At 39.3% G+C, this 72,089-nt stretch overlaps 3 protein-coding genes across 6 annotated transcripts in view; 1 reads left to right on the forward strand and 2 right to left on the reverse strand.

Moving 5' to 3' along the window:
• Window positions 1–2,656: 2,656 nt before the first annotated feature.
• Window positions 2,657–27,974, forward strand: LOC112572263 (regulator of nonsense transcripts 2-like; the record flags this gene model as incomplete). The annotated part of the gene is given in 23 exon segments (XM_025251845.1): window positions 2,657–2,678; window positions 4,344–4,429; window positions 7,290–7,398; window positions 7,725–7,782; window positions 9,063–9,118; window positions 9,514–9,630; window positions 10,422–10,607; window positions 11,371–11,412; window positions 11,758–11,859; window positions 12,632–12,691; window positions 14,266–14,404; window positions 14,811–14,950; window positions 16,230–16,413; window positions 16,673–16,759; window positions 17,136–17,251; window positions 20,484–20,564; window positions 20,808–20,903; window positions 21,127–21,208; window positions 21,481–21,602; window positions 22,560–22,622; window positions 23,054–23,132; window positions 25,930–26,051; window positions 27,236–27,974. Coding segments are annotated over 22 exon segments (2,149 nt in total), but the record flags the coding sequence as incomplete, so codon positions are not given.
• An 18,699-nt stretch (window positions 27,975–46,673) lies between these two features.
• LOC112573001 (uncharacterized protein K02A2.6-like) lies at window positions 46,674–47,933 on the reverse strand. Its single transcript, XM_025253033.1, has one exon. The coding sequence runs from the start codon at window positions 47,931–47,933 to the stop codon at window positions 46,674–46,676; it is 1,260 nt and encodes a 419-aa protein (XP_025108818.1).
• A 21,413-nt stretch (window positions 47,934–69,346) lies between these two features.
• The window catches only part of LOC112572402, an 18,840-nt gene continuing 16,097 nt past the window's right edge, over window positions 69,347–72,089 (reverse strand). For all 4 annotated transcript variants that reach the window (XM_025252070.1, XM_025252069.1, XM_025252071.1 and 1 more), the window contains 5 exons: window positions 71,725–71,821; window positions 71,295–71,479; window positions 70,837–71,034; window positions 70,275–70,465; window positions 69,347–69,790 (listed from right to left, as the gene is read on the reverse strand). In XM_025252070.1, the coding sequence (XP_025107855.1) occupies window positions 69,515–69,790; window positions 70,275–70,465; window positions 70,837–71,034; window positions 71,295–71,479; window positions 71,725–71,821 (947 nt within the window). In that variant the 3' untranslated portion in view covers window positions 69,347–69,514. The remainder of the gene's footprint in view (window positions 69,791–70,274; window positions 70,466–70,836; window positions 71,035–71,294; window positions 71,480–71,724; window positions 71,822–72,089) is intronic.

The following is a 72,089-nucleotide window of genomic DNA, read 5'->3' on the forward strand; positions in this document are numbered from 1 at the left end:
AAATATTTTTTAAATATGCTATAGTGGTGGCAAATTCATTGTAATATTCTGTTTCATTTTTGAATTAAATTGGATCCTTTAGACAGGGTGGGCAATTATTTTCCCAAAGGGCCGCATGGAGAAACTTGGGATGGTTTTAGAGGGCGGACTAATATAGTTAACTCAGTTTTACCCAATATGTATAATAATAATTAAATACTATCCTTCGCCAGGGGGCCGGCAGAGACAGGAGGCGGCGGATGCCGGCCCGGGGCCGGCCTTGCCAGGTCTGCTTTAGAGTTGCATTACAATGTTTTTAAAATACAGGGAGAAAACTACAGCAAATTTCCAAAAAGAGGATAAGACCTAAGGTATCTAATAATGAGCGACTAGGCTACCCAGGAAAAAATTACATAGTGGCTATCACTTAGAGAATTGCAACAGATGAACAAAGAGAACAGATAGTTTAGGGGTTCAGAGTTAGTTTCATGTATAATCTATACCAAAAAAACACAAATAACCTACATTTTGCAAAAATTGACACAGGGAAAAGTGCCCAGTTCACCAACACATACATGTTGGCGTGCTAGTTTTCCATTTAATAGACATTTTCAAAAATGCTCAGTTGCATCCTATCACAAATATCAAGAGATTCAAAAGCCCAAATTTTCAGTCTTCATCCAACAAGATGGGGTAGGGTTTTTATACAGGGTGGGTCGTACAAAATAGGTTAATTTTTTGGTGTCTAAAGGCAAGTGTTGTTTTCTACATTCGTTTAATCGATGAAAACATAGCTTTGTTGCCAGTACCCACAGCTGTAATTTTTTAGGCTTATTAAATTTGTATTCATAATTTAAAAACTGTTCTATGTATTATACTCCCATGCACTTCAATTGTTTCCATTTGAAGAAAGATGTGGAACTTTTCTAACCTTTCCACGTGCAGAATATTCATAGTTTTGTGTTTTTTCAGTATTTAGTTGAAGGCATATTTTTTGCAGCTGTAGTAACATTTAGGCTGTAATGCTTTTCTGCATATCGGGGAAGGCAGTTTCAGCAAGTATAACAGTAATCATCAGCATAAAAGCAGGAATAAGTCAGATATGACCAGCATTGCAAAAATCATGTTCATTAGCCTTAGGGTGTGAGGTAATACCAGTCCATCAGCATACTGAGAAAGAATTCTTTTAAGTCATTTTAAAAACAGTGAGAAAGTACAGGCGACAGGTTTTCTCCCTGCCCGTACTCCAAACAAAAAAAACGAAAGAGGGTAGTCCATACTGTGTTTTAAAGAGGAGACTTTGGCCTTATGGTAATATTTTTATTATGTTTTAACACTTTCCCGCCTATGCCATGGCTAATCAGTTTTTTCCCACAGTATATGCCTTTGTACATTGTCAAAGGTCTTCCTGTAATCAATGAAAGTGCATAGCAGTCTTTTCTTGCACTTTAGATAAATATCAATTAGGCAATGCAACGCAAAAAATATGGTCGACAGTGGAGTTTTATTTTTTCTGAAAGCCGTTCCTGTTCTTGTCCTAGTTAGATTTGTTGACTTCCAAAAGGTGTATAACCTTGAGTTAATGATACTGGTAAATGCTTTCCAATGCAGCTCAATATAGTTATTCTTTATAATTGTCAACATTTAAAGTGTCACCTTTACCCTTATACAGGGGCAGATTATTCCACAGACCAAGCTTCTGGAACCTTACCAGACTGTAAAAACAAGGTTGAACAATGATGTTAATATGCTTACAATTTTGGAGAAGAGGCTTTAAGAAATTCATTTAAAATCATATCCATCACAAGCCTTGTTGTTTTTTAATCTACCAATACCTGATTGTACCTCGTCAATAGATATCTTCTTATTCCTATAAGTCATTAATAATTAAATCACTATTATATCTAAGGGGCATGTATCAGGTAGGCTATCCACATCAGGAATGTTTCCTAGTTTTTCAAATGGTACACAAATTCCTCATGGGATGGTATATTGTCTATATTCCTATTTGTACCAGACAAGTTAAGAAGCTTCCAAAATGATTTGGGGTTTTTGCATCGATAGTTCGTAGCTTCTTGTGTAAATGGCTTCTGTTATTTTCGTACTTCTTACTTAAAGTAAATTATAGTTTTTAAAAGCTTGTTTAATGTTATATAATTGGTGTTGCTTGGGCTTTTCGGAGCTCTTTACTTTTTTGTCTACATTCATTATCAAACCAGGGAAGATGCCCTTTATTATTAACTTTAATAGATTTCTTCTTATGCTGATGAGTTTTTTTTATCATGCAAGACTTTTCTGCTGCGGACAAAATTATATCCAGTTAATTTTTCAGACACTTCATTTACATTATCCTCTGTAACATCAAGATGCTGGGGAATGTTTTTGAGCAACACATTACTCCACTATTCAACAACTTTTAGGTGGGGGCATATAGCAGTGGAGGCAGTTACTGCAACAGTTGGAAGTGTTGAAGATATCAGAAATTTTATCAGCCCTCTTGTATCTAATGTTTGTTTGACCAACGCATTACTTTATTGTTTATCAAGGTTTGCCTGTATTATGCTATGCTAGAATAAAATGTTTTCATGATGTTATTTGGCTATAGAGGAGACTCAGAGATGGCAGCCTGATGAAGCAGCAGTTTGATGCCATTCCTCCTTTCTCTTCCTATTGTGTTCAATCGTGACCTAATTGACAAGGTAGGCTTATAGTGTTGTCACTTACCTGTCCTCAGTGTGCACTGCTGAGATTTACTGACATACTACTGACACAGTCATAGACTGAGAATGAATTCATTGATGATAGTATGCTGTACTCCTTCTTGTCATAGACCTGAGAATGAATTCATTGATGATAGTATGCTGTACTCCTCTTGTCATAAACCTGAGAATGAATTCAGTAATGATAGTATCCTGTACTGCTGACACTGTATAGACCTGAGAATAAATTCCAATATTAAGCGCTGTTGGTGATGGTAAAGGGAGATAGTTTGCAACATCACATGCATACTCTTTGGACAGAGATAAAACACCAGTACAGTTAGAACCTAGAAATAAATGTAATGTAAGCGATTCTTCAGAAAAAATAAAGTGAATGATATATGTTGAAATTGTATAGCACTTATATGTTCACTCTTGAAAAGGTTTCTAGCAGTTGTAGTTTCTCTCTTACCTCATGTCCTCGGTTCCCTGTCAGTTCCAAAGCTCTAGTGTGAAAACAAACAAAGACATAACAGTCTTTCTCCCAGTTTCTTGTCCTTGATGCTCCAGCAGCCTCCATTGCAATAATAAAAGAAGACAAAACATGGACAGAATTTGTCCTCATCTAAATATTCATTCAGATACCATTTATATTACTTGTCTATGAAGCAAACAATTGTTATACAAGCTCAACAAGTTCTAAAATAAATTGTACTAATAAGTCTGCTCAGGACTAGATTAATGAAATCTGTCCAGGACAATGCCACAACAACAAGAAATTTATCAGGTCTTCTGACTCGGTCAAGTGTAAGTGCACCGTAATGAATATCAGTCATTATCTGTGGGTGATGCTTTACCACCTTGTGTGTGTGTGAGAGAGAGATAGAGAGAGAGACAGAACATAGAAGCTAAGAGAAAGTAAGTAACGTCTTTGTCACATGGTAACCTTAAAAGATAAGTAACAGTTGCCCCAGTTAGGATTTAGGGTGAGTTTTTGACAAGCCTGAAAGCCCCTATGCCAAAAAGTGGGGTGTATGTTAAATAAATCTTTATTATTGTACCTTAAATCACACATCCTTGAGTTTTGTGTTTAGGCAACAGCAGGGGTGGGAGCTCTTGAGCCGCATAGTGAAAACTGAATGATCGACATATGATTATTGTTCCCCTGCACAATTACGTTGATGTGGGTAGCATGAGTTAAAACCTATCATCCATGGGCCTGGTTCCCCAGGACCAGTTTTCATGTTTTGGCGTAAAACTTGGGAATCTGCAACAATTTAAAAATAATGATGTAGTAGATTTATAATATGAGGGTTGACCATATTGCACAATTGCACACCATTAATATGATCAGGGGAAGTGCCTCTGTTGCAGTAGGGGTTTCAGTATATGTGATTTGATAGACACTATAAATATTGGAAAAGATTTATGACATCAGAACAACCCTCCAGAAAATCATATGAACAACCATAAACAAAAATTTCAGTTGGTCTCGGCATTTGCAGTCCTGCTAATTTTCCAAATTCAGAGCAGAAAAAGATGCACATTAGACTTCATTTAGACTGATGAAAACATCACTACTTCTAACTTATAGTATGTAAAAGAAAAATAATAATAAGTATTGGTATGGAGAGAATAAAATCTGTAGTATCTTGATTTGTGCAGGCAGCCGTGGAGTTTTGTATGAACTTCAACACAAAAATCAACAGAAAGAAGCTGGTGCGAGCTCTGTTCACAGTCCATCGAACAAGGTAAGATTTGCAGTAATCTATTACAGTAAACTCTGTAATGTGGGGATGCCTTTTATTCAGCTAAAAATTGTCCCTACATGAACGACAAGTATCCCCTTGTGTCCAGGTACTGTGGTGGTCTCAATTCCATTCCTACACTACTTCTTCTTCTTCTTCGTTCCTATTCGCCCCCAGTGGAGCATAGGGCCGCAACCACACGCCGCCATCGGACCTGGTCCAGGGCATCCCTTTCTAGTTGGGACCATGTCATGCTAGCTGTCTCTGCCTCTCTGTGGACTGATCGTCTCCACGTCTGTCTGGGTCTCCCAACCTTGCGTCTCCCCTGTGGGTTCCAGCCCAGAGCTTGTCGCGTTATATTGTCGGCTGGCGTTCGTAGGGTGTGCCCAATCCAGCCCCACTTTCGCTTCTTGATGTCTAGGCTGGCAGGGTTTTGGTTGGTTCTCTCCCACAGGGCGGTATTGGAGATCTTCTCAGGCCATCGGATGTTAAGAATGCGGTGCAGACATTTATTGATAAATGTCTGTATCTTGTGGGTGATGGCATTTGTCACCCGCCACGTCTCAAACCCATACAGAAGGACTGACTTTACATTGGTATTATAGATGCGATCTTGGTGTGTAGAGACAAAGCCTTGGAGTGCCAGATAGGTCTTAGGGTGTGGAATGCAAGCCTGGCTTTGTTTATTCGGCTTCTGACATCTTCATCTGTACCACCGTCTTTGCTGCTGACTATGCTGCCAAGGTAGGTGAAACGGTCAGACTCTGTAACACATTCTCCATGTAGTTGGAGTGGGGCTTCTTGCTTTGTGCTGACCCGCATTACCTCCGTCTTCTTGATGTTGATGGTCAGGCCAGTCATTGCTGCTTCTTCTGCGAGCCGAGTGAGCTTTGTCTGTGCGTGTTGTTGCTTGTGGGACAACAGGCTGATGTCATCTGCAAAGTCAAGATCCTCAAGCTGCCTGGCGAAGGTCCACTGAACGCCCGTGTTGCTGTTAGAGGTTGTTCTCCTCATGATCCAGTCTATGACGATCAGGAAGATTGTTGGTGAGAGCAGACAACCTTGCCTCACTCCAGTCCTCACTGCGAAGGGGTCAGTCAGCTTACCCTTGTGTATCACCCGGCATGTCGAGTTCTCATACAACTGCTGGATGATGGCAATGAACTTTGGTGGAAATCCGTAGTGCTGCATCAGTTTCCAGATGGTTTCTCTGTCTACGGAGTCAAAGGCCTTCTCAAAATCTACAAAGGTTATGTATAGGGGTGACTGCCATTCGATGGACTGTTCGATAATAACTACACTTAGTTCATATTTTTGTGTTCTTGTGCAGGTACTGTGTCACAAACACAACATCGCACACATGCAAACACTGCATCCAGACGTGTTGTTTCTCTCAACAGTTAACAAGTACCTGTCGATGGGCTTCTCGTTATGTATTATGCTTAGCCCAATTTTTCTTTATTCTAGCGGTAGTTTCTTTTTTGTTTTAGGTGGGCATACAGGAAACAAGATAATTCCAATCAGATACAACACACAATCACCAAAATGTCAGGGTCTGAACCTGAGTTGCTCTAATGAAACTGGTCGCGGATCATTTCAGTGTCAGTATGTTCAAATCAAATGCATCACTTACATTCAGCTGTAGTCTGCACCCTCGAATGAGAAGTCACAACACTGTTGTGTGAGTCTAGGGTTACTTCCCTTTGCACTAAGCCCATCACGCTAAAATAAACACAACAGAGCGTGAGAGTCTCACAATGATGATGGGAGTATTCCAAGAAAGGTTGGCAGAATTCCTGCCAGACTCTGCACTTGCTTTTGTACCTCACGAGTGGGTAGATATGTAGTTCCTTCTGCTCTCCTTTGGATCTGTGACATGAGTGCCATCTCTGAAGAAATGTCAAGCGCACGGTCTCTCTCTATGGATCTGCCACAAGCTTTTGGGGAAGATCCAATCATAAATCATCTCACTGTCAGTCAGCATGTTCAACCACCCCTTGTTTATTCACAAATTTATGGCACACAGAGTGCACATGATAAGACAGAAACCATCCAGAGTTGAATGATACACTTTTATAAAAAGCAGGGTCTTTTGTGGATTCCAAGGTTAGTTGTAGGTCTGCATTAGATGGAAAAAAAACAAAAACCACAAGAACACAGGGCGAGGAACTGTAATAGGTAGCACACTCAACAAAGCTTAGTGAAAAATTATCCTTGAGAAGTTCTATCATCTTCCCTGGAATTGCAAAGAGGAATGGACTGATTTGAGCTAGGGCTTTAGGACTCTTCAGTGGTCCAGCCACAGTGCTTAGTTAGCCATTTTATATCAGTCCAGCTATAGTATTATTATTATTCAAAGCCATTACAGTTCCAAAATTGTCCAGCTCCCATCGGGCCGCCGATTTTGTGTGCCTGCATGCAGGACAACAGACTGCGGCTGTCTTTTGTTGTTTCCACCATGCGACTTTTGAATGGGGCTGTGCGAATGACTGGGACATGAATGTAAAAGCCTGTTTTGTGCATACAGTTGTGTAGGAATTTTATTCGATCTGCAACTGAATTGCCCTCTGGGATAAATAAAGTATTATCTTATCTTATCTTAACATACGGTAGATGGAAGAGAGAGTGCATGCAATGATAAATCTCAGCTGTAGTGCTTAAGTGTACCTCCTGTTCACCTTTAATATTATTTAAATATTTTAATATTAATATTATTTGAAGCCAATGCCAATTGAAACATAAAACCAAAAACCAATTGTCAGGGGTTAGGAAGGAAGCTATGAGGAGTAGTGTTACTTAAAATCAAATCTTTCGTACCAAAGTTTTTATAGTAGGTATGATACTGTCATCATGTAATTTGCAGGTATGATCTGCTACCATTTTATGCTCGGCTGGTGGCAACTTTGTACCCTTGCATGCCTGATGTTGCAAATGAGTTGGTGCAGTATGTCAAGAGTGACCTTCGCTGGCACGTATGTATTAGCTCCCCTTTGCCCACTACCCACCTGCCTCTCTTAACCCGCTCTTTCTTTTTCTTGCTATTTATTTACTCATTCAGAGCCCTAAACTCTTTTTCTCCCATTGTATTTACTCCCACTGTATATTTACTCACTTATCCATTCAGGCCTGAAGTCTTTTACTCCCACTTTTTATTTATTTGCTTAGTCAGGCCTCTAAACTGTTTTACTCCCACTGTTTACTTACTCCGTGACTCAGAGCCCTAAACTGTTTTACTCCCACTTAACTTCCAATTTCTCATTTTCTGTTCTCATGATGGAAATATTCATGTTTTTGACAGATAAGGAAAAAAGATCAGATCAATATTGAGTCCAAATTGAAGACAGTTCGCTTTCTTGGTGAGTATATTTAGTAACATAATTTTGTGGATTTCATGTGCAGATTACACAGAACATGTAACATAAACTGTGCCTCCCAGACAAGCAAGAAATTAAAGACCTACCCAATTGGTTCGAGTTATAAATATATTCTGTTAGGGAAAGATCATACTAATATATTCTTACTATTGGTGGAAACAAAACAATCCACAAGCTTAACTGGACATTACATTATGGAAGGACACAAAGCCAGATAGATTACATCATCAACAGTGAATGCACACGCTCCTTGCAAGACGTGCAAGTCAAGTGAGGAGCAGTCACTGGCAGTGATCCCCACCTATTTGTCGCAAAACTAAAACTAAAAAAAGCAAAGATTGGACAGCAAGGAAACCAGCGTTAGTACATGGTCAAGCTCAGAGACCCAGCATCAAAAACGCCTTCGGCATTGTGTTCAAAGCAACTTCAGCATTCTCCAAAATGAAACAGCAATAATGATCGATACCTTTAATAAAGCCACAATAGAAGCAGCAAAAAAAAAACCAACAAACATTGGCTACAGGACAAGCCCCAAAACCAGATGGATATGTGCTCACTCATGGAGCATGATAGAAGAAAGGAAAGAGAGAATAAACTCCTTATTACAAAGTTCTCCAAACTGGAAGAGAGACAATTTCAGACTAAGGAAGTGGGTTGCATAATAGGAATTCACATATTTATTGAGGAACATGTGTCTTCCTAGAGGAGAAGTATTTTCCAGGGGAGGCTGTAATTTTGGTTAGGTTGGCTATTTTGCAAAAGATATACTCCAAATGAAGGCAGAAGCACAAAACGACCTCGTGGCTAAGATAATGTTGATAAGATAATTTGAATAACAACAACTGCTGTTCCATAAGAAGTTCATACCACCCCATAAGATCATGAACAAATCCATAATAGGCAAAATGTGTGTGACTTGATGTGTGGAGGTTTCTTATGTCCCAAGAATTTTTCACAGATCACAAGGTTCACACATTGCAAGTTTTGCTATATCCTTTTTTAATTAACTCTTCTTTCTCCTACCCATACCCCCGTTTTAAATTTTGTTAAGAGGTCTTAAAAATCCTAAAATCAGGATTTTTTAAAAATGGCCATGCTTAAGAAACTATCTATTTGAGTAAGACAGAAGCATGTAAAACGTGCCAAAGTATCGACACCTGTCAGAAATCTGTCATTCTTACCAATATTTGCTGCATTGTTCGATAAGTTTAGAATTCAGTTTTTTGGCATGCATTGGAATGGTCATATGCTGTCATTTGTAGGTGAGCTAGTCAAGTTCAAGATGTGTCCAAAGAGTGAAGCCCTGCACTGTTTAAAGGCAAGATTATTACATTTTCCTGAAATATTTGTAGGGTTTACTGTTAGGGATTTTTTTCAGGTACACTTATTTCCTCTACCCTCTTTATTGTATGTTTATGTTTCATGAGCATGCATGCTCATGAAGGTCCACTTAATGCTTCTAAGGCATGTTCTCGTGAGTCTGTGTGTATATAAAGCACCCAGGGAAAGGTGATTTTGAAATGTGCTGTATTATTATTAAATATTTATACCATTTGGAGCTGTACACATACAAATGCACACACACAGTGCATTTGAAATGTGCATTATTATTAAATATATTAAATATATCTTTAGTATGGAGCTGCACACACATTTTGGAAAGAATCTTACTTGAAAGTGTGTTGGAAAAAAATGTGTTCGTGTTATTTTCAGATGCTGATGTTTGATTTTTCACACCACAACATAGAGATGGCGTGTGCTCTTTTGGAAACTTGTGGCCGTTTTCTGTATCGTTCACCCGACTCTCACTACAGAACCAAAGTCTACCTGGTATGCACCTAAGCCTCTAAAGCTCAAGCACGTTGAGAAAGGCTACGCTACTGATGAACACTTCTGCCACTGTGATAAACACTAGACTGGTTTTTTTTTTTTGTTTTTTTGTTTTTGTTTTTGTTTTTTTTTTTTTTTTTGGGGGGGGGTGCTTTTTAAGTTTTTTTAGCAGGTCTTCCTAGTTGTAAAATTTATCATCATCAGTACCATTCTACTTTGAGCGCTGTTATGTGTGCTAAGGTGAGAGATGTTAGTACTACCATGTGCATATGTTGAGGAAGAGGATATTGGTGTGACTGTTGACTCTTTTGTATAGTGATACATTCACACTGGCCACATTTTGTGCTGGAAATAGAATACAGGGGTGTGCTTTTGTGTGTTAGGCAGTATGTTTTGCATGGTGGTAAATGGTGGGGGGGGGGGGTTTGGTGTTTTACGCCGTGGCAGCAACTCAGGCTATATTACGGCAAGCAGCCAGCCCTGTAAACAGATGCCACATGCAGAGAAAGAACAGCGTGCCCGAGACGAGAAATGAACTCTGGGCAGCCAACCTTCACTGTATTGGTGACAGGCGCTAACAGCGCTAACCGTTGCGCCACCGGACCGCTCTTGGTGGTAAATGGGCAAAGAATATTATATGATGCAGAATGTATTGCATTGAGCTATGTTAGCTGCTGCATCCAAACAGTCATACCTTCCTCCCTTACTCTGATGAACAGTTTGGGCTGACCTGCATAGGGAGTAAAATTATGATAAATAACTACTAAGACATTGTTGTCTCTGTTGGACAGGATGTTATGATGAGGAAAAAGGTAGCACTTCATCTAGATTCTCGTTATGAGACAATGGTGGAGAATGCTTACTTCTACAGTAATCCTCCAGATACTGCTCAGACAGGTCGACCAGAACGGCCCCCAATGCACAACTACATCCGACGCCTGTTGTACAAAGACCTCTCAAAGATTACCACAGAGAAGGTAGAGAAGTTTTATTTTTGCTGTGAATGTACATTCAGGCAGAAGCTGTATGAGGGTTCAGGTTAATAACGTGTATGTTCGAGAGAGAGAGAGATGCTGTAAATTGTAATGCATGAGATACTTTTAATTACAATGCTATGCTTGCTATAGGATGCCTTATGTTGGATTACAATGTTGTGCTTATTATCATTTTAAGGCTTGTAGGATGTCTTATGTACCTATGGTATTGTGTTTTGAATGCTGTCTGGTTTTATGTTTGATGAAATGTTTATTTTAGATTTGTTATTATGATTGACTAAGTATACATTTATGTTGCTGTGAAAAGAACTTCAAGATTTACTTGAAATGTGCTTGGTGGGCCACAGCAAATGATTTATTGTGCTTGGGTCAGGCATTCTCCAATGCTGGTGTAGATGAAATGTATTATTATTAGAATACTGTTTGATGTTTCTATTCACTTACATGAAAGAGTGTGAATTTAGTCAACCGAAAAACATGCTTTAGGTAAGAAGGGCATCATAAGGAAGGTAATCAGCTTGTGATCATCCCTGATCACATACAATTTTCATTAGGCTATTGGAGGCTAGATGAAGTGTGGAAGATTTTTAATCTGATCATTTGTACTGTGTACTGTAGCTGTATAGTTCATTTTGTTACATTGTAGACAGCACAGTAGTCTTATATTGAGGAAAGGCATCAGTTCTTAAGGTGTTTAAGAAAGTGTCTTGTCAAGTGTTTTAATAGCTGTCTGTTATGTTTTCAGGTTTTAAGGCAAATGAGAAAGCTAAATTGGGATGACCCAGAGGTATATTCATGTTTGTATTATTTTAGGGAGTTTGGGGTTTATAAACCAGAAACTTAAGCCTCTTGGAGTTACTGCAGGATATCTAACAGATAGGCTAGATACTGCACCTTTTATAAGTTGTGTGTGTGTTAAAATTTTCACTCTCATTGAAGTAAAGTTATTGAAAGGTTAGCAAGCCTGAGCTGAGCATGGAGGTAATTTGCTTTGAGCTGAATATGGTTATAATTTTGTGCAGATCTTCAATGCACTTCTTATGAATGAATGACTCAGAACTGTAAGGTGGGGGAGAGAAAAGATGGCTTCATGCAAAAGCAGTTTAACTCTTGAAATGTTTCTTTCTTTTAGATTGCTTTTTATGCAACAAAATGTTTGACAGCAGTTTGGAATATCCGTTTCAACTCCATACACTGTGCCGCAAATCTCTTAGCTGGCATTGCACCCTACCATGTAAGTTGTCACTATTTGGTAGCAAAAAGTCTTATTTCAAGAAAGCAGTGTTCTGTAATTCATGTGAAATAGAGTATTTGAGTAGTATATTGATTGTAATAATCTTCATCCAGGTTGTTGATTTATGGTATGTTGAAGACATGAAAAATAATGACTTTCCTTCATAAGGGAGAGTATATACATTTAAGTGTATTGCTTAGTGTATATTTCATTCAATTCTGTTCATTAATGTAATATATTTTTATAGTTGATTTTTGTTGGTCAATACAGTGCTTTAATGTAAAAAAAAAAAAGGGTTACGGTCGGGGACCAGTTTCCCCAACATGAGACCATACTGTCTTAGAATTCATTGTAATACACTGTGGAAGGTGACCAGACGTCATGCTTTAGGCGGGATAGTCCCGCTTTTGACCTCGTGTCCCACCTGCTCATCTGGCGGGATGCCCAATGTCCCGCTTTCTGGCTTTCACCAGATCTGCCGTTGAAAGCACCACTACTCGGCAAAGTCAGAGGAAAGGTTCCCCCCACCTCCTTTTTCGGTGCTCTTTGTTGGTGACGACACCATCATCAGCACGTGTCCTGCTTTCGCTCCCGAAACATCTGGTCACCTTAACACTGTGGGGAACATCACCATTTAAAAAATCTGTTTAAGGGGTAAAAGTCCTCGTGAAACAAAATATTTTAAGAGAGTTCTGCTAAGTTACACTGGTTACTTAGCAGATAATATTTCTACATGAAGAATGATTAAGAATGCTGATAATTTGTTGATTAGGAGCATGTGGCTATTCAAGTGGTGGATGGAGTCCTTGAAGACATCAGACTGGGTATGGAGGTCAGTAGATGTTTAAACAGATTTAATTTGTGCAGACTAATTATTATGCAAATACTGTCTAAATTTTGTGAAGTTTACTAAATCTGCTGAAGGTAGTGGTATGGAGCTGATGTCTTGTAACATCATGTTCTCTATCTCTTAGCATTTAATTGTGGAGACATCAGTGATGATGCAATAGCCATTTTTCAACATTTGTTAGGATCTGGTAAATGCCAGGTCTGTTCTTGAATGTTGTCCTTTTATCTCTTCTCCCTTCTTTTCTCTATTCTTGTTTGCTGTTAACTGTTTTGTGCAAGTTTTGATGATCCATAAATATGCCCATAACTCATGTCATGATAATTGGGGATAATGCCAGCAACACACACCTCCTGTCTGCTACAATGTTGCTGTTTTCTCATTAAACAAAAACACTGGCCCCAGGGAACTGGACATGTGGGTGACAGTTATGATATAGCTCTTACCACCCTGGTTAACAGTCTTGCATGGGGATATTACATAGAATAATCATGAGTCAGTCAGAAAGATTTTTGCAGCTTCCGCCTTCACAAGCTCCAGACACAACAATCTTTTCCCGGTTGCCATGCGTCTCAGAGTACAGCAAGATCCAGTACTCCAGTCGACACAGAACAAATACATAAAGGACAGAAAGTAACCCTGACAGAAAAAAAAACAGTTCTTAAAATCTAATAATCATTCAAGTTAAATGTACATCACCACTAATCAGATATCCCCCATTAATAAATTGCTGGCCAGGACTTCTCAACAAAGTACAAAAGGAAATTGTCAGTTTCCCCCCATCTCAAGGACACAAAATAGCCACAAAAACCTGCTCTTTTTTCCCTCAGCCCTAATCAGTTTATACTAGTGGAGCCTTTCAGTAACGCTGTTACATCAAAGAAAACAACCGCTTATACTCTTTAATCTTACAGTTACTATTTTAACCTTTACCCCATGTGAGATGTTGCATCAATCATGCCTTATATACAGTTCCAGTCCTTCCTGGTAGGAAGGTATATATTTATGCTGTTATTAAAAAAGCTCACATATTTACTGTAATCTGTGGCTGCCTTGGTGGGCTGGGTGAACTGCTGGGGTTCCCTACCCTTGGTTTAGACAAATAATTCCATTATCTCCATCTTCCTAGTTATCACTTACATTAGAAATGAGAAAAGACGCATCCTCTAAATAGAAACAGCGTCAGACACAAAATAGAAATATTTCCCCACTGAATAGTGAAAACAAACAGCCACTCTCAATCCATGTGTACGCACCATGATGGCAAAAGGGAGGGAAGCCACATGATCCTTTGTCTCATTTTTCTCTTCGTTTTTCTCAAATATTTAAAAATATTTTTGTACTGGTTAAAATTTTATCATTTTTAATTACTCCTAAAGCAATAAAATAAATTTTTGTAACTTTAGAACATAAACTGAGTTACATTTAATAGTGGGCAAGGATCGACATATTTTCAAAATCAAGAGAGCCGTAAAGCGAAAGTTAAATTAATAATAATAGTTAATTTATTTTTATGACATAGTTGTGTGACACTTTTAGTCTCAAAACTTTTTGTGCAGATCAATCATCCAAAGTTTAATCAACGAAGAGTCAGTTGCATCAAGTATTTGGGTGAACTGTATAATTACCGTATGGTGGAATCAGCTGTTATTTTCAAAGTCCTTTACTCTCTCATTACCTTCGGTGTTTCTCTTGACGGTAGGATATATATATCCTTCTCATAAAAATAAATATTTTATTAGTTGGTGTGTTTTTGGGCAGGATTTTTTTTTTAGACTATAGGAATAGCCTATGTTTATCAACCATGCCTTTAGTTTTATTCATGTCAAGTGTGATTTTAATTGGTGAGGGTTGGCACAGGGATAATCATGCAAGTTGTGATGTCGATACCATGTGTGTCCAAGTGTAAGAGAGAGAGAAAGAGAAGAGATCTTGTTTAATGCTGTGAACAATTTAGATGTAATACTTCAGATTTGAAATACATGTAGTAGGTGTAACATATGAACCTGAGTTGTCACTAACAGTCTCTGCTGTATTTTAGGTGTCGGGATTTATATGATCATTATCACTTGCGCAAACAAGCTTTTCTGTGCAATGTTTGCAGCCTCGGCTTCCCACCCACTGGACCCTCCAGAGCACCTACTGCGCCTGCGTCTAGTCTGTGTTCTGCTGGACACGTGTGGCCAGTACTTTGACAAGGGGTCAAGTAAGAAGAAGCTGGACTGTTTTCTAACCTTTTTTCAGGTAACAGTGTACTTTCTCATTATGTCTTCTTCTGTAACTACAAAGACTATATCTGTCAAGTAAACCCTGTATTGTGAAGATAGTCTTTGTTCAGCTAAATTCTCCCTACATGACATGTCTTTTTCTGTTACAAAGACTATGTGTCAAACGACCCTAATCCTCTTTTTGGATGTTCCAAACTTTGAAGCTGGTAGTGACCACAGCTCTCAAAATAGAACAGTTGTAAAATAGTGTAATAACAACTTTGTAATAACCAATAAAAAGTGCAAAAGATTATCGGCATGTCTTTACAAAAATATAACATACACTACAATTAAAAATGTGTTGTTCACTTTTATTTATTTGTTTATTATTTTATATCTGGCAACTCTTGACTGTGGTTTGAAAACATTTGGGAGGAAAATTAGGATTGCAAAACCATCAAAGTGATCCCACATTCTTGACAGTTCTCACTACATTATTTGAGATACATTGGAGCAGTTATTTTGGGGCTGAATCAGGACAAAGTTGGTAACATGTTCCAAAAAAAAAAGTTGTAAGAAACCAATGCAAACACAAGACAAGATTTGGTTTGCAGGGAGAGGGTAGGCAGACTGATCTTTGGATCCATATCACCCATAGAATGGCATTTGACTTAATGTGAAAAATGTAAGTCTGCAGCAATAATACATTGCATTATTATTTCATGTTCTAACTGCTTAATCACTTTAACATGCTTCTAAAATGGTAAAACTTTTCTAGTTTACAAAAGAAGACTCAAGACTTTGCTTTTTTCAAGACTGCCATCAAAACTTTGCTTTCTAAAGTAAAACAACAACTTTTTTACTCCATTTGACTAACAGAAGTCTCTACAGAAATTTGTGAAAAAATGCTAATGTGTAGGGGAACTTACATATTGTATCTCCAGGCTATAACAATCAACATAAACCAGTCATATTTATTTGGCTGTTTGAAAATAAGGTAGCATTTCTGCAAAACTAAAGCAAAAAGCTCACTCATGACAGGTAGACAAACAAATTTTGTTCCTAACATTGTCCACATCCATGTTGAGCAGGTGTCTAACAATGAAAGGTAGTTTTGTGTGCCTACTGGTAATGTCCCTACCGTATGTGCATTTGCATACACACAAACACAAACACAAACACAAACACATAAAAAAAGGGAGCGTGTTTGTGTGTATGGTTGCCCACACATATGCAGACACATTTTTAACATATAAATACTCACTGCTCTACTTGACCATCCATGATATTTGTTTTGCTGAAATATATATTTTTAGCGATACTACTGGTTCAAGAAATCACTGTCAGTCTGGAAAGAAGATCATCCCTTTCCAGTAGATTTGGAGAACATGCAGCATGATACATTTGAAGCTATAAGACCCAAAACACGTCTCTTCTCTAGTCTGGACGAGGCTCAGGAAGCTGTGCAGGTTATCCAAGATGAGTATAAAGCCAAAATAGGTGAGTGTGTGTGACAGACAGATACAGAGACAAAGAGTATAAAGCCAAAATAGGCTGTGTGTGTGTGAAAGAGAGAGACAGACAGAGAGACAAAGTAAGTGGGGTGGGGAGAGAAAGAGTGAGAAAATTTACTTCATTTTTAGTGATTTGTGTTTATTGCAGTAATATGATAAACTGCTTTTCTGAGCTGGCCTAGTGGTTTGTGTATTTATCGCAAAAATATGATGTGACCTGTTTGTAATAAATGTGCTCTGTTTAGCTGGCCTGCTGCCAATTGTAGAGGAGGACCTTGAGGCAGAAGATGAATGTGAAGAGGCATCAAGCATAGCTGAGAATGAGGAAGATGGTGAATACACTATTTGACTTTGTTCAAACAGATATTGTCAGAATATCTTTGTCACCTATGTACCTAGCTTTAAAGATCAGCTTTAGACAACTTTTGCGCTTCCTCTTACATAATTTCAGGAATTTTAGCACTGCTGTGTTCTTAAGCTTACAGATATGATGAATGAAAGCATCTTTTTGTTTGTGTTTTATAATATGTACTCCAATATGTTTTTGTGGATCAATTTACATTATATGATGTACCAATGCAAAATTAATGATCACTGTTTCATAAGTGAATGCTGGGGTAGTCACCAGGGGTAACATCAACTTTAGTATTTAATTTATGATAATAAGTGAGTTTTGATGGTTTTTTTTTTTTACTTTTCTTTTTGCAGAAGAACTGTCACAAAATTTGTCTCAGGTTCGACTTACAGATGGTTCAGGTACACAGGATAGTGACCCCAGCCAGGAAGAAGAGTCAGGGCTGAGTACTGGAAGTCAAGAGAGAGAGGTACCTTGGCCTAACGATGAGTTAACAGATGGTTTTTCTTCTTACATTTCTTTCTGTGTTGATTCAGTAATGCCTAGTAAAACTATCGTGATATTTCCTAATAACAAACTTTTGTGTTAATAACGTTATTTGAAAGGCGTGATAAGCAACAAAAAACACATTTTTTTTCTTTATTGGAGGTGCATTGGCAAAGAAATCAGCAAATAGGGATGTGAGGGAAGCAATGAGAATTGCAAAAAAGAGAGTCTAAAGACAAGATGGAGTTATGTTATTGTGTTGACAAGACAGTATATAGAGTTTTGTTATTGTTTTGGCACGAGCGTCTAAAGACAAGATAGAGTTACTATTTGTGCCAGTGGCCTTCATTATGCCTGGCACTGGAATAAATCACTGGCTTCCATTAATCTGAAAGTGGACTATATGAGAAAATTATCCAGACTTAATTGCACAAATGATCAGAAATTGCGTTTTTTTTATAATTTTTATTCACAGTTTGAGAAGAGTGATTTTTCTGGCAAGGTCAGGGAACTTAGTTGCTTGTTTCTGATAATGGCATAGTAGTCTCTCAAGAGTATATGATGGAATTGTTGAAGTAGGTTATGAATTTTAAGCATATTAAGTTTCAGAGGCCAGATAGGAACTGTAGGTGTCTTGCATTGTTGTGCTGTTCAGTTGAGTGGAGTGTTTCAACACATCTTTCAGCTCTCTTTTCATTCAAGTCATATTCCAGAACTCTGAAAACTTTCTAACATTGTGCCACTTCCAAGAATCCTGATTCCAATCAACATAATAATTTTTGGCCAGTAGCATTAACCTTCCTTGTAAGGAGCAAATTGTCAAAGATCATATCATAACATCTGGACCCGATGCAATTTGTTTATAGGACTTGAAGGGATAATGAAGATGCAAGTTGCTCATTTTCGGTACTTTGTATAAACATCTGTTTATATGCAAGACTGCCTTGCGCTGATTTTAGTTCTGCATTCAGTGCCGTATGGCCATACTTTCTAGCATCAAGACTGAGTTTATATAGTAAGATAAGTAAGATCATGGTAATTGATTATTATATTTTGTACATTGATGTAATGAGAATTTTCTGAAATTAAATGTAGATAAGGCAAAAGAGATAAGCAGAAACTTTAAAGAAATAAAAGATCATGCTGTGGTTTCCAGCATGATACAGAATAAACCTCTTGAGATTGGTGACAGCTTCAGGTACCTAAGCACTGTTTTTGATTGGTAGCTTAAATGGATTTAAGTATTGACAATATTTAAACAGTGGCAAACAAAGAGGAATAATAATCACATTAATATAGCACCCCTCTCCAGCTTCGGCTGAACTAAAGCACTTTACATACATAAAGGTGCACAAGCACACTTTTTTAGGGCACCCATCAAATGCACCTTCATGAGCACGTATGCACAAGATTCAAGATTCTTTATTCTGTCACCCTCTAAGGCAGGGGTGGGCAATTAATTTTCCCAAGGGGCCGCATGAGAAATTGGGATGGTTTTAGAGGGCCGGACTAATATAGTTAACTCAGTTTTACCCAGTACTGATTACTGTATATATAGTACATATACTGGCGGGCGGGCCGGTCAGAGACAGGAGGCGGGCCGGTCAGAGACAGGAGGCGGGCCGGCCTTTGCCCAGGTCTGCTCTAATGGGTACTGAGACATTAAAAATATATCCATACATGTTCACAAACATTCCTATCTTTATAAATAGTATTTGTTATTCACATTCACACATTCACTGGTTGGTTTATGACAGCTCATTAAAAAAGAAGCAGCTACAACAACAGAAAAAGGAAAAAAGGGAAACTAGTTTTTTCCATCATCCACTCATTCTTTTCTCCTTCCAGCTTCCTCGGGTATACCTACATATGCAGAAACATGCAGACACAATGCACAGCAAAATATAAATAGGTTGTGATGGCACTTTGCCCACTATCAAAGGTAGCCTCAAAGTGCCCCACAAACACACACACATAGTAGAAGGAGAATGTGCTTTATTGAGCTCAGGTAAATGCTGTGCTCTGCCTGTATGCAGAAGTAACAGGCATTTGAAATCACAGTATCCTCAGCAGTCTAGCTGCTAAACCAGAAATGGGTTTTCAAGGTTTTTTGAATGATGCACCAATTGTCTTATACTTATCTTGTAACTAGCAGTTGTTCTGTCTCTATTTTTGTTGCTTTTGCCACAGCACACTTCCTGAACATAATTGCCTACTGGGACTAATAAAGTAGGTTTGTATTGTCAGACATAAGTAGTCAAGTATTTGAGTTTATAGGCTTAGGCAAAACTAAACATTGACAGGAAAGACAGGTGAACTTGAACAAAGGACACCGTCATCATTATGATATAGATATTTGAGGGCAATACAATCACAGTAGGTTGTCTGAAAAGAAATATGGAGTGTGCTCTTGGAGTGGTTACAGGCTTAATACATTTGTAACTGAGTGGTGGTGGGGTTGTATGATGACGACAACACACGTCCAGCAGTCAAACCAAAAAGGCAGGAACAGTCAGCAGGTGTGTGACCCTTTATGCTGGTAAAATGGTCATGGCTGCATCGTATCGTCCGAGGCTCAAGAAGTCAGCGCTGTCTCTTCTTCCGTTTCTCCCTCTTACGTCTCAGCTCTGCCCTTATATACCTATCAGATGGGTACTTTTTGCAATCCTTCGCGATCGCATGCATCAGCACTTCCGCCAAAACCTAACAAGCACCGGACTACCAGCCCTCTACAAGATCGCAACTTTTCAGATCGCAGCTTTTCGTAACTTTTCTGGCATGCATCAGCATCAGCACTTTTTTTCACATGCATCAGCACTTCCGCCAAACCCTAACAAGCGCCGGACTACCGGCCCTCTACACATTAATAACATAGCCTTGGCATTCAAGAAATTACCTAAATCTCCAGAAACTCACCTGAGTTCAAGATATAAATAATTGCATTTTAGTACATAATACAATACCTACATTCCTTGACTGTTACTAGCATGAGGTACAAGCAGTTATGCTGGTCTATTAGTATGGGTTGTGTGATGAGTGGAGGATTTTGGAGTGGACAGTTGGATCCATGCAGTGGCTAACAAAGCTTGCCTTTTGGGCCTGTTTTAGCAGTGGTGACCAGGTCTTACATGGAACAACTAGTCCATTCCTTTCCTCTGATCAGTAATAATATTTAATATTATTATTGTCAGCACTTACTGGTGATAATCTCACAGATTGAAGATGGTCAAGAGTCAGAAGACTTTGATGAGAATGACACCTTGGACTCTGCAGGTGAAGATGGCCATGAGGACAAGGTTTGTCATTTATGACCATTGGTTTGTGCTCACTCACACCGTCTGACCTGTTGATAATCTTTACAAGTAAATACTATCAGGTTGAGAACACCAATTGATTTCACACACATTGCCTAAACTCTCTAGAGAAGAGAATTTGTTTTTATGCGTCTTGCTCAAATTGAAAGTAAATATTTATACAGGAATGTCTGTAGTCCACAAAAGGTGCCAATAATGTTGCAATACAGTGTATTGTCTGCTCAGGTAACAGTTTTATCTGGTCGGCCAAAACTAGTTCCATGTCCTGAAGATGAGGATTTCTTGGCAGCGTTTGACAAGATGATGGCAGAAAACATCCAGGTATTTGTGCATTTATGTGTATGTTTATGTGTTCTTACATCTCTAGCTGTGTGAATGGGGATGTGTGTAAATGTGTGCTAGCAAACCTGTAATGTGCATATCTGGTGGTAGGAATTTGCATATGTGAGTGCAAGAAAGGAAGGCAAAGGACATGTATATGAGTATGCTTTTGTGTGTGTGAGAGAGAGACAACATCAATCCTTACTTCATAATTTGTTTGTAGATGAGAACACAAGAGTCGCTGAAGGTACCTCAGCTGGACATTGCTGTACCTATGCACCTCCGCGGTAAAAATAAAAAATCAGGTGAAACATATCTTTAATGATCTTTATGTCTTGTCATCAGGAAAGCTATGTGTGTACTGCTCACACTCTTTGTCTTCATGACAAAGCTTGCATTAACCCCTGTTTTTGTGTTCGCAAAGTGTTGATCATTGTTTATGACAGAATGTTTTAGTGGTACTTTGTTATTTAGGGTAGAAAATTTTTTGTTGATTGTTTGTGGGCATGGTAAATTCATTATAATTTTGGAAACTTGATGAAGTAAATAGAGATTTTGTGTGTTTTTCTGTATGCAGTTGGAGTTACCTGTCCTTTATCACTTGGTGGCCCAGCTCCAGCACCAGCACCAGCACCAGCCAAAGAAGAAGAAAATACCGTCAGCTTTGTGCTGATGACAAGACGCGGCAATAAACAGCAGGTTTGTTTTTTGCCTCAAGGGTATTCTTATGCGTATTTGAGGCTTCAAGATTCATATCTCTTAACTCTTACTATACTGGAGGTCTTGCACACTTTGCTGCTTTGTTTTGGGTTGTGTTGCAAAAACTTGCTGATCAAATGCAAGAACATTGCAAAAGTAGACTTGCTATATAACAAATGAAATAAAAATGAATAAACATTTATGACTTGGAAAAGAAAAATCCAAGGGAATCACAAAAATTGAAATTTATTTGATTCAATTATGAATAATAATTGTTAGCTTGATCTGCTAAATGCCAGTGGTCAGCATTACAAAAGAGGAACATTTTTTTTTTCACCTTGAGACAACACATTTTAGATATAAAAATCTTAATGTACATTCAATTCTCGGGAGAATATTACAATTTTATTAAATTCTAGTTACATTTGCCTGAGGTATTGCTTTTTAAATGTGCATGCTGTTTTGCTGACCACCTCTGGGTTGTCACACAAAAACTTTCTTTACAAGTGCGAAATAATGACGAAAATAGTCTAGGTGGTGAAAGAAAAGGGACTGAACTTTCGAGGTATTGAAAGTTAAAAAAGAAAATAGTGAAAGCTAGATGAAATATGTGTGACTGAAATTTCGATTATGTTTTGACATAACCCATAAAGAAAATCATCAATATAATATCATGAAGAAAAAAGTTTTCTGGCAGTGCTGTGTTGTGCATTTGGTCACTTTAATCACACAAAAGATTCAACAATATACAGGGTGTCCCACTCATGGCTGACCTTTGCACCCCTAAAATAATAAAATAAAGCAGTGTTATAATAAACTGTTATTGTATAATGGGTGGCAGTCAATATTATATTTTCAAAATGGAGGGTACTATACAGTGAGAGTTAATGCTGCAAACAATTGATGCATCCTATCCACCTGTGGATGGGAATTTACAATAACACTTTTTTTTAATAGCTGACCAACTTAGAGGTACCAGTCACAGCCTGTTTTGCCACAAAGTTTAGAGAGCGAGAAGAGGTAAGTATCATAGCTTGTTGTGCTAACAGTTGCTGTTCATAATCTGCTTAAGCAATATACTTAGATGTTTTTTTCCACTGCAAAAATAGTGCTTTACGTGTATTTGCTCTGGGAATAGCTACAAAACACTATATTTCATTACTTTATTTGTGCATTCACCCCTTGAATGGTTCTGGTCACTGGGGGAAGCACTGATGTAGGTGACAGAATGCAGAGAATAATAAAAGTAGGTTTTAGCACCCAGAGAAATGTGAAATACTCAGTATACTTCATCTGTTGCCCTGCACCTAATCAAACATTTCCCAGGTTTTGGTGTTATATTTCTGGGATCCTGTTAGTTACAATTAAAAATTTGAATTATATGACACTTCTTTCTCAACTGAGATCATTGTAAATTAGCTGGATGTACCCACATACTCTTTGTCTTTCAGGCTGAACGTATGGAGAAAGAGAGGATGAAGCAGATGGTCCTAAATATTCATGAACGCCAGGAAGAGGAAGACTATCAAGGTATGTTTCTTTTGTCTTTTTTTTTTAAAGTTTATTTTTTATTTTAAATAATGAGACTTTTTTGGTATCATATCACTCCAAATACTATTAAGTATTCTTACAGAAATTAAAATTTATAGAACTATTTGAATGCTAATGTGTTAAAGATATTTTTTTAATTTGAAAGGAGCCAAAATAGGTAACCAAAATTAAGTATCTAAGTTAATGGGATCAAAGTTGTGATTATTTTAGTGCAAATTTGGGAACTATTTAAACATTGATAATTTACCAAGTTTGAGTGCTTCTAACAACTGAGGTGAGTGTAGGTAACAGCTGGAGTGCTTGATTGGCTGTAAATTCCAAAAAGATAGTTTGAACCAAAGAACTGCAAGACTACCATGCAGTTGGCAGACATTTCCAATATATATGGAATGGAGACTAGTACTGACAGGAGCAAAGTCAGGTTCATTACTAGCACCGAAGCAGAGATCTATATGAAAGGAGAATGGCTTAGGTAAACAGTTTAAACTCAATCAGTACAGATGTATCAACTCAGTTGAGCTATAGCTATGAAGACTGTAATGGGAGAATTAAGTACTTGAGACCCACCCTCTCCAAAGATGGCGGCTCCATTACAGATATCCATATCAGGATCACAGCAACAGCACCAGCAATAACTAGGCTGGACAGGATCTGGTGCAGCCATAACTCGGTTGTACTACAATGTACAATCAGTAGTCCATCATTGTACCAATCCTGCCTTATGGATGTGAAACATAGACTCTGCTTGTCGATACAGTGAGGAGAATCCTGGCATCTGAGAATAATAAACGTGGAATTTATATAGCACATATGTTCACGAAGGAGTGAGAAGTGCTTGAGACAAGAATGAGACATGGACAGCATACCAAGATACCAAGGATGGAAGGATAACACTACTGATACTATTACAAGACAAATATAGAAGATACAAAGAGGAATAGAGTAACAAACAGCAAAGATTGAGAGTTTCATGAATCTGCATAGGAAGACGAGTAGACGGACTAGTCAACAGATGAAAAAGCAAAAAAAGTTGTTAGCAGATGGACTAGAATTATATGGATTGTTCGGAGTAATGTTCATGGAAGAGATGTGTTTTTAGTGCACATTTAAAGGGTTCGATGGTCAGTAGGTGGTGGATATGGAAGGGGAAAGAGTTCCACTGTTTTGCTGCACAGTAACTAAAAATCCTGTAACTGTTTGTTGCTGTTCTGGTGACAGAGATAACATACGGTAATCAGAACAAGTGCCTGAGGAGGCTGATATGGATCTTGTACAGAGAACATAAAACCGATGAGTGCATTAGCCACCAGAGACCCCTACTCAGAATAACGAAGTAGTGTAAGCTGGTCTGATTTTGCAATGTGGCTTGTTATGACCCTCTGTAGAAGACTGTCCTTCAAGGTGATTTAGGTTTGGTTGACACCATGATGACCAGAAAAAGAACTGGCTTACCAACATGTAAGAATGGACTGGTCGTAGAACCTGCTGACTGCCGTCCAAGACAGACATGAGTGGTGGGACCTTGTCACCTGCTGCATGTGTGTTACTTTCCCCAGCAAGTGGTGCCAGTCAAGGGACAAATGATTTCCTAAAGTGATTTATTTAAATATGGACATATGATTCACTGCTTTGTTAATATTGTTCTATATTGTACTTCAAATTCTTGATAATAAATCCTTTAAATGCACTGAAAATGCACCTTTTCCGTAAACATTGCTCCTAACAACCTTTCCCGTAATGCTCATCCTTTTTCACACCCTTCCTTTTGCAATATCATGTTACTCTCAGCTCTTGTTCTTCTTTGTGTTTCTGTATTTTGATTTTATTCTTCATTTAGTATGGTTGTAGATGCTTTTAGAGTTCATATGTTATTTGTTTTCCTGTCTCTCGTATGCTGCCAATGTTTCGCTCTTGTCCTTAAGCGCTAAGAGCAATGCTCCTTAGGAGTGTGAATATGCGCTTTACAAATTTTGCATTTTTTTTATTATTATTATAATTGCAGTTCATTATATAATGGTCTGTTACCTGAGTTTGAAAAATAACCAATGTCTCATACCATGATCAGCTGTGTTGTATACACATACTCATACCTGATCAGCCATGACATGTCATAAGGTGTTCAGCTGTTTCATACCAAGATCAGCTGTGATGTAAAGTGCACAACAACTGTATTTTGATAGGGGTATGAATGTTGTGCTGTACAATCATTTAATACTATTATACTATTATTAGATGTATGATCAATGGTAGAAGATTTTAGTGTCAGTATGTTTAGGCCTGACCAAGGAGAAAAAAATGTCATGATCATAAAGTGCAAACTTGTCAAACTTGTTAGCTTGTTATCATTGATCTATTCTCAGACTAAAGAGAGGAACAGTTAAAAAAAACTTACACTATGTTGCATATTACATTTTTTTCAATTTTAATAGTATTATTAATAATATTAATTAAATATTTAATATTATTGTTTTTGAATTTTTAAGATGCATTTTCTCATATGGATGCTAGCTAATAATTAATAATTGGTGTGATTTATAATCAAAATGATGTTGATGCAGTATTTATGGAAATGTTAAAAATTTTGATTAAAAAGGACCTGGTTGTGTGACTGCCTATGATCAGACTTCTTGATCATTGACAGAGGAGCTGGCTGTGTTGTACAAGACAGGTTTATGTAATCAGTGTGTCAGAGAGTAATTAAGTTGAAGGGAGAGGGACTGAGGGAGAGAGACTCTTGCATTGCTTTGTAGATAATGAGTTGATTTTGTTTTTCTAGAAATGTTGGCATCACTAAATCGATCACCTCCATCCAACCTGAACCGTGAGCGCAGAGTTCGCTACCAGCATCCAAAAGGAGCACCCGATGCAGATCTGATCTTTGGCTCAGGCCCAAAATAAGTGAGTGACAGTAAAGACAGTTCAGATGGTAATGATAAATATCAGATAAAGACAAGAAACATACTTTGGACAATCTTTAAAGGTCAATGCGAGTGCAAATTTTTGTCTTTATGATTGGGTTAAGTTCATTTTAAGATAATTTCCAAACTGTGAGTCCATAATTATGCTTAATTTTATAGATATAAACCTTCAGTCATCAGATTTCTCACCTGCCACTAGGAAAGCAGAGGAAAATTACTCTCCTACACTGGAGAGCTCTGTTAGGTCTAAGTGGTATTTGTTATAGGGAGTGTGGCTCAATTTAGCAAATCCATGCATGTCTTCAAGTCACATAAAGAACTTTTGATCAGGTTGTCTTGTTCAAGAAGCGATATTTTTGTTTAGAAAAAAATGAAACAGCTGATTTTGGAATACAAGCCTAAAGATTTGAACTTTATTTAGAAGCTTCGACTAAAGTTAAAAATATATAAAGATTCAAACTGAATTCACTCAACAGGCTGATAAGGAAATCTTCTCCAGATCAAAATCTGATGGGCGACAATCATGATCATTGCAATGTACTTTGTATTATCATTGATTCTCTGTTACTAAGCTGTTTAGAGCACGCACATCAACAGTGTCCTCACTCTGCCATTTATTTTTAGTCTTGTTACCATCAAATTTATTTGTGTTAATATCAACACAGATTTCAGAATTCTAATTTATTGCAAATTGCTCTGACTTGCCTGACTTTTCTATATTTTTTATTTTATCATGTTGTTTTATACTGTGATTGGCTGTAATGTGAAATGCACAGTGACAGCACTTTCAAAGGAGTTTCAATGTTTTGTGCAAAGAGTTCGACCATATTTACTCCTTATTCATTGCAGTGTATTATATATATACTTGTTGCTCTGCATAACCTTGTACAACCAGAACTACAGAGTATGAAATTGATGTTACAACTGGATATACTAATAATTTTAACTCTGGATAACTTTTCTAACTACTGTCAGGGTTAGTCTAAAGTTGGAACTAAAACATCAGTACCAAGTAAAAAGAAAAGAAATACAGTGAAGTACAAATTTCACCTAAAAGCAACTGTATCTGTAAAGAAATGTTTGCATGAAATTTGCTTACCTCGGTAGTCTGCATTTTATTTAGTTTGTAAAAACGTATGTAAAAACTTAATTTGGTTGTTGCAGGTTATTGTGTAACAGTCATTGACCAAGGGCTTGTGAACTGTCTTGTTGCTTCTTCAACACTTGCATCAAGAAAAGAACAGCAACTACAGCCAGACTTGTGTTTCTGCCCATGCCAACTGGCACGCATGTTGCAGTGGACATGGAATCTGACAATCAAGAATAACAACTTGTCTGTCAGAGAGTTTGGTGACAGGAAGTTTAAAAAATGAGAGATCCAAGTCATTAAAGGTATAATTACCAGACATAAGATAATAGTCGACACTATCTGCTCATAAAGTTGTTTCATATGATGGTGTACAAGCTTTTTGTGTTATGGCTACCTGCGGAAGCTGGGTAGAGGAGCTACAGGTCACATGACCTGGAGGATTTGGCAGCTGCAGCTGTGAACTTCTCACAGTATTCAGGGTCTTGAAACAGATGAGATGATCTGGAGGTTGAAAATGGGCTTTAGAAAAAAAATCTCTGTAGACAGTCTAGAAAAGATGAAAAGCTGTGCATAATTACTGATTGCAGAGACACCTGGATAATAGGTGTGAATCCATGCACACAGAAGCTAGAATGAGTAGTTTTAATATTGAGCCACAGCTTTCAAAAGCAGTGGTGAAAGTACTCAAAGACAGTATTGAAACTTTCATTACACCCTGTTTGAAAATTCATACCAAATAATAGCTATTTGGGCAACTGTGTTGTGTTGTGCTTGATGTCTAATGGAAGAAATAAAAATACAAAGTCAAGAAGATTGAATTGTTGTAAAGATGCTATTCTGCAGTATCAGCACTGGCAAGACAGGGTTGATTTATCCTGTTCATTGCAAACCACCTCTAGTGTCAGTGTTGCCCAATTCACACATCAGAGTGCTGAGACACCGCATGCAACACTATTTGCTCTGTGTCAGACATGCACAGGACCAGAAGAGCGAGACTGGATGCAATAATTACAACATACAGAGGTGCACATAGATGAATTCTATTTACATAAGTTAAATTAATGAGATGCACACAAATTGGCTGCCCTTTATCTTCAGTATACCCATACTTTAATACACACTTTATTCAGGCATGGCCTCAGAGAACAAGACACTGAACAAGATAGCCCATTGGAGGCAACCTGCAAAAATAACTTAATCTAAGGCAGTCAAGTGTTCAAAGATGAGGAGCAAGGCCCGAGAGGGACAGACAACAGGGGCACCTGTTGTACAAAAACAAGCACTTACAGGACATAAAGCAGCCTCTGTTCAAACATGAATGGAAAGTGAGATGTGATGGTGAGGAGCAGAAAGGGACATTTGTAATATCTGAAAGTAGTTGATGAGTAACATTGTTCTTTAAGACTCGCCAGCGTAAGGGCGCACTGCACTTAAGAACAAGACAAGGTGTTGTGGCCTCTGAAAAGGCCATGATTAAAACAAAGGTTGTAAATTAAATTAAAATCTTAGATCTTTCAACATGAAAATATTGTTGCTGGTGGAGTGGACAACAAGAAAAAAATGCTCTAGTTGTAATAAAAAAATGTTTATAAACACTGGATGCAGAGATAAAATATGTACAACAGTAAAGTATCCTAGACAGTAGGGACCAACTGATGGTGAGTCGCCTTGCAAAAGGTGGGAATGTGTGGCATAGGTATGTTCCATCCTACCTACTAGGTACAGTGGAACCTCGGTTAGTGAACGCCTCGGATAGCAAATATTTCGGATAACGAACAAAAATTTCGTTAAAAGTTTGTCTCGGATAGCGAACAAAATTTCGGATAACGAACAGCCACGTGAACCACACGTGACCGACCAGCATGTCATCATTCGCGCTAGAGACACAGTTACGATCAGTCGCTCCTTATCTATGCGCATCCTTCTTATTTAGTGATTTTTGTGCTTTATTTTAATAAAATAATCCTCAATCATGGCTCCATAGAAGATTAATTAAGAACAATTAATAATAGTGAGGTAATGACAAGAAAGTGGCCAACCAATGAATTGAAAAAGGAAATGATTTCAAAGAATGAAGGTGGCATGGGTCTGTCGTAATGTGATGTATTACAGAAGAGTTTTACAAAAAAGACAGAAGGAACAGACACTGGACAAGTTTTTTCCTTTAACATCAAAGCTACAGAAAAAGGAAGTCGCCCCCGATTTTATAATGTCACGTGTGCTCATGGAGGGGGAATCAAAGCAGTAATTCCACCCCTTCCTCCCACACCTGCTTCCAACCACGCCGTCAAAACGACAAGTTTTCTGATGTTTAAATGCTTTCGTTAATGTTTCTATGTTTATTTAACTCCATTTATATTGCATTATAACTGTTCTCATTAAAACAAATACCTTTATAGCCTGTAACTTTCAAATATTAGCGAGTCAACAGGGACTGGGAACCAATTAAATCTATTTCCTTTATTTCTTATGGAAAAAATTGTTTCGGATAACAAACAGCTTTCCAGAACGGATTAAGTTCGTTAACCGAGGTTCCACTATACTGCTCTTTGTTTATTCACTCATTTAAGAACAGTGCAGTGTTTTGTGGCACTACCTATTGGGATTATAGTGAGAAGTTGCTTCTGAGGATGCCACATGCTGGGAAAGAGTTACTTCACAACTTTTTTTAAGAGATGGAAAGCAATTTGCATCCGAAAGCTGGCAGTATGTCTTCAGGACAGTTGCATGGTGATGGCAGAGAACTGCATTGAATTATACCTTCCTTTCACATATACAGCACACTTTCACAGTCTTTCACACAGTCCATAACTGTGATCACCTACTGTACATAGCTTTTACACTTTGGTACCAACTCCACATCAAGAGAGTGCACTTTTATTTCTATTTCATCGTTATTCATAATGCCATTTTCCATCAACATCGTGTACATTTATTGTTATGGCATCGCCCTTCACAATTTATTCATGGCACCATCCCTTTATGCAATCTCTTTCACATTAACAGCTCACACTCTTATCTTGTCCCATGGGCCCAGCTTCTCGTGACGGGGTTGAACACCCAGCCTCTCTTTGGCTGGGTGACTTTAAAAAAATCGAACCTGGGAAAACGTTCAAGAGAGAACAAGTCTTCAGACAGTGAGGCTGACATGAAAGTCTCTGTTGAGGGGGCCTGGCCCCGTTTTCTTCTTGTTGAGGGTGCAGACCCGACCCAACCGCTCTCGTCCCTCTGTTTTCGCTATCGCTAAAGGTTTCAAGAACATCTAGTTTTTCTTCTATCAAACGTTTCCGCTCTGGACAATTTCTTCTCCATTGCTCAAACCAGCGAGCTTCCGAGGCCCTTCATCTATGGGACAATAAAACCTTCCCATCAAATTAATAGCACATAGATCCCTTAACTCCTGCAAGGCGGTCACTTAACTGTTGGGATGTCAGAACTTGACATCAAATGAGAACTTGCATCCCAAGGGGTTTCAGTGGTGCAAAGAGTCAACCTAAAGAAGGGCAGAAAATCTATCCCTACAAACATTTTATTTATTTCTTTCTGTCTGCCCAAAATACCCGACTTCATGGAGGTTGGGTATTTTAGGGTAAAAGTTTCTCCCTTTATACTATCAGCTAGTTTGTTCCAAATCCCAGAATGGTCTTAAGGACCAGTAACAGCGTATTTTACCAATCAATAGGGGTGTGTTTTAAGAAGTGTGCTAGGGTCTTTTGGCAAAAAAGGATGAAACGAACAGACTATGCATAAAAGCCCTTTCATTGTTGTAACCCATTAGAAAAACTAGTAGTATTTTTTTTAAAAAACACTTAAACACCCAGCTACAGATCACCATGCAGTTTGTCGGGTATCTCGTTTTCTTCACAATCAACATGTGAAGCGATCCTACCCGACACTGTTTTAAGGGGCGCCAAGAGGGGAATTTTCTCTTTATAGCGATGCTGGCATAAGAGTTGCTTGCATTAGGAACTGCATTGGCCTTGAGCTGCCCAACCGCGGCTACAGGGTCGATCATTGTTACATCAGAAGTTACGCAGGTGCCTGCTGAGCCACTTAGGGAAACAATGACCAGAAAGGGCGGGGTGGGTGTGTCCAGTGGCGCTGTAGCAAGATAGGACTTCTCGCCAAGAATCGAACTCCCAGCGAGGTGTTGTAAGGACAGAACCGAACTCTCAGCGAGAACCAATGGTCTGTGCATGCTACAAAATTAAATTTAACATTAGAGAAACACATGAAACTTCTAGGTTCAAATTATTACAGCTTGCAAAGAGATGTGTATAGTGGGACTATTTTTCTTTGATATCACTGCGCGAGTGGGTGTTTGATTGTCTGCTAAGGAGTAACTACAAGTCAAATTTAAATAAAAATAGCATGAAAAAAGCTAAACACATACAACTCACGCTTTATTTTTGGGTTTGATAAAAAAAATATATATATATACCACGAAAATGTCTGCTAATCCATTCAGCAACACTAGAAAACCCAGCGTCTGCATACCTCAAGGGGAGTTCGATTCTTGGCGAGAGATCGACAATACTCTTGTCTGACACTGTTTCATGACTGTGGTTGGTGGTAAACAGAGAGAGATTAAGCAGAAAAAGTTATGAAAAAAGTCAGGCTTTAGTAAAAAAAAAAAGACTACAACATCCTTGTTTTATCAAAAGAAGCATGCCAGTGTGTACCATACCCTTATGATTGTACGGGTGGCACAACGGTTAGCGCCTGTTACCAATACTGTGAGGGTGGCTGTCCTGGGTTCAGCTCTCATATCGGGCACACTGTTCTTTCTCTGCATGTGGCATCTGTTTACAGGACTGGCTGCCTTGCCGTGATGTAGTCTTAGTTGCTGGCTCCGTGTAAAACACCGATTCCCTCCCCCTTCCTCCGTGTGTTTGTTAAGGGCAAGAGAAATGTTAATGTAAAATAAAAATTACTGTAACGAATGTGGGTCAGTTAAACTATCATTAAAATGTGGACCAGTAAGGCTATTATGACAATATGGGTCCGTAAAGATATTATTGTAGCCGGACTCACCGACCCTCGCTACTAAACGAAGGCCAAACACCCTACTGTAGCCTAGCGCCAAAGCACTCCGTTCCTTTTTGTTCTTCCAGGGAAGAGGACGGAAGTTCCCAAGGAGAATTTTCCACCAAAAAAATTCTAGCTTTCGTTAGTCGGGTGCGTCGTCTAATCCTAACCTCGCGTTGTGTTCTTTTTTTACCTATCCTATCCACCACGCACCAGCCGACCTTGGAGTCCACAAAAGACCTGCTTTACCTTCTCTCAGACTAAAGTGTCTTTTCTATCGGTGCATCAGCCCCACGGACCTTCACGTGTGTTCTTCTCTCTGCTGTGTCACCTCCACATGGACAACACAAACCTCACTCGCGCTGGTGATACACACTCAGCTACTTCACACGACGAGGACACAGCTTAGGACACACTACCACTCGCTGGCACTAACACGCCCACACAAAGATATTTACACATACAACCACTGTATCCATCCTAACCTACCTATCTGGCCTGTCAAACTCTAGCACCTCACTCCCTGGGGTCAGTGACACGAGCCGCTATTCCAGCGGTCCCGATGCCTCGCGGCACACAGGTGCTTCTCGCTAACTCAGGTGTGGTTATTATAGGCTGGCATCACGCGGCAATAGTCGGCACTTAGCAGGGTTAGCAGCCCCCGCAAGTATTCTCACGGCACGCAGAAAAGGCCTTGTCGCTAGGTTACGAGATATAGCGCGTGTATAGAGATATCTATAGAGATATAGCGCGTGTTTCTATTTTCTCGCTAGGCTGACCTACATTGAGGGCTGTAGCCAATCGGAATGATTGAACACAGTTGGCTCCCTTCTTACCTCCACATTGTAAACAATGGCCATGTGGTCGGAGGAGAACTGTGTGCTCATGACTTCTCTTTGGGAGAATTGTCTGTTCGACACTGCACACCCCGATTACATGAACAGATATAAGGCTAGAATGGCTTCACAGAAATCGCTCGTGCTGTGGGCAATGGCATGACAGGTAACAATTTAAAAGTGGAAGATGACATTCGCAAAAAGCGTCTACACTCTCGTGAGTCTTCCGAAGATATTTCCTTTAGAAGACATGACTATGCCGCTAAGCGTTACCCGCTCCATCACCCACATTTTTTTTCCTTTCTTCTTCTCTCTCTCCGCTACATTATGCAATATCACTATCGCAGCCGCAGTTGCTTCCAAAAGTATCTCGTCGTCGATGTCGTCTGCCATATTGTTGACTTCCCATAATGCACTGCGTGGATGACGTCAGCTCACAGGACACCTGTGTGGCCTAGTTATGTGAGAATGGGACGATGATGCTAAGCTGCCTGGTGTGGAAGTTTTTGTACAAGAACATCGCAGCGTGAGAATAGGAAAGTTCCGTGAACTTCTGTCTCGCCACTGATTCTGTCTCTGTATGCAGGATCGACATCTTAAAGCTGTTGTCTCTGTGGTACGACCTCTGAGTGCTACCGTGTGGAATGAATTGTGATCACACAAGTCTGAAGTGTGAGTATAAGGACCTGTCTTGTGTGGCGAGTATGATGTCAGATGATATTTTTAATGTTGTGCTGTGTGGTTCTAACCCTTGCATCTGTGCAGAGCTGCTACTAATTGTCATCTGGGATAAAGGAGTTTCTGATTGTATCTCATGTTAACCTCATCCTCTCTATGCTGTCTCTAGGTGTCAGAGAAATATCGTGACACACATCGCAAGATGTCTTCAGAAGTGGCGAAGAGCTACCTGCCCTTCCCCTGGCTGGCAATGGCTCAGATAAAACACTATTTCTACAAATGTTGTGCACATTTCTATGTTGCCATTGCACTACTAGAACAGACAGGTAAGGGTTAATGTGCTTTTTTGTCTGGAAGAGATGAACTATATGTTATCACTTGCAATTGACATCATTTTAGATTCCAAACTAAATGAAACAGGCAAGGAAAGATACTTTTTGTGTAAGGATGATGCGATTGAGAATCTGGCATTGTATAAGCTGTTGCTAACAATATATTAAATGGTTGTTTCAGACAGTGAAGATATGGACAAGTTGCTAGCAATGTTTGAGAGTCTGTATCTGGGGACAGAGTCACAAGATGAAAACAATGGATTGCAAACACCTCAGTCTGAAGAAGAGCAGAGAATTTTAGGTATCGGATGTTTGACTGCTTTATAGTATCACGGACCACAGAACCATATTTAATTTCTTTATTCAATCATACCTTTACACAACTGGCTTTTGACTAACAATGTCCAGATGTAGCAGATTAACAGTTTGCCCTGTAGGAGTTTAAACAGTTCACTTATGTTGTCTCTGTTTCTACCTGCCAGGAAAAGTGCACTTACGTGAGGCAGTTCTAAACCATGAAGAGGGGCTAAGAGTTCATGACCTTTGTAAGCAAATGCGATTGACACATTTCGGGATATTCTACAAAAAGTACACGCAAGGTAAGCTCTGTTTTCTTTTCATGATGGCAGGATATTGTACTTCACTTGTAAAAATGTTCACTAAAATTTGTTTTTAAAATTGAGCTGAGTTAATGACATTCTCTTTCTGCAAGCAGCTTAGCTGCTGGATGGCATCTCCTAATGTTTAAAATTTCATGCTATATGGTATTTACAAAACAGTGAGGTAAACATGTGTAGCGGGGGTGCTGTTTAGGTCAGCAGGTACTGCTGACAGTGCCTAGTCCCTCCACCCCACATCCCCTTCCACCCCACGCGTGGTCGCGCGAGCTGCGCATAGCGCGAGACGGGCAGCAACAGCGGGTGACGTAGTAGCCAAGCTGCCCTGTACAAAATGCCCGCGCCTTTTCTCTCGTTACGGGAACTGGTCCTGCTGGTAAAGCAGTAAGTGAAGAAAGCTTTGAGTCTGAGTTAGCGAGAAGTACCTTAGTGCCGCAAGGCGCTCTGGTCCGCTGGAAATAGCGGCTCGCATCACTCAGCGTCCCACCCCACGGAGTTAGGTGTTAGGTTTTGGATAGGTAGGTAGTTGTTTTGTTTGGTAGTTGTTTTGTACATTTTGTAAATAAATTTATGTCTTTGAACTGTAGCACTCGTGTGAGCGTGTTAGTGCCAGCGAGTGCTAGTGTGTCGTACGTGTGTCTCTGCCGTGTGAACGCGAGTGAGGTTTGTGTACTGTCCATGTATGTAGTCGTGATCGACACAGCAGCGGAGGAAAGAACACACGAGAGAAGGTCCGGCGGAACTGACGGACGCACCGACTGAAAAGACACTTTACGTGTAGTTAGAAAGTAAAGCAGGGTCTTTTGTTTGACTCCTAGGTCAGCTGAAGCTCGGGTGCGCGAAGAGGTAGGTATAGGTAAAAAAGAACACAACGCGAGGCACGTAAAAACTAGACGACGCACCCGACTAACGACAGCCAGAATTTTCATAGACAGGAAAATTCTCCTTGGGAACTTCCGTCCTCTTCCCTGGAACGACAAAGAGGAACGGACTGATTTGGCGCTAAGGTGTAGCATAGGGTGTTAGCGAGAGGTGCCGGTCAGTCCGGTTACACATGTATACATCCGGTTACACATCAGAAGAAAATGGTATTAAGGCCAAACTATACTATCTTGGGGGGAGCGGACGGCCGAGTGGTTAGAGCGCCGGCGTCCGAACCGAGAGCGCGCTGGTTCAATTCCCGATAAGCGCAGCAGACTTCCCCCAGTCGACCCAGCTGAAGGGAATGGGTACCTGACTCCATAGAGGGTTGGGGAAGGTAAGGCAGCGAGGGAGAGGAGATGGGCACCACCCTCATGTAAAAAGCTGGCCCCGAGAAAAGTGGGGTCTCTAACACCTCACTCCCCAAACGACCTTTAAGGTTATGGGACGACCTTTACCTTTACCTTATACTATCTTGGCTGAGCCAGCCTTGCACTTGCAGCCTTGTGGTGTATGCTTGTCAGATTGTCATGAACCAGCCTGGTTCAAGGCCAGAAAACAGGGTCGGACTAGTAATAGAAACATTAAAGAGGGGCAGTTGGTACCCTGAGGCGATACAGGCTGTGGGTGAACAATAGGGGTAAAGATGTTATCTCCCTTTGTGGTAGCTGAGCCTGGGAATCGAGGCCGCTTACGAAACGGGGGCCGCAGGCATCACTTCACGGGTACATTAATTCACGGGTGCTAATGGAAAGGTCAGTACACTCAGCCATGAGAACAGCGTTTGTTTTCTTTACCACCGACTGGACACCGCTGCCGAAAGGGAGAGCTAGACGGAGTGTCGCGACAGTCGGAGGGTGGTGTGACCGACCGTGGGAAGAGGAGCGGTGGATAGACGATATAGCGCGATGGGGTGTAGTCCCTCTAGTCAGAGTTCGGTAGCGTCAGAACTAGTTCGATAGAATTGAAAGGGGCCACGTGGCCCGGTAGTATATAAGCTAGAACCGCACTGTAGTCGAGGCTTTCCCCCTCGTGTTCCAGCAGAGACGTAGTCTCTGAGTGATTGTCAGTCGCAGGCAGCAGGTCTGAAATAGGGAAGCCCGTTCAGTCAGAACGTATCACTACTTGCTGGCACTTGTGATCTGGTGGTGTAGAGAGGAGAGTGTGAGCTGTAACCAAAGACTGATTGTCCTAACGACAAGTCGAGGGAGTTTACTGTGTCCGGCAGCGAGACGTGCGAGGCAGCGGCTGGCAGACCCCACCGTGCCACCGGTCCAGTATGGTCATCTACAGAACAGCATACAAGTCATCTCTACTGCGAGAATCGTCGCTGCACCCATTGCCTGGAGTAACTGTGGTGGGACAGTGACAAGAAATAATCTACGAGACCAGGTGTATGCAGGCAGCTGCACCCGTCTTCAGGAAACAACGACTTCCAGTTCAGGAGTCAGCGCTACTACGAGTATCGTCGCTGCATCCGTTGCCTGGGGCAACCGGGGTGGGACAGTGACAAGGAATCGCCTAGAAGCCCAGGTGTATGCAGCCAGCTACACCCAGCTTCAGGAAGCAACAAGCGAAGCAGTCGAGTGGGACTATCAGTACGATATTATTCCAAGACTGAATTGTGCGTCAGGGATGGACCGCGTGTCCGCACCTATGTGCAGATACGTGCAGATACGTAAGATCAAACCATCTTCTAAATTCATTGTTGTTTAAGTGTCTTCATGTCAACCTAATTTGCTTTTGTTTTAATTATAATCTTTTGCATGTACACTGTCGTGTCAGTTGTGTGTTTGCGCACGCGGGTGTGACTGATGGTCAGGACGCGTGCGGACGTGCGTACAGGCGGGCGAGTGTGCGTGAGGGCGAAAGCCGGGTGGAGCGAGCCAGCTAAAAGAGACCCCTTTCCCCTCGGGCTAGTCAGGCCAGCCTTCTCCCAGCCTAGTAATACGTCACACAGATCTTGCAGATGAATGATGGCGATCTTACTGCTGAATGCGCCTGATTTTACTGATATCTTGTGATATTTTACTGCAGATTGGCAGTTTTTTTGAGTAAGATGTTTATTTGCTGTGTTAAAGAGAGAAATAGCAGGCCTTTGGTCTTCCAAGAAATGCGTGTTCCCACCTGTTTTTAAATATTAATAACTTGGGCTTTGTGCTGATGTCTTGTGTGATGTATATTCATCCCCTGCACCAAGCATACTCATCAAGTTCATTTAATTTGTCATAAAGATGTATATGGAAAACTCACAGATGGGTGACAAGGATTCAGGGGAGAATATCCCAAATAACTTTTTGTTTGAGAGGGGAATGACAGGGTGTTGTTTGGTGTGCTTGCTGAACAATACTTTCCACAATATTGTGAATCATATTTTTTTGAGAGTTTATCTTCCTTGCAAAAGTTGCTATTTTCTTGATGCAGCTGTAAAATTTAAATGCAGTATTTTAAGTGAAGCAGTTCAAACAATGTTTTGTGCAGTGCGCCATGCATTGTTTTACTCTTTCCATAGGTACCAGTATATCTTGCAAGTCACTGAAGCCAGCAATATCAGTCTTGTGTGGAGGAGGTGGATAGAAATTTTGCTGATTCTGAATATAAAAACTGCAGGGCATTTCATTAGTTATTTTGCCATAACTGTCTATCCATCTAATCCTCTTCGTGCATCAGGTTGCACACACGGCCTCAACCAGAGTCCACCGATGTCGATCGGCTGAAACCCGCTCTAGGTGACCCCATGTCCAGCCCTTTCCTTTCATCTCCCTTTCCACTGTTCTTCTCCAAGTTTCCTGTGGGCGGCCTCGTTTTCTTCGGCCGTCTGGAGCATCGCAGGGCGACTGTGGAAAGGTCTGCTGTCTGCTGGCGGAGCACATGTCCAATCCATCGCCAACGCCTTCGTTGAACCTGCGTGGTGATGGACTCGGTGTCAGGTCTTCGGTGGAGTTCTTCGTTTGTGATGGTGTTTGGCCAAAAGATGTTAAGTATGCGCCTGAGGCAGGGTGGTGTGACCTTTGGAAGACGTCAAGCTTGTTACTGATGGTTTTGGTCGTCTTCCATGATTCTGATCCGTAAAGGAGGGTGCTGATCACATCTGACTTGAAGATTCTCAGTTTGATCTTCTGGCTGATGTTTGTTGCCTTCCATGTGCTCCTGAGTGAGGCGAAGGTCTGGCTGGCTTTCGTCAGTCGGGCTCGAATCTCCACCTCCGCATCGCCGATGTTTGACATTTTAGACCCAAGATAGGTGAAACTGTCAACTTCCTCAATCTCTTCTCCATTTAGTTTGATGCTGTCTTGGACTCTGGCGTTCACTCTCATACTGTTAGTTTTCCTTGTGCTGACCTTCAACCCAAGGTTTCCAGCTGTTTCTGAGAAGGCATTTGTTTTTTCCTGCATGTCTTGGTGGCGGTGTGACAGCAGGGCAATGTCATCAGCAAAGTCCAAGTCTTCCAGCGTTGTTGTTGCTGTCATAGTCATGGTCCATCTGATCCCTCTCCTCTCACTGTCGGTGGAAGTCTTCATGATCCAGTCCATGGCCAGGATGAAGAGGAACGGCGACAGAATGCAGCCCTGCTTCACCCCAGTACTGAGTTGAAGGGGTCTGTGAGCTCCGTGTCACAGACAACCTGGGTAAATCCAACACCCATGTACATCAAATTCCATACACAATCTCACAACTACCCCTAGAGGTGTCTGTTAAAAAATATGGCTACTAAATGGGAGGGATCGACCGATCACACATCAGTTTCAGGTAAACTAAGTAAACTAAGCCACTTCTCCAATACCTCCATTACTTCAAGTACGGCCCAGTATACAGACTGTATGCCTTGAGAGTGAGTTTTCTGACTAGAACGTACAAGATTTTGCATCTCCTGTCGGACACCATGCAGCTTCGCCCTGTCCGACCTATTTCCACTTGCACATCGGTGCATGAGATTTAACCTGTCCACCGGTCGGCGGATTCTGTTGGAGCGGCGTGGAGGTTGCTGCTCGTCACTGTCGCTCTCTGTTGTCTCCTCTCATTCATCTTCCTGCCCTACTCCCTCCTGCCGGTTTTCTGCAGGTACCGCGGCTGGAACAAACTCTGGTGCCTCTGGCCTCAACTCTAGGCCCACTTCGATGTCTGGAAATTTCACCAGTTCGTCATCTTCATCATTTCCACCATCGGGAAGTGTGACTGCTACCTCGTTTGCGCGCTGTCTGGGACTGTCATTTCTGGTCGTTTTTTCCTGGGCCAAATGTGGTGCCCAGCCTAGTGCACCCACTGCGATTAATAGATTCCGATGAAGTGTCCGTTTTGGTCCAGAGCCGTCCTCTCGTTGGACCACATACACCGGTATATCGTTCAATTTGTCCAGTACGACAAAAACTCCTTCCTCCCAGCGATCATCCACTTTGGATGTAATTCGTGGCCCCATGTTTTTGACCAGGACTCTGTCTCCCACTTCTAAAGTTGCTGCCAAAGCTCCTGCATCATACCTTATCTTGTTCTTCAGTGAGGCCTTTTCCATTTGATCTGTGGCCATTCTGTATGCACTACGGAGGCTTTCTGTCAGGTCCTGCACATCCTGCATGCAGCTGCTCCCTTGTCGCTTCCCTATGTCCAGGCCAAATGCCAGGTCGACTGGCAGTCTTGGGTGCCGTCCGTAGAACAGGTAGGAGGGTGAGAATCCCGTGCTGCTGTGTATGCACGAGTTGTAGGCGTGCACCACAGACTTCAGGTGTTTCCGCCAGTCCTTCTTCTGTTCAGTCTCTAAAGTTCGCAGCATCCCGATCAGTGTTCTATTCCACCTTTCCACAGGGTTTCCGCAGGGGTGATAGGGCGTGGTCCTGCATTTCTGGATTCCGGTCTCTGGTGCCGTCACTGTCAGGTCGGTTCCTTCTTTGAGCGCCTGGCAGACAGCGGCTATGTGGGGGTCTTGCTGCTGTAACCTCCGCCAGTCGTCGACTGTCAGGGTGGTGAAGTCTGGCTCCCCGCCCTCCGCCTCTAAGATGCCGTCTGGAATGGTGTTTGGGTCCCTTACGACAGCTTCGACGGCTGGAGTGAAGTTGTCAGTGACGTCATTGTCATGTGACATGGGCGTGGTGTGCCGGGCTGTCTGCTGGGTGGAATGTACTGGCCTTCCTGCGCTCTTAGCTGTCAGTATGCTCACAACAGCACTTCGATTTACAACTTGTGGATTGTCGTCTTGAAATCTCCTCGCTTTCTCCAGGAGGAACCCAGCTTTCTCTAAGGTATCCCTGTATTCTTCATCTGCTTCTGGCGGGTCTTGCGGTCGCCTTGACAACCCGTCCGCATCTGTGTGTGTTGAGCCCTGTTTGTACACGAGGTCAAAGTCGTACAGTGACAGGGATGACAACCATCTGTGGCTGACTGCGTCTAGCTTTGCATTCTTCAGCACATGGCAAAGCGGGTTGTTGTCGGTAACCACGGTGACGCGGGAGCCCAAGATGTAGTCGTGAAACTTCTCTGTCATGGCCCATTTCAGAGCGAGAAATTCTCGCTTGTGTGCGGGGTAGTTCACTTCTGTCTTGTTGAGCCCTCTGCTGGCGTATGCAATTACCTTGAGTTCGCCTTGTTGATGTTGGTACAGCACGGCTCCCAAGCCAGTGCCACTGGCATCACAATGCAGGATGCAGGGCTGGGAGTGGTCAGCAATGCCAAGACCAGTGCCACTGGCATCACAATGCAGGATGAAGGGCTGGGACTGGTCAGCGATGCCCAGCATCGGCTCTGCAGTCAGTGCTTTGATCAGGGACTCAAACGCACTTTGTTCTCGCTCTCCCCACAGGTGAGATATGTCTGACGACAGATTGAGTGCACCCGCCTTCTTAGTTGTTTTCTTGAGCTTATGTGGTACATATCCAACAGTAAGGTCGTTCAGAGGCTTGGCAATTTGCGCGAACTGGGGAACCCAGCGCCTGTAAAATCCTGCAAACCCTAGGAAAGCTTTAACATCCCGAACTGTTTTGGGGACAGGCCAACTGGTCAGAGCCTCGATCTTTTCAGGGTCTGGCCTAATGCCTTCTGCGGAGATGAGGTATCCTAGGTGTCTGACCTCAGTGGTGGCAAAAATACATTTATCGGGGTCAATTTTCAGTTTAAAACTGCGCATCATCTCCAGAGCTCTAATTGTTCTATCTTCTAGTTGCTGGAGGTTAGTGGCATGTACTGGAATATCGTCAAGAAAAATTATCAGCTCTGCCAAGTTCATGTCACTCAAACAACAGTCCATCAACCGCTGAAAGGTCATGGGGGCGAAATGGCAACCTCTGGAACTCGTACAGTCGGAACGGGGTGGTAAATGCAGAAATCGTCTTCGCTCGCTCGGACAGGGGTACCTGGTAATATGCCTTTGACAAGTCTAGGCTAGTGAAAACCTTGGCCCCACTCAATGTTTAAACCAGTTGTTCAATCTTTGGCGAGGCATAACTGTCTCTCACTGTCCGCGCGTTCACTCTCCTGTAATCTACACACATGCGCAGTGCCCCATTCTTCTCCTCACCACCACAATGATGATGCGAGCATCTAGCAACTGTTGCACATGTTGTCTAACCTCCTCCAGGTCCTGTGGCGGTATAGGCCTCGGTCTTTCTCTAATCGATGGACCTGGAGTCAGTTCAATGTCATGCACAACATCTGTCATGTTCAAATCAAATTCTTTTTCATTAAACACATCGATATGTTAACAACTTCTTTGTGAATCTGTCTTTCCATGTTTGGTCGACGTTGGCACCAAAACGAAATCTACCCGACAGTTCAGGAACTGTTCCTACCTTCTTCCACGTGGTTGGCATTACAGTGCGTCCTGCCAGCGTCTTGTAGGTCATAGTTCAAGTCTTTTAGCACACTGGGAAGTGAATATTCACTCTGTATGGTGAACAGGTCCGCTACCACACTTTTCCGTTTGACAGTAACGGGTGAATCGGTGGTGTTTAACAAAGTCACCCTAATCCGCGGAAGAGTGTTTGTTGACACTTTACCACTCAGCACACACACACCGTCCGGTAACGCCTCCACTGTCGGCTCCTGGATCAGCACAGCGTCCTTGTTGATGTTTACACCGTGACGCACAATCCCTCGGACATCGGTCACCGAGCGGGGTGGCAGTGTTGTGTCCGGTGTCAACAGTCGTACCGGGCACAGACGTCCATTGGGTGCACTTGTCACCTCCCAGTAGGCGTGAGCGATCATGCCACACAGCGGTAGTCTTGTGGTGAAGTTCCGCCCCGCCATACATTCGCACTGCCGGGCGTAGGCTCTCAGGATGTTGGTGCCGGCTATCACTGGCACTCGTGACGAATACTCTGTCTGGACAGACCAGTAACACTGTGTCTACTTTACTGTCCACACCAACGACATCTTTAGGCAGCCGCACCGACACACGCACAACACCAATATAGGGCACAGAATGACCGCCTGCTCCTATCACTTGCAGTGTAGAATCCAGGTTTTCCAGCTGTCGATGTCGCATATTTCTGCGGAAAAAAGACTCCGACACAATAGACACCTGCGAGCCGCTGTCTACCAAACAGCGTGACGTCACGCCGTCGATGCGGATGGGTGATTCGCAGCTCGGTCCTACCAACGCCTGGAGGTTTGTGTTTGGGTGGTTTTCACGTGACGTCATCAGTTTTTGCGAGCTGCTTCAGCGGCCATTTTGTTTACCCTACTATAGCAGTGGTTACAGAAGCTTGCTAGCAACTGATCGGTTATCATGGTCGTCTGCGGTATAAAAGGATGCGGAAACAAGCCCTGCAGTAAACGAAATGTTCCTGTAGAATCTAAATGTATCTTTTCATAGGATACCCACAATTATTTTGAAGCAAGGTGACGAAACAAGAATACTTACAGAAGAACGACGTCGTCTGTGGAAGGCAGCCGTTTACTGAAGGATATTACAACAGAAGAGAAGTGGAACAAAATACTTATCTGTTCGAAACACTTTGTTGGCGGTAAGAAACCAGACGCTTTCAAATTTGCTAAAGTATTTAACGTTGTTCTGCATGTTGTACACATTGTGATAAATATTTTCTTCATTGTAGGTTGGTTACAGTTCACGTGATTTGAGTGAACATCAAAACAAGACTTGAATTATGCATGACCATGACTAATAAACTATAGCTATAGAGAGAGAGGATAAAAAATGTTATTTCTATTTCATTATTTTTCTTTTTAGACGTGTATTTGGTTTATTTTGTTTCAGTGCTGATTATTACTATTTTTTGTAGCCAATGTCACAAAAATGTAATTCATGGGTTGCTTTAATATTGTGTCTAGGAAAGCAAGCCTATGTGAATTTCCGGAACAGCCCTTCCTGGCTTCCCACTCTACACTTGGGACATGAGCGATCAAGTGCTTGCTCAGAAGCTGAGACTTCAGAAAACAGGTATTTGAGGCTTAATTGTGTCTCGCAAAAGAGGCAATGCATCATTCCCCTACTCTACATACTGCAAGCAAGAAGCGAAAATCAATCAGCAGTGAGACAAGCCAGGAAAGAACAATTGTGTGAAAGTGATTTTGGTTGCTCAAGTGCTTGCGAAGAAAGTTTACATGGTGAGACATAGAAGATTCATGTTCAATGATCAGAACACTCAAACAGATTTGACTGGACTAAATATGGAGCAATCATGCCGACTCTGAGACCAGACTTCTTGATTCAATTAAAACAGACAAATTTTCTATTTATAAAGACAGGTGTACGTATTGAAGATGAAGCTAAAGTTCCATTCTACACAGGACTTCCTTCATTGGCAGTAATGGACCTTATTTTCAGAACGGTTAGAGCATACGTGTCTAATCAAACACAGTACTGTCCAAAGAGCAAGAGTTTTTGCTGTGTTAATTAAGATCAGCTGAAACTCAATTCAGGATATAGGATATCAGTTGAAAGTATCGTGTCAACTGTGCAAAGGAGTTTTCATAGAACTCTTGATGTACTTGTGGCACGGTTGTCTTTTTGTTGCACTGGCCTTCAAGAGAGATGGCTCTGAAACTGTCTATGCCTATGTGCTTTAGAGAAAACTTTAAGATAAAGTTGCTGTTAATTGTTGACTGTTTTTGAACTTGAAGCACAGAAACCCTCAGGCCAAACCAATCAGATTCAAGTTATTCCAACTATAAAAATATCATTCTGCCAAATATCTGATTGGGATCACACCACAAGGTTTAATCAACTACATTTCAGATTGATTGGTGGCAGGGCTTCAGACAAACACATCACTGAAAATACTTCTTTGTTGTCCAACTTGTTACCAGGTGATGTAATTATGGGCCGACAGAGGTTTCAACATTGAAGATGAAGTTATTTTTTTATCAAGCTAAATTAATAATTCCAGATTTACCCATGGAAAAAGCAACTACACCCACTACAAGTTGAAAATTCGAGAAAAATAGCCTCTGTACGAATTCATGTTGAGAGAGTTATAGGCTTTGTTCGCAGAAAGTTTGGCATTTTGCAGTCTAAGTGCCTATTGACCTGATGGCAACAAAGCCTGGTGATGATAATCCAGTCATAGACAAAATAGTTCGGCTTTGTTGCTGCATTGTAAATTTACATAAATCCATAGTGCCTATTGAGTAGCTATAGTGCAATTTTTAGTTTCAAATCAGCATTTATTTTCAAGAATGCATGCTTGCAATCTGTGTATGTTTACATACCAGAGAAGTTAATTCTCAGATATAAAATGCACAATTACCTTATGTAGTTCTTTTCTTTCGCACGTTATTTATAATAGCATGACGATATCCAACTGATCAGATAAGTTACTTGGTAAATTGATGTGAAACTGTGAACAATATAGAATTTGTTCTTTGCTGGAGATGTCATGCTTTGTATGTTGTTGATCAAAATATTTGCTGTTGACAGAATATTGTTAATATGTTTTGCTTATTAACAGGATACTAAACATGTATAATTGAATCAAATGTTATTGTCATTTGAATGCAAATGCCGTTTGCCTGCTCGGAAGCTAATTCTGAGTAATATTGATGCCAGAGCTTCTTTGTGGATTTTAGATTACCTAACCAATAGTTCTTCTTAGTAATCCATATCAGTGATGTTATTTAGATTGGGATGTTGATATGTTCCTTCTACCCTGTAATGATTTTTTTATGTTATGTTCTGTCAGCAGACACAAAAGCTTTCTGAAAAGGATTAATAAATATGCATTTGAATGTGTTTGATGTTAAAAAAGAAAGAAAGAAAAGTGTGACTGGACAGGGAAGAGAGCGCCACGAGGAGAGATTGGGTAGAAAGCAATGATGAGAGGTGAAACTGGACACTTAATGAAGGGGAGGAGGTTTGTGTTTCTTATTGAAGGAGAAGCCACTGCCGGGACAGTGTTTTAATAGGGAGAAGAGAAAGGATTCGGAGAGAGTGACGCTTGTTTAAGAGTAGAGAGCATTTGCTATAGACAGTGTGCTCACTAGTGTTGTAAGAGATCGAGTACATTTTAGTTTGGAGTTGTGTTAGTCAAAGTGTGAATTGCCAAGACAGTGAGTTTTAATAGTAGATTCGTGGATTTTTGTGATTGTTCTAGAAGAGCCATTGCCAAGACAGAGTGTGCTTCATAATGTGTAAAGATTCAGTGAGATATTGATTGTGTAGAAGAACCATTGCCAAGACAGTGAGTTTGAATAGTGTGTAATAGATACAGGGATTTGTGTGATTGTGTTAGAAGAGACATTGCCAAGACAGTGAGTTTGAATAGTAATAGATACAGGGATTTGTGTGATTGTGTTAGAGGAGACATTGCCAAGACAGTGAGTTTGAATAGTGTGCAAGAGTTCGGTGCACTTGGTAGATGTGTTAGACGAAAGGAAGAGCCATTGTGATTGTTATGTTTTACACCAAACTGCGTTACTAACGAACAGAAAAATAACTCTGACTCACATACCAAAAAAGTAAATCAAGGGGCGTAACTAGGATATCGTAACATCCTCCCCCGTTTGAAAAGCTCAATAGCAAATGAACACCAACGAATAAACAAAAATAAACAATCACACTGAATGGTAAGTTCTTCCTTTGGGTCGTAGAAAGGCAATATAGGAGCTTCAGTCACTAGCTTCTTCACTGCCTGGAATGCCTTGTCATGTTTCTTACTCCAAGACCATTCTACGCCAACACGCGTCAGCTGGCGAATCGGCTCCAGTGTTTGAGACAGACAGGGCAGAAATTTTGACAGTAGTTGACGAATCACAGAGTCGCCTGACTTCTTCGTTGCTTGGTCTCGGCATGTCAAGGACTGCCTTCACCTTTTCTGGGTCAATCTTCAGACCTTCGCTAGTGAGCCTGTGACCAAGGAATGTGATTTCTGTCTTCCTGATCTCGGCTTTCTCTTTGTTTAGTTTTATACCGATTGAGCACCTGTTGAGCAGAGCAATTAGGTTTTTGTCATGATCCACGGATGCTTCTTCCGTTGTGTGTCCTGACCCATAGATGACGATGTCATCTGAAACACCAATCACTCCATGAAGGCCTTCAAGAGCTATGTTCAACCGCTTCTGGAACAGTTCTGAGCTTACACAAGTCCCAAATGGAAGTTTCCATCTGTAACGTCCGTATGGAGTCTGGAATGTTGTCAGTAGACTAGATTCTTCATCTAGATGGACATGCCAGTAGGCATCCGTGAGATCGAGTTTGGAGAACAGTTTAGCATTTGCTAAGTTTGGTAGGATATCTTCCATAATAGGCAAGGGATACAGTTCTCGCTTGAGTGCTTTGTTGAGAGGACGAGGGTCAATGCATACCCGAAGCTTGCCTGACTTCTTTGTCGCAAGGACCATCCGGCTGACCCAGTCAGTTGGTTGGTCCACTGGTGTGATTACTCCTCTTTTCGTCAACCTTTTCAACTCCTTGCTGAGCTTGTCCTTCATTGCATGGGGTACCCTTCCGCTAGGAGCTGTGACAGGTGGAACAGTCGGGTCGACTTCAAGGTGTACAACGCCAGGTAGGTTGCCCTGGGTCTCACTGAACAGATCTGGATATGCATCCAGGATGTGTGAAGATGGTAAGTCCATAGGCACATGTGACTTTGGTGTCGTTGTGATCTTGTCAACACTCTCAAAATTTTCATAGTTCACAGTGATTAACCCCATCTTTTCAGAAGTTTTCTTTCCCAGCAATGGGGTGAGATTCTTCTCAACAACAAGGAACCTGAAATGGTAGGACTTTCCTGTCATGGGGTTCTTAACTGTCAGTATGGTTTTCCCCTTAGGAGCAAGAGATGTGCCATTGTAAACAGCTAATTTGGTTTTGGTAGGTGAGATGGGCGCATGTTTGGCATACTTCTCAGGAATGACGTTGACACTAGCGCCAGAGTCGACCTGACATGCAACTTTTGTGCCGGCAATGATCATCCTTGCCTTGATCACTTTCTTCTTGAGTTTTTTTTTTCAGCTTCTTGGAGCCGACAGCGCTCACGAGTTCCTCCTCTGATGAGAAATAGAAAGCAGTCGTCTGTAGGGGAGTTGAGGATTCATCAGACATGTATTGTGTTTAGCACAATAAGCTGTTTCTTTTCTCTCCTGACAGACTTCTTGGACACCTGATAGCAAAGTGGTTCTTTCTTTGGCACCTAGAGCATGTCTGACCCCAAGCAGGGCAGACTTCCTTCTTCATGATGTGCTTTTGTGCACAGAATCTTGCAGGTGGGCTTGGAGGGTCCCTTTGGACCTGGAGATAGCCAGCACATGCTTCATTACAAGGAAGTGTCGATGTTGTCAGGGCAGCTCAGATTTAACGAGATTTCAGCTGCTTGTGGGAGCTTCCGACGCACGGCAGATGTTTATGCAAGACTTTAGAGTGAGCTCAGCAATTTGTAATTAGCTGCTTCTAGTTTCATCGTCCTGAATACCTAGAATGATGGGGTCTCGTAGTAGGACTCTGCGCATATGCGCGCAGTAGTTGCATGTTTTCTGTAGGGTACGCAGAGCTGTTATATAGTCATCGAAGCTTTCACCTTGTTGCTGGTCTCTTCTATTGAACATATAACGTTCGTACGTCTCATTAGTTTTACCGATGAAGTAGTCATCGAATGCGGCAATGATGTCCGCACCATGTGGCTTCAGTAGTTGGAGTCCATTATAAATGACAGGCCGTCTGAGCCTACAGTGTGTAGGAACAGTGCCCTCACATAGCCAGCATCTTCAATCATGGATACGGAAATGATACAATAGTTGGTTCCACATCTTTTGAAGAGCTGCCAGACTCCTTGTCCTGGGAATTGAGGGTGGTGGAGGCTGCACCCGGTGTGTGTTGCGTCTTACAGTTTGGGTTTCTGCCATATTGTTTCCCAACGGCTTTAGTCAAGTCACAAAGAAATAAGCGGAATGCGCAGCGAGTGGAGTGGAGAACATCGACTACTCACAGTCGCCAGTTGCATATACATACAGTTGCATAAGACTAAAACAAACGACTTGCTGCTGCCACCATGTTATGTTTTACACCAAACTGCGTTACTAACGAACAGAAAAATAACTCCGACTCACATACCAAAAAAGTAAATCAAGGGGCGTAACTAGGATATCGTAACAGTGATAGTGACTGTGTTTCCATAGTTAGGTTTTTAAAAAAAAATTAATAAACGTGTGCAGACTCGTACAGGCTTTGTTTGTTTTTTTTTCAGAGAAAGAACGCGCAATTGTCTGACTCCGTTGGTGTGCTCGAGAGAGTGAGAACGAGAGACGCTAGCGGTGTCGTGACACAAGCCGATATAGAGTCACTGAAGAAACGCGAAGCGTTAGGATACAAGATAGGCGGACAGTGCTCGTTGCTAACGTGTGTATCACGTGGGTGAAAACGACGAGAGCACCCACTCGAAACTGGACAGCGTCACATGTCGTCTGGAAAGAGGAGCTTCTCACCGCCACATGCACTCTCGACCCCTGTGACACTGGCTGACATACCGTGATATTTCCGGTAACCATTCTTGTGAACATTGTAACACAGGGTGCGTTCGAGTCGTTTCAGGCTACCACACAGTTCTACAGTTTGCCTGCGGAGGAATATCCAGCACTGCACTATTAGCCGAACTGCCGTAGGTCTAACAGCCCTGTTCGATGTACTAGCGGCGATTGAAAGGACAGATGATGTTGTTCTTTTCTCACCTTCTGCTGGGTCTCTACGGTCACCTCTCCGGACAGCACTCGTCCCTCTGTGGTGCGTTTCACTTCGGGGAGGCCCTGTTTCTTCCGCCATTTGTTGTCCTGTCTCCGCCTTTCTCGCTCCACCAGCGCCGCATTCACCGGATTGTTGCACACACGATAGAAGTGCCCCTCCTCCCCACACTTGAACAGTACTTGCTTCTTCTCACCTTACAAACCGGTCTGTCCTGTTGTACGTGGGTGACACGCACCTCTGTACGGGCTTTGATGTATCTCTCACTCCTCTCACCTGGTGCATCACATTTCGAGATCAAACTCTCAATCTGCCGCACATGGCGGTATAACTCAGGGAAGGTGGGCCTACTTTTCCCAGGAATTCCAAATTTGCTTCGAATCTCCACGGCGCTCATCGGTTCGGAGATTCCCTTGGATAAAACATACATTACAACCTGCGATGGGCATTCCTCCTCCGCCAGGCTGCCTAATGCTTTTAGCTCCGACATCTTTGTCGGAGAGTTGCAGAAGGAATTGTGACAGGCACTGCCCTCTGGTCGGTCTTGTCTGGCACAATTCAATGTACATGTCGTCTGCACTTCGTATCTCTCTGAACAGCGCCTGCAAGTCTGCAACCAGTCGCTCTGACGGCGCCATACTGTTTGTCTTTGGCTGTGGAGATGTCCGCCCACTTCAGACTTCGTCTCAGGAACCCGACCTTCTCCTCCATCAGCGCATCGTCTTGTACTTCGAGCGCCCTGCACTTTCCACTGCTCGAAGGTGACCTCTTGGGGCGATGTAGGTGGAAGTCCTGTAAATGTTTTTAATTCCGGGAGAGGAACGGCGGGTAGTAAATTGCGCTTGTATCGGTCTCGTTGCTTTGTTTTCTCACATGTTCCGACCGGAGCTCTTCCAACTGGCGGCGAAGTTCTTCAACCATGCTATCTTGGTCTGGTGCTCCGGTGCTGGTTGTGTTGCAGTGCGCCATTGGTGTTCTGCCGAGTGACTAAAAGTTGCTCTAGTACAACTAGCCCACATTGGACGCCAGAAATGTAGCCAACAAGTCAGTCACTGGAGGCTACGTAGACTTGGGGGGTGGGGGGAGGGTATTAGTGTTTTACGCCGTGTCAGCAACTGAGGCTATATCACGACAAACAGCCAGCCCTGTAAACAGATGCCACGTGCAGAGAAAGAACAGCATGCCAGAGCTTCTGCTTACGCGTATCAGTATGCATTAAAAGTTCGGAGGACCCTTCAATTTGGCGGAGAACAGGGACCCCTTAAGAAATCTGAAGAAGGGGTCCCTGGGACCCCAAAGAATTAGCCTTAGCAGTAAGCTGGCGTGCCGAGATGAGAAATGAACTCAGGACAGCCAAGCTTATAATTCACTGTATTCGTGACAGGCGCTAACCGTTGCGCCACGGACCGCTACGTTAGAGTGGGCTACTCGTACAGGAATAACAACAAAGATGGAGTTTCGGCACACTGTAGTTTTTACTCAGTGTTTCACTCGGCGGCTGGCCTGCGCTCCCTCCAATCTTACCTACAAATCGTAAAAGGTCCGTCACAACTGTAAAGCTACGCTACTTATACAGTCGAACTTTCCAGAACCATCCACCCGGCCTTGTCTCGTCATTGTTTGCCTAAAAGCCTCACTCAACTTCGTAACTTCTGATGTAACAATGACCCTGTAGCCACGGGTGGGCAGCTCAAGGACGGGTACTACGTGCACAGCCGACGTGGGAAAGCGACAACCTGGGCCGTTCGACGCGAACTCTCTACAAACAATTACATAACTCACCACACTACTAGAGTGCTACAGAACTAAAGAAAGAAGTAAAGATAGAAACCACCACCAGTTGGTGCAACTTACCTTGTCGTGGTGTGGTGGCTTGCGTGCCTTGCTGATCCACAGAGCTATGTCGGCGGGAGCTAGCCTTGCTCTCCTGGCAGCTTTAACCATGCCGAACAGGTCTGCGGGGAGAGGCCAGACTAAAGTGTTGCACCCTAACTAGATGTAAAGATAGATTTAAAGATAGAAATAAAGATAGAACTAATATAGAACTAAAGATAGAATTAAAGATAGAACTAAAGATAGAATTAATATAGAACTAAAGATAGAATTAACATAGAATTAAAGATAGAACTAAAGATAGAATTAATATAGAACTAAAGATAGAACTAAAGATAGAATTAATATAGAATTAAAGATAGAACTAAGATAGAATTAAAGATAGAATTAATATAATAGAACTAAAGATAGAACTAAAGATAGAATTAAAGATAGAAAAAGAAGAATTAAAGATAGAATTAATATAAGACTAAAGATAGACTACTTAAGATAGAATTAAAAGATAGAATAGATTAAAGTAGAATTAAATTAGAAAGATAGAACTAAAGAAGAACTAAAAGGATAGAATTAAAATAATATAGAATAAAGATAGAATTAAAACTAAAAAGATAGAATTAAATATCAGAACTAAAGAATTAACTATAGAACTAAAGATAGAAATTAAAGATAGAATTAATATAGAACTAAAGATAAGAGAATTAGATAGATAGAATAAAGATAAGAATTAATATAGATTAGAATTAATATAAACTAAGGATCAAGAGAGATTAAGATAGAAAGATAGAACTAAAGATAGACAGAAAATAGATAAGATAGCACAATATAGAATCACAAATATAGATCAAAGATAGAATTTAGATGATAGAATAAAGATAGAATTATATAGACTAAGATAGAATTAACGCAAAAAGTAGAATTAAATAGAAATAAAAATGATAATGTAAAGTTAGGGCCACCACCCCAGTCTGGTGGCCTGCGTGCCTTGCTGATCCACAGAGCTATGTCGGCGGGAGCTAGCCTAGTGCTCTCTGCAGCTTTAAATGCCGAACAGGTACTGAGACCCTAAACTGGACGATAGATTTAGAAGAGCAATTAACTTAATATAGATCATTAATATAACAAGATAGAACTAAAGAAAGATAGAATTAATAGAACTTTAAAAGATAGAATTAAAGATAGAATATAAATTACAAGATAGAACTAAGAGTAGAATAAAGATAGAATTAATATAGAATTAAAGATAGAATTTAAAGTAGAAATATAAGATAGTATATTAGATAGAACTAATTAGATAAAGAGATAGAATAAAAGATAGAATTAGATAGATAGACATAAAGATAGAACTAAAATAGAATTAATATAGAATTAAAGATAGAACTAAAATAGAACTAAATATAGAATTAATATAAATAAAGATAATATTAGATAGAATTAAAAGATAGAACTTAGATATAGATTATAAGATTAAAACTAAGATAGAATTAATTAGAATTAACGATCAGAACTAAAGATAGAATTATATAGAATTAATATAGAAGAACTAAGAGAATTAGAAGATAGAACTAAAGATAGAATTAATAAGAATTAAAGGAAGGAATAAAATAGAACTAAGATAGAATAAAGAAGAACTAAAGATAGAATTAATAACTAAAGATAGAATTAAAGATAGATATAATATAGGAACAAAGATAGACTTAATACAATTAAAGATAGAACTAAGATAGACTAATATAGAATTAAAACGAATAAAAGATAGAATTAAATATAGAATTAAAGATAGAACTATGAATAAAGATAGAATTGATCTAAATTAATATAGAGAGGAATTAGAATTAATATAGAATAGAAAAGATAGAACTATAGAATTAATATAGAACTTAATATAATTTATATAGAAATAAGTATAGAATTCACTACTAAAAATTAGCCTAAGCAGAGAACTAAAAATAGAATTAACATAGATTAGATAGAACTAGGATAGAAATTAGAATTAAAATATAGAATTAAAGTTATAGGAACTTAAGATAGAATTAAAATAGAATTAAAAGAATAGAAATAATAGAATAGAATTAAAGATAGAACTAAAGATAGAATTAATATAGAATAATATAAATGATAGAACTAAAGATTAAGATAATATAAAATTAATATAGAACAGAATTAAAGATAGAATTAAAGTATAGAATTAATATAGAATTAAGATAGAACTAATATAGAATAAAGATAGAATTAATATATAGAATTAAAGATAGAATTAAAGATAGAACTAAAGATAGAAATTAATATAGATTAAAGATAGAATTAAAGATCAGAATTAATATAGAAGACTAAAGATAGAATAAATAAGATAGAAATTAAAAGAAATAAGAACTAAGATAGAATATTAAATATAGCAGAAATTAATATAGATAGAATATAAATAGAACAGAATAAAAAAAAATAGAATTAATATAGAATTAAAGATAGAACTTAAAGATAGAATTAATATAGAATAAAGATAGAACTATAGCATTAAAAATAGAGATTTACCTTGTCGTGTAGCAATATAGTGGCTTGCGTGCCTTGCTGATAGAATTGTAAAGACTAGATGCTCTCCTAAAGAAAGTGTAGGGCTAATTTCGCCAGCACCTAGTTGGTTGAATACTTGTTCGTGGTTGGGGTTGGGGGGGGGGCTGGGGTGGGCCCCCCGACACAGGTTCTGCGGGGGCCAGACCGGTTTGGGGGGGCCCTTGCGCAGCCCTACTAGATTAAAACGATAAGAAGAATTAAAAGGGAGTGGAGGTAGAAGCTTTAATATAGAAACTAAAGATAGACATATAGAATTAGATAGAAGCGTAATATAGAATTAAAAGATCGCTGAATTAAAAGCTGATAACTGCGAACATAAATGCGCGGGGAAAGATAGAATTAATTAGAAACTGCCTTAAAGTAATTATAGAATTAATATGAATTAAAGATGCAGTCCCTAATTAAAGATAGACATGTAAAAGATAGAATTTAGAAAAGATAGAAATAGAAGATAGAATATAGGATAGAACCTGATGAGAATTAATATAGAACTAAGATAGAAATTAAAGATAGAACTAATATAGAACTAGATAGAATTAAGATAGAAATTAAAGATAGAATTAATATAGATTAAAGAATAGAATTAAAAGATAGAATTAATATAAAGAATTAAAGATACAACTAAAGATAGAATTAACATAGAACTTAGGAATTATTATAGAACTATGATAGAATTAGCTAATATAGTAAAGATAGAATTAATATAGAACTAAACTGAATAATGATAGAACTAAAATAGAATAAGAAGATAGAAAATATAGAATAAAGATAGATATAACGCAAACCGAGCAATACTTAAGATAGAAATAGAATAATTATACAAGAGTAAATTAAAGAGCATTAAGAATAGAGCTTATTTAATAGATATAGATAGGAAAGACTAAATTGCATAATAGAATTAAAGATAGATTTAAAGATAGAAATATAATAGAATGCAGGATGTAATATACGAAGATTATATAGCAAAACTAAAGATAGAGGAGCTAAAAAAGATTAAATATAGAACTAGATAAACGATAGAGAACTAATGAAAGATAGAACATAAAGAAATAGTTAATAGTAGACACTAAAAGATAAGATGAATAAGAAACTATAGATGAATCTAATATAGAATTGGAAAAGATACAACTAAAGAATTTATAAGATTAATAATAGACATAAAGCATAGAACTAAATAGAACTTAATATAATATTATATAGAGAGATATGAATAAGAATTAATAAGAAGAAGATTACGATGGAACTAAGATAGAAATTTATAAGAAAAAAGGTAGAAATTAATTTACGAATTAATATATGAAAAAGGTATGATAATATAGAATTTAAAGATAGAATTAAAGTGCAACTTACGAAGTTAGAAATTAAATGGCTTGCGTGCCTTGCATGAACAGAGCATATGTCGGACAGGGGAGCTAGCTACGATGACCTCAACTCGGATGGGCCGATTAGCTCTGCAGGGGAGAGGCAGCACTAAGTCACCCTAGCTAAAGATATGATAGCGATAGATAAAGATAAATTCCAGTATGACGAATTAAAGAACTAAAGATAGATCTCAAAGTGTTAACTAAGATTATAGAAATTAATATAGCCAATAAAAGATTAAGAAAGCAGACTAAGAGAGATGGAGAATGCATATACAGAGAAACTAATGAGTAAGCAATCTAAAGATTTAGTGAAAGTAAGGAGGGATTTGCAAGGTTAGGATGTAGAAATTCAAGAGGGCTGAAGATAGAATGAGATATAGGGAGTATTAAAGATAGACTATTAAGATAGAATTTAATATAATGCGGAATTAAACGAATATGAGACTTTATGACCGAACTAAGGATCCAACGAATTAATGATACTAGATTACCCATATTAGAACATATTGTAGCAATAATGTTAATGATAGAACTGAGATATTAATGGAAAAGAGAAGATTGATACGAATAAATAGAGACCTTTGCAAACCCTTAAGGTAACGAATTTCATATAAGTAATGATAAACCTAAGAGATAAGATTCTTAAAAGCCCAACAACATTCTACGTCACAATTAGAGAATAGATTATATAATCCAATTCGATTTAATAGATAAAGACTTAATGAAATAAAATAGAGAATAGAAATAAGAATTAAATGTAAAAAAGATAGAGATAAGATAGAATTAAGATATGAACTAAAGATAGAAATTGAAATAAATTATATTATATGGAATAAAGATAGAATAATAATGAAAGATAGAAGATAAATAAAATAGAAATTAGAAGATATAAGAGACTAGAATTAAAGATAGAATATACAGAAGATAAGATAGAATAAAATAAGAACTAAAAGATAGAATTAAATGATAAGCGAATAAATAGGAATAAAGAAGAATTAATAATAAAGATAGACGGATTTAAATAGGAAACTAAAGATAGAATTAAAAGATACATAGAGAATTAAAGAATAGAATTAATAGACAATAGAACTAAAGAATTTAAGATAAATCTATATAGATAGAACTAATATATGAATTAAAGATAGAAGAAATTAAAGATAGAATTAGATAATAGATGACTAGGAATTAAAGATAGAATTAAAGATAGATATAAGATAATAGAGACTTAACGATCCGTACGACGCAAATAGTAAGAATTGGAAAAGATAGAAATTAAGAACTTAAAGAGAACTTTAAGCTTATAGAATTAATAACAATGATCAAACTCTAAAGACTAGATTAACATAGATATGAAAAGAAGAATAAAGATATAGTCATAATTTTAAATATAGACAATACAGATAGAATAATATATAAGATAGCTCATTAAAGATAGAATTAAATAAGAATTAAAATAGAACTAAAGCAACTTCCAATATTGTGAAACTAATTAATATTAGAAGTTGAGATAGAATTATATATAGAATAAAGATAAGAAACTAAAGATAGAATATAATAAGAACTAGAATATACAAGATAGAACTAAAGATAGAAGTTAATATAGAATAATTAAAGATAGAACTAAAGATAGAATTAATATAAGATAAAGATTACTAAAGATAGAATATAGATATTAAATAGAATATAATATAGAATATATAGAAGGATAGAGGATAAACGCAGACTAACATGAAGATAGAACTAAAATAGAATTAAAAGATAGAACTAATAGATATAATATAGAACTAAAGATAGAATTAATATAGAATTAAAGATAGAATTAATCGAGTAGAATAACATAGAACTAAAGATAGAATTAAAGAAATAGAATTATATATAGACGTAGCAGATAAAAGATAGATTTATAGATTAAATAGAATAAACTAGAAATAAACTAGATGTAAAGTTAGGCCACCACAAGTTGGTGCAACTTACCTTGTCGTGGGTTGGTGGCTTGCGTGCCCTTGCTGATCCACAGAGCTATGTCGTGCGGGAGCTAGCCTAGTGCTCTCCTGGCACTAAACCATGCGATGCCGAAAAACGGTCTGCGGGGAGAGGCCAACTAAAGTGTTGCACCCTACTAAGTGTTGCACCATGTAATCTAGATCAGATAAAGATAAAGATAAAGAATTAAAGTAAGAAAAATTTAATAATATCTAATATAGAACTGAACAGATAGAATTAATTAAGAACTGAAAGATAGAATTAATTATAGAATTAAAAAAATAGAAATTGAAATAGAATAGAATAAAGAAGAACTAAGGCGGATAGAACTAAAAGCGATAGATTTAATATGAACTAAAGATAGAAGAATAGAATTTATATGAAATATAGAACTAAAGATAGAAATAAAGATAGATTATAAATAGAACTAAAGATAGAAAAAGATAGAATTAATTTAGATAGAACTAAAAGATAGAATTAATATAGAATAATAATAGAATAAGAACTAAATAATAAAAAGATAGATATAGGAATATAGAATTAAAGATAGAATTAGAAATAGAAAAAATATAAAGAATTATAGAACTAAAGAAGAATTAAAAGATAGAATAAGATAGAATTAATATAGAACTAAATAGAATTAAAGATAACACTAAATATAGCAGGGAGGTGAAGGAGTAGAAATTAGGAAAGATAGAACTAAGATAGGATTAAAGATAGAAACTAAAAAGATAGAATTAAAGAATAGAATTAATATGAATAGACTAAAGATAGAATTAATTTAGAATAAAAGATAGAACTTATAAGATAGAACTAAAGATAGAATTAATAGAGAATAGAATTAAAAAGATAGATTTAAGGAATAAGAACTAAATAGTATTAAACGTAGCAATAAAAGTAGAATTAAATAGAAATAAACTAGATGTAAAGTTAGGGCCACCACCAGTTGGTGCAACTTACCTTGTCGTGTGTGGTGGCTTGCGTGCCTTGCTGATCCACAGAGCTATGTCGGCGGGAGCTAGCCTAGTGCTCCTGGAATGCCGAACAGGTCTGCGGGGAGAGGCCAGACTAAAGTGTTGCCCTAACTAGACTGTATAGAAAAAAGATAGATTTAAAGATAGAATAAATATAAGATAGAATTAGATATAGAAATTAATATAAAGATAGAATAAAGATTATAGAAATTAAAGATAAAGATAGAACTAAAAATAAAAAGATAATTATAGAACTAAAAGATAGAATTAATATAGAACTAAAGATAGAATAATAGAATAATAGATAGAATAAAGAAAATTAATATAGAATTATAAGATTAATAGAACTTAAAGATAGATTAAAGATAGAATAATATAGAACTAAAGATAGAATTAAAGATAGAATTTAAATAGAATTAAAGATAGAATTAAAGGATAGAAGATAGAATTAACGATAGAATTAAAGATAGATAGAATTAAAGATAGAACTAAAGATAGAATTAAAGATAGAATTAATAGAACTAAAAGATAGATATTAAATATAGAATTTAAAGATAGAAATTAAAGATAGAACTAAATTATTAATATAGAACTAAAAAGAGATAGAAATTTAATATAGAACTAAAGGTATAGAATTAAATAATAGAAATTAAAGATAGAATTAAAGATAGAATTAAAGATAGAATAAAGATAGAAAATTAGAATTAAAGATAGAATTAATAGAATTAAAGATAGAAATAGATAGAATTTAAAGATAGAACTAAAGATAGTATTAAACGTAGCAATAAAAGTAGAATTAAAATAGAAATAAACTAGATGTAAAGTTAGGGCCACCACCAGTTGGTGCAACTTACCTTGTCGTGGTGTGGTGGCTTGCGTGCCTTTGCTGATCCACAGAGCTATGTCGGCGAGCTAGCCTAGTGCTCCTGGAATGCCGAACAGGTCTGCGGGGAGAGGCCAGACTAAAGTGTTGCACCCTAACTAGATGTAAAGATAGATTTAAAGATAGAAATAAAGATAGAGAATTAAATATAGAATTAATATAAACTAAAGATAGAATTAGATAGAACTAAAGATAGAATTAGACAATATAGAACTAAATAGAATTAATATAGAACTAAAGATAGAATTAATATAGAATAATAGATATAGAACTAATTAAAGATAGAATATAGAACTAAAGATAGAATTAATATAGAATAAGATTTAAAGATAGAACTTAAGATAGAATTAATATAGAATAAAAGATAGAATAATATAGAAATTAAAGATAGAACTAAAGTAGAATTAATATAGAATTAAAGATAGAACTAAAGTAGAATTAATATAGAATATAGAATTAAAGATAGAATTAAAATAGAATTAAAATAGAACTAATAGAATTAAATAGAACAGAATTAAAAGAATAGAATAGAACTAAAGATAGAATTAAAGATAGATATAGAATATAGAATTAAAGATAGAGAATAAAGAGAACGATTTATATAGAACTAGATAGCTAGTTAGAGATAGAATTAATATAGAATTAAAGATAGAACTAAAGATAGAATTAATATAGAATTAAAGATAGAACTAAAGATAGTATTAAACGTAGCAATAAAAGTAGAATTAAATAGAAATAAACTAGATGTAAAGTTAGGGCCACCACCAGTTGGTGCAACTTACCTTGTCGTGGTGTGGTGGCTTGCGTGCCTTGCTGATCCACAGAGCTATGTCGGCGGGAGCTAGCCTAGTGCTCCTGGAATGCCGAACAGGTCTGCGGGGAGAGGCCAGACTAAAGTGTTGCACCCTAACTAGATGTAAAGATAGATTTAAAGATAGAAATAAAGATAGAATTAATATAGAATTAAATATAGAACTAAAGATAGAATTAAAGATAGAAAATAATATAGAACTAAAAATAAAAATAGAATTAAATATAGAACTAAGATAGAATTAGAAGATAGAATTAATATAGAACTAAAAGATAGAATTAATTAATTAAAGATAGAACTAGAAGATGAACTAAAGATAGAATTAATACAGAATTAAAGATAGAATTAATATAGAACTAAAGATAGAATTTAAGAATAAATATAGAACTAAAAGATAGATTAATATAGAATTAAAGATAGAACTAAAGATAGAATTAATATAGAACTAGAATTAATATAGAATTAAAGATAGAATTAAAAAGAATAGAATGAGAAATATAGAACTAAAGATAGAATAAAGATAGAATTAAGATAGAATATAAAAGATAGAATTAAAATAGAATTAAATAGAAATTAATATAGATTAAAGATAGAACTAAAGATAGAATTAAAGATAATTAGAATTATAGAATAAAGATAGAACTAGATTAGTAAAGATAGAAAAAGTAGAATTAAATAGCAATAAAATAGTGGGCCACACCCAGTTGGTGCAACTTAGATCCACAGACTACGGGAGCTGGCCTAGTGCTATGCCGACACAGGACTAAAGTTTGCACCCTAACTAGATGTAAAGATAGATTTAAAAAGAAATAGATAGAATTAATATAGAATAATATAGAACAAAGATAGAATTAAAGATAGATAGAAAAGATAGAACTAAAAGATAGAATTAATATAAACTAAAGATAGAATTTATAGAACTAAAGATAGAATTAATAGAATTAAGATAGAACTAAATATAGAACTAAAGATAAAATTAATAGATAGATAGAACTAAAGATAGAATTAATATAGAATTAAAGATAGAACTAATATAGAACTAAAGATAGAATTAATATAGAACTAAACATAGAACTAAAGATAGAATTAATATAGAATTAAAGATAGAACTAAAGATAGAATTAATATAGAATTAAAGATAGAACTAAAGATAGAATTAATATAGAATTAAAGATAGAACTAAAGATAGAATTATATAAAATTAAAAGATAGAACTAAGATAGAATTAAAGATAGAATTAATATAGAATTAAAGATAGAACTAAAGATAGAATTAATATAGAATATAATATAGAACTAAAGATAGAATTAAAGATAGAATTAATATAGAATTAAAGATAGAACTAAAGATAGAATTAATATAGAATTAATATAGAACTAAAGATAGAATTAAAGATAGAACTAAAGATAGAATTAATATAAAATTAAAGATAGAATTAAAGATAGAATTAAAGATAGAATTAATATAGAATTAAAGATAGAATTAATATAGAATTAAAGATAGCACTAAAGATAGAATTAATATAGAATTAAAGATAGATTTAATATAGAACTAAAGATAGTATTAAACGTAGCAATAAAAGTAGAATTAAATAGAAATAAAATAGATATAAAGTTAGGGCCACCACCAGTTGGTGCAACTTACCTTGTCGTGGTGTGGTGGCTTGCGTGCCTTGCTGATCCACAGAGCTATGTCGGCGGGAGCTAGCCTAGTGCTCCTGGAATGCCGAACAGGTCTGCGGGGAGAGGCCAGACTAAAGTGTTGCACCCTAACTAGATGTAAAGATAGATTTAAAGATAGAAATAAAGATAGAATTAATATAGAATTAATATAGAACTAAAGATAGAATTAAGATAGAACTAAAGATAGAATTAATATAGAACTAAAAATAGAATTAATATAGAACTAAAGATAGAACTAAAGATAGAATTAATATAGAATTAAAGATAGAATTAATATAGAACTAAAGATAGAATTAATATAGAACTAAAGATAGAATTAATATAGAACTAAAGATAGAACTAAAGATAGAATTAATATAGAATTAAAGATAGAACTAAAGATAGAATTAATATAGAACTAAAGATAGAATTAATATAGAATTAATATAGAACTAAAGATAGAATTAAAGATAGAATTAAAGATAGAATTAATATAGAACTAAAGATAGAATTAAAGATAGAAGTAAAGATAGAAATAAAGTCATTATGCAATGTGATGCCTTGTTACATCATTCTAGCTGTTGTCACAGTCCTACTGGATACACGGTGAGACGTAGATAATGAACTTCATCAAATATCTTTAATATAAGATAAGATAAGTCTTTTTTTGTCCCAGGGGGGAATTCGGTTGCAGGTCGATTAAAATTAAAATTCATTAAAATTTTTTTTAAATGAGAGCCAATAAAATTTTCGTGTTTATAGTTGTGTTCAGCACTGCAAGATGCTACAGGTAAGGAGTTTCGTAAGTCAGTAATAATTTCAGTGTTTACCAGTGTAATCACAATCAGAGCAATCCAATGGCAATTTACCTTAGTTGGTCATGGTGGCTAACATTTATTGACACTAATAATAAGAGCATGGCTTGTGTGGGTGCACATGTGTGTGTGAGGTTTGGGTTAGCCACGTGAGATGTGTGGGAGGTTTGGGTTAGACGGGAGTGAGTGAAAGTTTGCCACAACAGATGTCTTTCAAATATGCCGTTTAAACACAGTTTCTAGAAGCATCGACAATTTTAGGCTAGAACTTTCAGTCTGGCTGCTGTTGTATATTATTTGTATCTTTTATTGTTTTTATTTGTTGTACTATTTCTACTGTTCATGCTGTTCATGTACTATTTGTACTGTCTATACTGTTCATGTTCCTGATCAGTGGACACTAGTTGACACTAGTTTTATGGTAAAGAATTACAAATGCACATTTATTATTATTATAGTTTATCTGCCTATTAGTATTTATATATTTGTGTTTTATTTCAATTCCTTTCAAAAGAAACTGTTTTCACAAGTGGATTCAGTTACTGACTTCACCATACATAGTTGTTAAGGTGCTGCTGGCTTCTAGCACTGTTGTGGCTGACGTCTTTCTTACCTCCCCAGAACCCTCCTGGTAATGCAGAAATAAAGCATGCTGCCCCTGCCCCTGCTCCTGCCTTAAACCGTCCTGCCCCACTTTAGAACAGTTGAATGCCTTTTAAGCTGAAGCATCATTCCCCTTGTGGTAACTGAAAATGCCCTCCTGTACCTGTAAAAAAATGAGGGAAGCCTTTGTGTCCTTACAAATACATGTGTGACCCGATTGTAAACCTCTAAGCTTGTCGCCGCCATTTTGATAACAGGTCCCGACATGTGGGCGTGGCGTCTGACAGCAGTTGTAATGTATGTGGCAGGCTCTGACAGGTTCAGATTTGTGGGGATGACGTCTGACAGCAGGCTCAGACCTGTTGGTGTGACGTCAGGGCAGGCTCAGACCTGTTGGTGTGACGTCAGGGCAGGCAAGTACCTGTTGGTGTGACGTCAGGGCAGGCAAGGACCTTTTGGTGTGACGTCAGGGCAGGCTCAGACCTGTTGGTGTGACGTCAGGGCAGGCAAGGACCTTTTGGTGTGACGTCAGGGCAGGCAAGGACCTGTTGACAGGAGATGCCAGGCAGTGAGCCTGCTTGCTGCGAGAAGAGGAGGCCTTCGGGAGATGAGACAAGCGCCGTAACTTGTGGTAATTGCGGGGCCTGACGATGGTCTCGGTGCACGCCGTCAATTATCCGCGTGTTAATTTCTGCAAGCCCACCCTCCCTGCCCCCTGCTGTACCCACCACCCTGCCCCCTTACCCTGCCCCACACTCAGTCTGGCATGGCCGCATGGGTGCTGCCTGCTGGGTACCAAACACAGTTGTCTGCCGATGTATGCTGTCCGCGCACTTGTTGGTGGAGGGTCGGCAATTTCCCCTCGGACATACTGTACGCTTGTCTGCTTGTCATCCAACAAACACGTTCGTCCCATAATCTGTTTATCAGGTGGGTGGGGGGGGGGGTCCACTGAGAGGAGCTCGAATCGCCACAAGGGTATCGAAGAAGCGAACATCGGGGTTAGGTTGCCACTTCTCCAGCCACTCAGCTCTCCGCTTTCTCTTGTTATCCATGCGCACGCACAGGGCCGTGCTTAGGGGCAGGCGGACGAGGCATCTGCCTAGGGCCCCGCGCTTCAAGGGGCCCCGCGCTTTTGATTGATATGGTAACTAGGCATATGGAAGTGTAGTCAGCCGTATCACATTCTCGCTGGACACCGAGGATTTATCGCGCATGAACGTTCGTGCATTGAGCTATTGCTGGATTTATGTGAGGGCCCCGCACATACCCTTTGCGGGGGCTAAGAACGGGCCTGCGCACGCATATACCAACACATGCACAAGCGTGCAATCACACATGCACACTCCGACGTGAAGACACGTGCACGCACAGACAGACTGCAAGTCCGTTAATTGCTGGCTGCTGGCCCCACCCGCATATACCTCCCGGCCCTCCGCTCTTGTCCGCCAGCCATCGGCAAACTGTCTTCTGTGCAAGGACACCATTTGCAGCTCCTTAAACAGACTGAAGCTAGCGAGAGAAAGAGAGATAGAAGGGAGAGAGAGAGAGGAAGGGAGACACACACTATATTCATTGTTTCATTCATTCATTGTTCACTTTTCCGGTGTAGAGACTTAGTCGCCCCTCAGACAGGCTCTTCGTGCCTCCATGGTTGTGTAGCCAGCCACGCCGTGGTGATGTCCGTGCTGGTGTTATTGACGTTGACGAGCGATTGCGTCTAAGGGAGAGAATAATGACTGGTGCCATCCTGGAACTGGGGGCTACTGACTGGAGGGGAGACAATTCAGACGTAGCATGTCAGTGCTGGTATATGGGGCTACTGACTAGAGGGGAGACAATTCAGACGTAACATGTTAGTGCTGGTACATGGGGCTACTGACTAGAGGGGAGACAATTCAGACGTAACATGTTAGTGCTGGTATATGGGGCTACTGACTAGAGGGAGACAAAGACTGGAACCATGCTGGTATTGGTACTTGGGGCTACCGAGTCGCTAGGCAACAGGGGTACGTATATGGAGTCACTGGGGTGGGGAGAAGATGTGGGTGATGGTTGACTGACTACTTGTTGACATCTACCAGCAGACATCAATGTCTTCACACCTTTGGTGAGGCGGACTGAGGCAATCGTCTTCAGTCAACAAGACTCGAGGGGAAAGCACTCGCCGCGTTGCAGGAGCAAACTGCCGCCCTGGCTACAACACCGACAACACCAAGCCACACCAGGGGAGCAACATCAACATGAAAGTAGGGGTGGGCACCCGTCAAATAATTTAAGCCAGTGATGCCCAACCTTTTTCGGCCTGCGGGCCATATCCATTTCCGACATGCGTGTCACGGGCCACTTCACCGCAAACATGCAAAAACGAACAAATATAGAACAGATACCATTTTCATTAGAAACAAGTACTTACCATTAATTATGTAGTAATTAGTGGGATATTTGAAGCTGTTTTTCCGTTATGGCCGCTAACTCTTCTGTAATTTCAAAATCGGTTTGTACCGCGAATAAATACCAAAAGTTGAGCGGTGAATCATGTTTAATAAATACTGTTTTATCACACCACAACTGTGTCTAGAGTTGGTCGGCTGTTTGGTCGCAGCATGATACAGCCGTGTTTTCAGGGCACTGAGTAGTTGATCCTTAACATTTTTGCCCCATATGCAAATGAACCAGCCTTGTTCCACATACATTACAACTCTGTAGTTAGAGAATTTATTCTATAAGTATACTACTTAATTGTATAGCTAGAATGCATGCTGTAGCTACAGAATGGGACAATATATATAAAATGAACTGGATGACAACTTCTGAGTATACCATAAATGAAATACTTTGGTTTTTACCGAGTTTTTTCCTCTCTAGCTATAGAAAACATTCTGTAGGTACATGTATAGAATTAAATGTATAGCTATGGAGTGTATTTTACACTTATAAAACTGAATTGTATAAATATAGAATATATTATTTACCTATATAATACATTGTATAACTATAGAATAAATTCTTATAAAGTATAAAATGCATTGTATAGTTATAAAGAGAAAATTCCCCTCTTGGCGTCCCTTAAAACAGTGTCGGATAGGATCGCTTCAGATGTTGATTGCGAAGAAAACGAGATACCCGACAAACTGCATGGTGATCTGTAGCTGGGTGTTTAACTGTTTAAAAAAATACTGCTAGTTCTTCTAGTGGGTTACCTACTGCAATGAAAGGGTTTTTATGCATAGTCTGTTCGTTTCATCCTTTTTTGCCAAAAGACCCTAGCACACTTCTTAAAACACACCCCAATTGATTGGTAAAATATAATGGTACTGGTCCTTACGACCATTCTGGGATTTGTAAAAAACTAGCTGATATTGTCCTAGGTTTCTCTTTGAATTAGAGCAGCTGCCATGTGCAGTTACAGATTAATGTTGAGGGCTTACAGCTTCTTCAATCATCAGAAACTCAGTACTGGCCTGTACTTGGCCACAGCTCCATTTGTTGGTTTACCAACACTTGTGTTATTAGACTTATTGTGGCTGAGAGAAACCAAGCAATGTTCATCAGTGCTTTATTTTGTGAAGGAGATGCATCCTTTACAACAAGAGTCTCATTATCATCCTGGAGCTGCGCGAAATGTGACTGTTTTGTGTTATCTATGAGACTCATGCACAGGCTTTTGTTAAGCAGGTTAAAAGTTATATAGGATATTATAGATGCCATAAATGCACACAGAAGGGTATATGGGGAGGTGCAATTACTTTCCATGAAATAAATTCGCCATTGTGCACTGATGCTAAGTTTAATGAGATGGTACCAGCATCCAGTCATCCTGGAGATTCCCCATTTTAAGAGCTGCCTATTGGAATGGTTATCTATTTCCCCCTTGATTGTATGCAGCTTGTTTATTTAGGTGTAGCTAGACGGTTGTTCTGGTACCGGATATTGAGCCCCATTTTTAAAAGGATTTCGTACTGGTTAGCAGAATATTTCTGAAATATATTCATTATATCTGCCTCATTAGTTTTCACAGACATGTCATTTTGCAGAGCTGGACAGATAAAAGGTCAGAGAATATAGACAATTCCTATTGCATAGTGTGATATGTTTTAAAAGGAAACATTCCTCCATCATTTGTTTGTTTTTCCTTTTTTACCATTGCCTTTGTGATCTCAAATGTTGTTGCACAAATGCTGACTATGCTAATTTACTCCTGTATGTGTTTCCAAAGCAGCAGATATTTACCAAGAGATTCTCTTGTCTACAATGTACATGCCTCCTTTCCTATTGCATAAAATGTCAAAGTGTTCAGCCCTCAGATGCTTTCTCAGCATTTCCCTTTTTTAAGTAAAAAGATCAGTCTCAAATCTACTCTAGCCCTTTCATCAGGTTAAAAAAGTGTCTTAATATTTTGGTATTTCTCCTGGTGCGTTAACAGGAGCTTTAGGTCACATCAGTATTTTGGTATTTCTCCTGGGGAAGTTAGTCTCATAAACCGTCATTTTAAAAATATTTCTAGTGTGTCAAAATTTAACATTTAATTGTTTTGCACTTTGATAGTATCATCATAAAAGAAAACTTGATGGATATGTGGTAAGAAAGTCTTTGATTTGTGAATTTTTTAGTAGTTTGACAAGCTGAAACAGCTTGTGGTGGTCTCTACAAGAACAATGAGACTTATAGTCAACACTCCAAGATGAGTTTTGAATCAATAATGAGCAAAAAGTAAGTAGACAAATTTTCTTCATCCTGGTGTCAGTGACACCAGTTTTTTGTCAGTGGCTCAAAAAAGTTTCCAAGTTATGCAATTTGTAATGTTTTAATGGGTAATACTGAAACGTGAAAAAAAAAATTAAAAGATCAATAGTATAGACTAACACTTATAAACTAAAGTGTACTAAACACTTATAAATCACATGGCAACACTACCTAACAATAAAATTAACTGCAAAACATAAGATGTGTGAACTAATGAGCAATCGTCAAACAGAATGGCATAAATAATGAAAGGACAAATGTCCTGTCAAAACCGCTGTGTCATTTTCAAAGTTCTAAGCCTCACTTAGAAGGAGTTACAGAAACAAGACAATTTTTGTATAAAGTCGCCCTTGACATCAATGCACTTGGTCCAACAATGCTCAAGCATTGTAATCCCATCACGAAAGAAGATGGCATCTTGGTCCATCAAAAGCTCCTCCACAACACACATGACCTCATCATTGTTTCCAAAAGGATGACCATGTAGGTGGCATTTGAGTTTAGGAAACAGAAATGAGATGGAGATAAGTTTGGTGAGTAATGGAGATGGGGTAGCAATTCAAAGCCACAGCCAGAGAAGTTCCGGAATAGAGTTAACAGGTGACTGTGCCTGCAAGAATGTTACTACCACAACACTTCTTTGCTGGAAATTTAAGATATTTATGTTCACACACAACCACAACATAAATCATTTTAAACTGCCATTTGCATTTTGGTATGGGTTATTCTCTTATCTGAGAATGTGTTGCTCACTGCATGGGGGGCTGGTGGTGAATCCCACCTTCATGTGGTGAATGGGGTAGAAAATAGTAGGTGGGTAGACAGCTCACATGCTGGTAGTAATAAAGTGGTGCCTTGCTGTGCTGGCCCACATGAATGTGGCAGAAGGGGCTGGGATATCCATGGCCTTCACTTAAAAAACACAAATGAATCAAAAACCCAAGCAGGGCCAAAATACGGTCAGGAACGTTTGCCGGCTGAGGCCACATATCCCGCTACCATTGTAATTCTGTAAGCACCATGGAACATGAAGAGGCTGACACCTGCCTTCTCGGTTTTAAAACCTGAGAGCTAAAGCATACAAGAACACAGAAGCATGCAACGTTATCAGTTTAAACAAAATAATGAGACAGAACATCTTAATTACTGAGACACTATTGTTTTACGAATTCTTGAAGCAGAGCAGCTTAACTGCAGTCTATAGCAGTGGTTCTCAAAGTGTGCCGCTAGTGGTCCGCGGTCCGCGGGCATAAGTCAGGTGGTCCGCGGCTGACAGTCATCATACGTCAGCAAAGTGATGTTTAAAGTGATGCATTCCTCGCATTAACATTTTAATTACAAAAAAACGAGGTAATTTTATGTCAACTTATACTACTGTCACAAACGAACATTTAGTTTTGAATTGTAAAGAAACAAATGCGGCAATTTAAATGTGAAATTCATAGTACAGAGTGATTTTTAGACCTTGGTGGTCCGCCGTATTGTTTTCTTAAGTAAAGTGGTCCGCGGTCCGAAATACTTTGAGAACCACTGGTCTATAGTTTCAACTGGGTGAATGAAATAGGAGAAATGACTCAGGGGTTAAAACATCTTGTCCAGCCATTCCTGCTCCCAGTTGTACATGGCCCACTTCACTTTGTTTCGGGGGACACTCAGCTGGGCGCTGCGTCTCTGTCGCTCTGTTGTCATGGTAACCACAACAAAAGGCGCCACTGCAAAGCGGCTGTAGAGTGGACAGGCCACTCCAGACCACGCCTCCAACTTCCGCTGAATGGATGACGTCACAAGATCGGGGTCGACCTCAACAGCCACTTGGAACTCGACGAAGCTGATATTTTTGTTGTAGACCATCAACACCTGACACAGATAAACGTTCAAAACGATCATCGGGCGCAGACTAAAGGAAGACAACGTTTAAAATATCAGATGATCAAAAAATATTGTACGCAATGAGTTGTGGTCTCGTATTGTCTCGTGTACAATGGTGTCTTGTGTTTGACGTCATGTGTGCGTCATATTTGTTCCACGTCATTTGAAGCAGAAAATGTCGTCATATATAAAAAAGGTGTTTTCTCTCTAATGGCCGAGTGAGCGGGAAAACACAAGGTCTTTTCCGCCATCTTCTCTTTAACTCTTTCAGTGACATTCCTCTGAACTTGTGTCTCTTTGATTGGATTCACCTACAAATCTCTTCATCCTGATGATTTTTGTCTCGTAAATAAGATGCCAGTAATAGCGAGATTACGTATTGAACGTGAACATCGAAAACATTTTTTGTTAAATATGTTGCTGCTTGTTATCACTGATGATAACTGAAGGACGGTTTCTACAGAGCACTAACCTTAAGAACGTTTCTGAGCGCGTAGATATCGGTTTCAGACTCCACAAAGACAGTGACCTTGCCCTCTGCCCTGAAGGCCATCTCCTGGGCAACGATTTCGAGCAAAGGGGTCGGGTTGATGTCTGCTGCAAACAAGGCTTTCTCTAGGGACTTGGAAGGGTCCGGGTAGTAGCGAGCTGTGACTGTGGGCACTGCACGACACGTGACAGCGTCGTTAGTCGTGACATCAAGCCTGACCTTCAGGTCACAATTGGCATTTTATTCTTGTTGTTAACAATTAATTAAGGTCATGTATCATGTGAAGTCACATATGTAACTCATTTTATCTTCTACCGTAGACCCTTGTTTATACGCATAATCTGATTACTTTGAAACAGCTCCTTCTACTAGACAGGTGTTGGAGGACAAGCGAAGGAGACTGACATTTCAATCTTTATTGTCTGTGTCAGACACATGTCCACATTTACCTTTGGCTCACAGACAACATTTAGCAAACAGACTGAGTATAACTGAAATACAAGCAGAAAAACATAGGCCTACACACGCATGCACATCGACTGACCAAATAAAGAGTAAGTGGGCGTGTCCTCTACACACACCAGACGTTGACCACAGGCCAGATGGTGGACGGTGGACAGCGCTGTGTCCGTATTGAAGAAGGCTGTGACGTTTCTCAGATCAGGGAAGGGGCTGGCGGCTCGAGTCACGTATTTACGCACCAGACGAGCGCACGTCACCATCTTCTGCTCAAAGACATGGCCTGTTGCAGACAAAGGGCACATGAAAGCAGTCTCATTAAGTGGAGATGGGTTGTGTCACCAAATTCTGCACCTGATCTAGAAATGGGATGGTCACCCAGTTTTTTGCGTAGTGTCTCCAAGCTTGTAGAACACCAGTGGAAATGTTAGGTATTAGCCATGATCTTTGTCAGAACTCGAAAGTCGAAACATCTGAACAGACAGGCAGCACAAAAGAAAAGAGCCAAAATCCAAGCAAGAAGAGAAAATTAAACAAACGGACCAACACCAGGACATCCTCCGCAGACGTCGACAAGGCAGGCCCGCACCTCTCCGATGATGTCATAGCGCGGCAGACGTCCATGTCCGGCTGCTGACGTCAGCAGGGCTTGCAGAGAGTCCGCGGCCTTCTCTCGTACCTGTCGACTGGCCTGGCAGAACGTGTCTTGATCGCTCACCTGACAGTGTCTAACAATAAACCATCAAACCTTTGGTACATGTCCGGATTGTGGTAACATTTGTAAGAGGAGTTTATACCTGATGCAGCCTACGTTTGACACCTGCACAGCCATGGATGAGTTTTCTGACAATGAAACTTTGAAATTACTGTAAAATTTGACCTCGACTTTGTAATCTGATCAGTAATCTGACACAGTAATCCGATCTACGAGATATTACACAAGCTGCTAAAATATTCAAACATAAGCACCAACCCTTGCTGTCCATACTGGAAACTGAGGAATTCCAAACCTGGATCTAGACCCCGACCACCACACGCAATACTGGGCATCGATTGAATCACTGGCCCACCTGAAAGACGACAAAAGGTGTGTCACTGGTCACTAATATGACATTGGACTGGATCATAAGTTCAGGAGAAATATTACGCTGGATGTCGGTGTAACCCCTGAAATATCGAATTGATTGCAATGTGACTGAAGTATAAAATAATATTGTGGCTAAGCCGAATCACGATTAAGATGAGGGGAAATTAATTTGGTAAGTTATGCATTAAACAGTCGATGCACTGTTTTTCGCATTTGTTTTAATCAAATTACATCGTATATATTTTATCGTC

Source organism: Pomacea canaliculata, linkage group LG9 (genome assembly GCF_003073045.1).
Source record: "Pomacea canaliculata isolate SZHN2017 linkage group LG9, ASM307304v1, whole genome shotgun sequence".
NCBI lineage: Eukaryota > Metazoa > Mollusca > Gastropoda > Architaenioglossa > Ampullariidae > Pomacea > Pomacea canaliculata.

Coding starts and splice junctions, on each gene's coding strand:
- LOC112573001 (XM_025253033.1), bottom strand. CDS start 47,933: ATGATCATTGCCGGCACAAAAGTTGCATGTCAGGTCGACTCTGGCGCT.